The 72089-nt window shown below is 35.6% G+C and overlaps 3 protein-coding genes across 5 annotated transcripts; 2 read left to right on the top strand and 1 right to left on the bottom strand.

Annotated features, from left to right (window-relative positions):
- The first annotated feature begins 1385 nt into the window (after positions 1–1385).
- Positions 1386–5148, top strand: LOC132630988 (WEB family protein At2g38370). Its single transcript, XM_060346583.1, has 2 exons — positions 1386–1780; positions 3423–5148. The coding sequence occupies exons 1-2, from the start codon at positions 1607–1609 to the stop codon at positions 4884–4886; spliced, it is 1638 nt and encodes a 545-aa protein (XP_060202566.1). The 5' UTR covers positions 1386–1606; the 3' UTR covers positions 4887–5148.
- Positions 5149–18007: 12859 nt separating this feature from the next.
- On the top strand, positions 18008–24569 carry LOC132630987 (uncharacterized). Of its 3 annotated transcripts, none has more exons than XM_060346580.1 (6): positions 18008–18172; positions 20350–20462; positions 22180–22373; positions 22586–22783; positions 23414–23470; positions 24298–24569. In XM_060346580.1, exons 2-6 carry the CDS (start codon positions 20351–20353, stop codon positions 24403–24405), a joined length of 669 nt encoding a protein of 222 aa, XP_060202563.1. In that variant the 5' UTR covers positions 18008–18172; position 20350; the 3' UTR covers positions 24406–24569. The 3 variants fall into 3 exon arrangements, with proteins under 3 accessions (XP_060202563.1, XP_060202565.1, XP_060202564.1); XM_060346582.1 differs by lacking the exon at positions 18008–18172 and adding an exon at positions 18232–18511; XM_060346581.1 differs by lacking the exon at positions 18008–18172 and adding an exon at positions 18576–20261.
- Positions 24570–57256: 32687 nt separating this feature from the next.
- On the bottom strand, positions 57257–58439 carry LOC132630695 (uncharacterized). Its single transcript, XM_060346253.1, has 3 exons — positions 58351–58439; positions 58185–58261; positions 57257–57636 (listed from the first exon to the last, which is right to left on the bottom strand). Exons 1-3 carry the CDS (start codon positions 58437–58439, stop codon positions 57257–57259), a joined length of 546 nt encoding a protein of 181 aa, XP_060202236.1.
- Between the last annotated feature and the right edge of the window lie 13650 nt (positions 58440–72089).

Below are 72089 nucleotides of genomic sequence, written 5' to 3'. Positions count from 1 at the left end.
TTTATAAAATAATTTGCAACACTTAAAAAGTACTTTAAGCACTTATGCTTAAAAGCCACTTTTTTTCCAGTTAATCCAAACGGGCACTTAGTGTTACTATATAGTTAAAATTACTTGTTTGATGTAAACATTAACGGGTTCATTTGGTTGCTGGTTAGAGAGGAGCAATTCATGTACTAAAATTAGCTTAACTTTATACATTGTTTGATTATAAAAATTGGGAAACATTATCTCCACATAAAATCTAGCATAAACTATACAATGTTGGGTTGGTTTATTCTCTTTTTCACATATAAACATAGCATTGTTAATACACTGTTTGATTCATGTTTTTCTTTTGTGCATAACTATTACACGTTTAAGTTATGAAGAATTCATGTATTATTTTACGCAAGATAAAAGATGAAATAACTAATACTTCCTCTGGTTCATAATAATTGTCCACTTAGCCTTTTTATTTTGGTTCAAAATAAGTGTTCACTTACATAATCAAGAAGAAATTAACTTTATATTTTTAAATTTGTGCTTATTAAGTGTTAAGTGACCAGATCCATTGTGTCAAGTTAATAGTAATAGACTAATTTTAAATTAAGGTCAGTTTAGTCAAAATTCCTATTTTTTCTAGCTGTTAGTATTTTTTTAAGGGATGTGCTAAAGGCCAAGTGAACACTTATTTTTAAAGTGGAATGAGTACATGAATAACTAAATCTTGCATAAATAATCCCCAAATAAACAACCACTAAGTACCAATATTTTTTCCCCTATAAAAGAAAAAAGAAAAAAGAACTTCAGAGTTAAAATAAACGGAAAAGGGTCAAAATTACCCCTGAACTTTGAAAAATAGTTCATTCATACCATTCGTTATACTTTAGGGTCAATTATACCCTTACCATTATACTATGGGGTCAATTATACCCTTATGTCTAACAGCTGCCACGTGGCATCATCCCAGCCCTTCAAAATTATTTTCCCCTCAAATAATTTTTTACCCACTAAAATAACCCAACCCGATCCGATTTCTTTTTTCCAGGCAAATTGATACGGACCCAACCCAATACCCCTTGGCTGGAAAGAAAAAAAAATCGGGTCGGGTTGGGTTATTTTAGTGGGTAAAAAATTATTTGAGGGGAAAATAATTTTGAAGGGCTGGGATGATGCCACGTGGCAGCTGTTAGACATAAGGGTATAATTGACCCCATAGTATAACGGTAAGGGTATAATTGACCCTAAAGTATAACGAAGGGTATGAATAAACTATTTCCCAAAGTTCAGGGGTAATTTTGGCTCTTTTCCGTAAAATAAAATAAGTATATAAAAGTAGAAAGGGTGAAAAATTGAAATTGATTCCCTCTCAACTATTCCATTTCCAATTAAAAAAATTAGAATAAGGGGACTTGGCGTTTAGAGAATTTAGACGTTGGTGGTTGTCGTTAAGTGATCCAACATAGTTCTAACGTTACTCTGCTCCACTTCTCAGTTTTCAGTACACTCTCTCTCTTTTGTTTTTTTGATAACTTCACCCACTTCACTTCACTCATCTCCTCTTTTCTTGTACTTCTCTCTGTCCTCATTTTCTTGCTTGTTTTTTGTTGTTTTTCCTCTAATAATGGATGTTTGTGAAACCTCTAGTGCCAAGGCTGCGAGTTGTTGTCTTGAAATGGAGAATGGTTGTGTTAGGGGGGAGATAGATACTTCAGCTCCATTTGAGTCAGTTAAAGAAGCTGCAAGTAGATTTGGTGGAATTGGCTTTTGGAAACCCACTCTCAACAAGTCTTCTCAGGTTTCTTTCTTTTCTTAAATTTGTGCTTATTTTACCTTAGAAATTATATTTCTGCAAAGAAACAATATGTACTTAAATAGTAAATGTAGATTATTCAGGGTGTCTTTGGTATGACGGAAAATATATGTTTTTCTTGGAAAACAGGTGGGTTTTTTACTTATTTTTTAGTGTTTGGAAAATATTATCTCAAGAGCATTTTTACAAAAAGTTATGGGGGTGGGATGGGGTGTGGAGTAGGGATTTGGGGGTTGGGTGGGTGGGGAGGAAATAATGAATTTGGCATGTTATCTATGGAACTTGTTTTCCTAAAGAATGACCAAGAAAACATTAGAAAATTGGAAAATATTTTCAGAAAATATTTATCCTCCATACCAAACACACCCTTAGGCAATACTGTGATGTAGTCTTAGGGGGAAACATGGGATCTACGTAAAAGTATTTCTGAAGTTGTGTATTTTTATATTTGCATGTTTCATGAATCTTGTATGTGGGTTTACAGAGACAGGAACAGGATGTGCCTAGTATTACTTTTGCAGTAGTAGATGTAAACTTATTGTCTGTGTAAATATAGGCAATACTGTGATGAAGTCTTAGGGGGAAACATGGGATCTACGTAAAAGTATTTCTGAAGTTGTGTATTTTTATATTTGCATGTTTCATGAATCTTGTATGTGGGTTTACAGAGACAGGAACAGGATGTGCCTAGTATTACTTTTGCAGTAGTAGATGTAAACTTATTGTCTGTGTAAATATAGAGATTTAACTTGTATACAGTGACCTGTATAATAACCTATTGTAGCAAGTAACTTGCCTTATTTTCGAAGTTAGTAATCACACTTTTAATGGACGGTTGGTTACCTGAAGAAAGTGGGTAAAGTTGTATGCATGGAGAACTAAGCGCAGCTCTATTCATTATTACGTTGTTAATTGTATGAAAGCAAACACATTGAGGCTCATCATGTTACTCGAGTGTTTGCATCTTTCTTGTATTATGACAGATTTCCCTAGTTTAGGGGTTTGAAGAATTCCCAAAAGCAAATAGAGGTGTGGTTTTGCTGTCAAGGTCTACCTTTTGCATATTGTTTAGTAGTTTCAAATAAAAAATGCGCTGAATGTTGCATAAGACCGTGTTTCCAGTTCCATCGTTTTAGGTTTGGGATTATTCAGAAGAATGTCTTTAGCTGATGCCACTTTGATTGAAACCTGAGAATCTACCTGTGGAAGTATCAAAATAATATAATTGTGTCCTGCAATTTCTGCCTTTTTCTCATTGTCTTGTTATTGTGTCTGCTTATTGCTACTGCCTCTTTTGCACTGTTCTTTGAGCCGATTGTCTATCGGAAACAGCCTCTCTATTTTCGCAAGGTAGGGGTAAGGTCTGCGTACTCTACCCTCCCCAGACCCCACTTGTGGGATTACACTGGGTTTGTTGTTGTTGTTGTCCTGCAATTTCTCTACCGAATCCTAAAATGCAAATGCTTCAAATGACAACATGTTAGTCCTAACTGTATTAACCATGGTCCTTTACTATATTCATAAACCATTGAATGAACCTTTCTAGTTCCTAAAGTCCCAATCATCCTAATGTGGTGTCCCTAACTTGCTTCATGTTCAGTTATTGATTTTACTGGCTTGGATGTAGGATGCTGAAGAGAAGGTTGACATTGCAAAAGTGGAAGAACAGGCTGCGCAGTTGGAAAAAGATCTCATTGTAAAAGAGAGGGAAACACTTGAGGTGTTAAAAGAACTGGAAGGCACTAGAGTTATGATAGAAGAGCTGAAATCGAAGTTGCAGAAGGAGACATTTGAGGTCAATGCTACACTAAGTACCGATGCCGAAGCTAAGGATGCACATCTTACTGATGAAGTAGAAAAAACGGAAAACATTGTAAGCAATAATCAGGATGGTTTGGATCTGTGTCCCTCTTCAGCTCCAGGTTTTATCTTATTAGAATTAAAACAGGCTAAACTAAACTTGACCAGGACAACTAGTGATCTTGCTGATATTCGAACCACTGTTGAATCATATAACAAGAAAATCGAAAAAGAAAGAATCTTGCTTGAGAGGACTCGCCAAAGATTATCTTCAAATTCCTCAAAGGTTTCATCTCTTGAAGAAGAGTTAAACAAAACAAAAGAAAAACTAAAGCTGGTGAAACATGCCGAAGATAGTTCTTGTGATCCTATTGATTTGACGAGGGAGCTCCACAGACTGACTGATGAGACGGATCAGTTTAAGAAAGTTGGAGAAGCTGCTAAATCAGAAGTATTGCAGGCTATATCTGAGATTGAACATACAAAAACAAGAATCAAAACAGCGGAGATAAGGTTGGTTGCGGCGAAGAAGATGAAAGCAGCAGCTAGAGCTGCTGAAGCTGTTGCTCTTGCTGAAATCAAGGCCATATCAAGCACTGAGAAAGGGGTAACTCTTACCTATGAGCAGTATTCATCTCTATTGTCCAAAGCTAAAGATGCAGAAGAAGCTAGCAAGAAAAGAGTAGAAGATGCAATGATGCAAGTGGATGAAGCTGATGTGTCAAAAAACGAAATCTTGAAGAAAGTAGAAGAAGCTACAGAAGAAGTTAAAGTTAGTAAGAAAGCATTAGAAGAAGCACTGAGCAGAGTGGAGGCTGCAAATGAAGGAAAATTAGCAGTAGAGGTAGCTCTGCGCAAATGGAGGTCCGAAAATGGACAGAGAAGACGTTCTATACAGAACTCAACCAAGTTCAAAAATCCTTCTTCATCTCGGAAAGACTCTGTCCTGGTTGATGTCAATGGCCTCACTCTTGTAAATGATGAGTTAAAACCAGTTCTAAAGCCGACTCTATCAATAGGGCAAATATTGAACAAGAAGTTGCTTTTGACCGAAGAGTTTGAGAACGGAAAAAAGGCTGGAAAGCGTACAGTTTCGCTAGCACAGATGCTCGGGAAAAACACTGATGAGTTGCATTTAACTCGGAAGGATGAGAAGGAGAATGGAGTTAAGCATCATCTCCCAGCAAAAAGAAAAAAGTTTGGTTTTGCTAAGATCTCGCATCTTGTGACTCAACACTCCAAGAAAAAGAAGCAGCACACTACAAGTTTGAGGTGTAGATCAGCTGAGTGAATTATTATTACTAACTCGGTTTAAACAATGTGAATAACTTAGGTAAGGACTATGTTGGAGTTTATCTAATCTATATTGTGTTAGCTTGGTTTGTAACTTATGTTTGCTTTGATGTATGATTTAGTTGATTTTATCCGTTTGTGTAGATCAGCTTATTGAATTATTACCAACGTGATTTGTACCATGTGATGATTTGGTCAGGTACTTTCTTGTGGAATATTTAAGCTGTGTTAGCTTGATTTGCAACATATGTTTGCTGTGATATGTTAGCTTGTTTTTTGAGAAGAATGATATGTTAGCTTGGTTTGCAACCTATGCTTGCTACGATATCATTCTGTTGATTTTATCCCATTAGTGAGCATCATCGTCCGGATTTATATAGGTGATGATCAACATATGGTTCAGTTGATTTTATCCCATATTTCCTGTTTACTAAGAATTAATCTGCTGTGATTTTACAAAGAACAGTGAGTAGGGAACAACTAAACTTATTTCTGTGTTTTAGTCAGGTAAGATAATTTCTTATCAGAGACCCTGGCTGCTACTAGCATCAAAATAATTTCTTGACTTAATATACATAGCCGGTCTCTTAAACTTAGGCAGCATATTTTATTTGTACAACTTGTTTCAATTGAGCACTTGAACACATAATAAGGTGTTCCTCGTCTATTACATAGATAAGTTAAACACTTAAACTATGTTATCTCCTTTGTCTCAATAAGCAGTCAAAACCTCAGGCCTATTCTTGTATACTTAAAGGAGATGACATTTATGTAGTTCACTTAACTACCTAATAGACTGTTGAGGACCCGCGCAAAAGAAATTTGAATTGAAAGTGTCTAATAGGAATATTTTATTACGTGTTCAGATGCTCAATTGGAATTAGCCTTATAGCATGTTTGGTCAAGCTTTCGGAAAGCCAAAAGTGATTTTTTTTTTCCTTCTCAAAAAGTGATTATTTTAAAAAAGTAAGGTGTTTAGCCAAGTTTTTTAGAAAAAATAAGTGTTTCTGAGGAGTAGCAGAAACTGTTTTTCAGAAGCTAAAAAGGTAGCTTTTCCCCAAAAATATCTTTAAGAAAATACACTTAGGATCTGTTTGGAAAGCCACCTGGTAATTAGAATTGGTGTAATTACTAGGTATTAATTACACGGCCAAGTAATTACACTGTATTGTAATCACAATTCACAACGACCTATTCGTTTGTCATCACGTAATTACAGTGTAATTACAAGTTTACTGTTTGGTTGTACACGTGTAATTACACAGTTAGTTTAATTTAAAAATAAAATTTAATTATCAAAATAAAAAACTAATATTTGAAAAATATGTGCCTTTATAAATGATATTAAATTATGTATTTAACAACACATTATTTTTTGAAAATATATAATTAATAATCATATATTTGTAATTAATATTGTAAAAAATAATTGATATATATTTTTCAAATTAATAATATTTTAATTTTGATTAATTGTAAAAATTAAAAGCAGACTTTTTTGTGAGAACATCATGGATTGGATATTTGACAAAAAAACAATATTTATAAATATAATGTCATAACATGATTCAAATATTTGACAAAAAAATCTATTAACTGTAAGTGAAAAATAAACAGCATGCAATGTGAAGTGACAAGTCAACAGTACTAACGCAAATAAATTAACATCGAAAATATAACCCAAATTCAAAAACCAAAAACAAAATAACATAATACTCTTATGTCAAATTCCAACACACATAGTAAGTTTCAACGTAACTTAAGTAATTATAATTTAAAAGAAAGGGAAAGTATAAGTCTATATCCTCATTCGCAACGAAATTCTACTTTAATAACATCACTCATTATATGCAAAGTTTGTTAATGACTCATTCTGTCTAATACTAAGAGGTGTAGTTTAAAAAAAATAGAATAATAACACAATTATGCTAAATGAATAAAATAAAATAAAAATACGAGCAATTACATAGATCACAAGAAGTAAAAGTTGGAAATGAGAAAAAAGGAAATGAAAGATAAATAATATAAAAATAAAAATATATTTTAAAATTTTATAATTAAAAAGTAAAAATAAAAAAGAAGTTAAAATAATAGAAATAAAAAGAAATTAAAAAGGAAAAGAAATTAAAAAGTAACCACATGATGTAATTACACTCAATTTTCAACCCCCTCTTGAGAATTGGAGAGTGTAATTGCACCCTCTCAATTACACCCAATTCCCACCTAATCAAGTAATTATTTAATCAAACCAACAGGTCAAACTGTGTAATTACACTCAATTCCAATTACCTGGGTGGCTTTCCAAATAGGCCTTCAGAAGAACATTTTAAAAGTCTGATCAAATACTAATTGTTGTTCAAAATTGCTTTTTAAATTAATTGACCAAACATAAATTACTTCTCATTAAAAATACTTTTCTAAAAAGCACTTTTCAAAAGAAATTGATTTTAAAAGCTTGACAAACAAAATATGGGACGGAGGGAGTATATATTTTACCATAATATTCATATTTATTGGTGTAAGTCTCAATAGCCTTCGAAAATGATTTGAAAATGAGTAATTAATGTGAAGAGTAAAATTAATAATAAGAACAAAAATTTCTTTCTCTTGATTGGACAAGTAAAAGTAAACGGAGGAAGTGACTTTTATCCCCGTTTTTCTTTTTTGTCAATACTTTAAACGTGAAGAGAGGACGAACAATAGCAATGAAAATTTGTACCAAAAGTTATATAAATTGTACACTTTAACCAACTACTTTTTTATCCCACTTGGACATATGTCATAGTACTGAGTATTTATTCTCTTCTCATGTATACATGTATGCACTTCAATTTTAATTCTCCGATACATATTTATTCCCTCCATGTACTTTCACTTGTCTACTTTTGACTTTTCACGTTCTTTAAGAATTAATAAATGAAGTATATATTTTATCGTAATATCCATATGTATTGGGGTATAGTCTCAATAGTCTCAGAAAATAATTTGAAAATGAGTAATTAATGTGAAGGGTAAAATAAGAAGAACAAAAATTTCTTTTTTTTAACATGGACAAGTAAAAGTGAAGGGAGGGAGTGACTTTTGTCCCCGTTTTCCTTCTTTGTCAATACTTTACTTATTTTACTCTCTTTTGCGTTCTCTGATTATTGTTTCTTTACATTATAAAATGTATTACTTTATATTTTCATTTCGGAATTAAAATTTAGTGATTTGCGATATAACATATATGATTCAGATAGGAATCCAAAAAGGTGGTAGGTAGATTTTTGTCATTCACAAAAGCGAATAATTTAAACCTAAAATCCTAAAATGAAGAAGATTCTATTTCCAATTTTGATTTCTTTGTAACCATTCTTTTTATCTATAATCGTTAATATAAAAAATTATAATATATTTTTTAATTAATTTAATAAAAATATTTTATTAGTTTTGCTTTTAAAAAATTCAATATATACAACAATGGTTCTTATGTTTGGATCTGAATAGTTAATTAGTTGAAATGAATATCAACCTGTCGGTATACATGTAAGATATTAAAGAATTTAAAAGAAAAAATCTAGAATCAAAATATTAATTTTCCTTCATATTCTTACTAATTTTTTTTTCACATCGATGAATAACTTTCATTGTCATGACAATGAGAAAAAAATCTAACTCTTTCCATCTCAAAGACTTAATTCCATCATATGTTTTAAAATTTTAAATTCTATTTTTTAATTATAACTAAAGTGATGGTACATAAAATACATTTTGTGTATGTTGCTATATATAATAACAATTAGAATGTTTTTAAAAGTTATTTTCAAAATACAAACCTTAAAGACTGACTAATTAATGTGAATAGACGTATTGCACGGACATGTATGCTAGTTTTATAATAAAAACCTTCTCTTCTATTGTGCCCTTCCCTGCTATTAATGAGCTCACATTATTCTTATTATTATTAAAAAAAAAAAACAGAGCTCACATTGCCTTAACCCCGCCGCCTCCCGTCACGCACACACACACCCCAAAGAAAAAAGGAAATGAAAATCTGGTTGATTAGAGCCAAGAGAGTGTAAGGGCTTACTAGCTATATCATACTTATCTGATTCAATTTATATCAACCTTTTACTATTTGGGGAGTCTACGAGGTGCTTCTTTGATCACGTTTTTCTTACATTTTTTTTAAATTATTTGAATTATAAATTATCTTGACTTATAGTACTTTTTATGTAGTTTCTAAATATATAGATTTTATTTTTACAAACTTGAAATATCTATATCAAAATTCACGGTCAAAGTTATAAAGTTTGACCCTCCTACTCCGAAAAGATTCACATAAATTGAAATGGAGGGAGTAGTAAATAGTTGTCGCATAGTGGTTTCTCAATCTTAACGAGTCTCTCTTCTTTTCTTTTCCTCCTCTATTTACTGGATAGGTAATATATATATATATTTTTTTTTTTATTATTATTATTATTTTTTATTTTTTTTATTTTTTATTTTTTTTTCAACCGGAGAGGTAATATATGACTTACGGATTTAGGGGTTGTTTAGAAGTAAATTATTTGTGTTTTAAAATCAACATAACTAGTACCATGTGTGATAATTTTTAGTTGCAATGTATAAACCTCAGCACACCAAGTATGGTGTTCGATTATCAATTTACAATTCAGCATAACTAATACATGAATAAGTTATGAGGGAATTTACGTATTATTTTATGCAGAGCAGAAGATGAAAAAACTAATACATGAACAATTAAACTCTGCATAACTAGAGCCTGTTTGGATTGGCTTACTTTAGGTGTTTTTAAGCCAAAATAACTTTTAAACACTTTCGTAGTGTTTGAGTAAAATAAAGGGAAAATATCACACATGCCCATTGGAGGCAAAATATTTACCCGCCCTGTCCCCATTACTTTTGTACCCCCCGAAAAAATCAAAATTATTTACCCTAAATGTCCCCAAAATTATGATAACAACATGGTATATAAATATACCGAGATGGCATTATGGAAAACTGTTTCAGTCCTTCTCTTAGTCCTTTATGATACCATCATCTTATATAGGGGTGGGCGTTCGGTTTTTCAGTTCGGTTTTATCAAACTTCGGTTCGGCTATTTCGGTTTCAGTTTTTTGAAGGTGGACACCGAACACCGAACCAAACTAGTTCGGTTCGGTTCCAGTTTTTTGAATTTCGGTTCGGTTTCGATTTTTTCAATTCGTTTTTTTTTTATATGATATTAGAAGCGATTCCATTTACACTAATTCATATTCTCAAAAGCAATAAAACATAAAACTGATAAATTGAAATCAAAATCAAACAAACAGGATACACAAGAACAGAAAACCATAATCATGATATAGGATTACTAGGTGTTATATACATACCGTAAGAATAATTAAAAAAACACATAAAGGACATACATTAATCCTAAAGACACATCTTAGTCACCTTTCTTTGTTAAGGATATTTGATTTTCTCAACTGAAGTGAAAAATTAGGAATACAAAAGCAAAAGAGGGCTTGTTACAATTGGGCTTTTTTTGGCTTAAACTTAATGGCCTGGACTATTTTAATTTTTTTGGGTAATGTATTAAATTTCAGTGGGCGTTGGTTCTTCGGTTCGGTTTTATCTAACTTCGGTTCAGCTATTTCGGTTTCGATTTTTTGAAGGTGGACACAAAACACCGAACCCAACTAGTTCGGTTCGTTTCGGTCCGATTTTTCGGTTTTCGGTATTTATGCCCACCCCTAATCTTATATACATATAATGTCATGGTATCATGGAGAACTGTTTCAGTCCTTCAATGAGACACTCCTCAGTCCTCCATGGTACCATCGTGGTATATAAATATATTGAGATATTATCATGGGGGACTGCTTCAATCATTCTCTTAGTTCTCCATGATACCATCATGATATATAAATATACTGCGATGGAATCATAGAGAAAGGATTTTGGGCGAGGGGGTACGTCGAGTGAATACTTTGAGCTGGGCTGGGCAGAAACGAAAATAATTTGAGTGAGGGGCATGAGCGGGTAATTAGTTTCAGTCGAATGGGTAATTAGTTTCAGTCGAATGGGTAATTAGTGTTGTTTTCCCTAAAATAAAAAAGTGTTAAACCCTTGTTTTTAAGTCAAAACAACAAAAATAAGCCAAAAGTCATAAGCTAGAATTTTCAACTTATAATTTTTGACTTACAAGTCAAAAGTCATAAGCCCATCCAAACGGGCTCCTAAACCCTGAATTACTAACATTTTTTTTGCACGGATTGCCCTTCTTTTGGGGTGGTCTTTAAATTTTGTCCCTCATATTTGTGGTCTTTAAATTTTGCCCTTCGCTTGGATACCTGAGGTTCTAGGTTTGAACCCCCGCTTAGGCATAAAATTAAAAAATAATTTCGCAAGGCAGGGTTGGGGGGAGTGTATGCCGGATCCGGCATAAAGTCCTTAAGGAAAAACTAAAGTTATGCCGGAAGGGGCATAACTTTTCCTCGAGGCATAGTTTAGTTATGTCTTATGGGACAAAACTTTTCCTTAAGAAACTATGCCTTATGAGACAGACTTTTAATTAAGGCATAACCAAAAGTATGCCCCATAAGGCAGAACTTTTTCTTAATGTATAGACTTTGCATTATAAGGCAAACTTTTAATTATGCCTTAAGGAAACATTCCGCCTTATGTGGCATACTATAAAAGTTTGCCCATTAAAAGTATGCCCCCACCGGCACAAACTTGTGAAGGAATTACCAAAGTTATGACGGACCCGACATACTTATGCCAAGTCTGCCCATAAGGCATAAGTATGCCGGGTCCGGCATAAGTTTGGTAATTCCTTAACAAGTTTATGCCGGTGGGGGCATACTTTTAATGGGCAAACTTTTATGCCGGACCCGGCATAAACTTGTGAAGGAATTACCAAAGTTATGCTGGACCCGGCATACTTATGCCAAGTCTACCCATAAGGCATAAGTATGCCAGGTCCGACATAACTTTGGTAATTCCTTCACAAGTGTATGCCGACGGGGGCATAGCGAAATTTAAATTCTGCCTTGCGATTTTTTTTTAAAATTTTGATTGTGTGGGGGTTCGAACCTGGAACCCATGGGTTTTAGCCGAAGGGCAAAATTTAAAGATTTCAAATATGAGGGGCAAAATTTAGAGACCCCCAAAAGAAGGGCAATTCTGCGAATTGCCCAATTACTAATATATATGACATTGTAAAGAACTTTAACACTATCGGTGTAGTTTAACATATATATATAACATGCTACTTATTTACCTTTTAATTCAGTTTACGTTATATATTACCAATGACAAATATTTATATAATGCACTTTATTTTCCAGGTCACTGTATTGGGCTTGACATGAATCTACCTCTTTATTATTTGTTGTTTTGAGGTCGGTCTTGGGTAATCTTACATTATTGGTTTTAGGTTTCTTCGGAATTTATTTTTGATGGGGTATAATCATAATTGGGTTCCTTTTGGTGCTTGTGAGAAATACATTGGATCTGATAAGAAATTAATGTTTGAATTTAGTATTGTATTTGATTATGACTTTTGAGTTTTCTGGGTTTTCTTTTGGTTCGCTTTAGGTATCGATTCTCCAATAGGAAATCTGTGCTAATATCTAGTTTGTACCAGAAAACAGTGTGGAATAAGTGCGATGGAGTTTTGAATAGAGGGGCGAATTTCATGTTGGAGAAGAAGACGAACAGAGGTGTTGAGATCCGGTCGGCCTCGAAACCCAGAAACAAGCGTGAAGGAGAAGGGAAGGGAGTTGCGCTTTTTTTCAAGATCTGAGACCCAGAAAGAACGTGAAGGAGAAAGGGAAGGGCGCTGAGCTTTTTATCTAAATATGATACAAAATGTAATATACTTATTGTGTTTTGTAAATAAGAAAAAATATCTATATATTTAGTAATATATGGGCTCTTATTTAGGTAGACTGTGTTAGTTTTCCTTTAAAAAAAATACTTTTTTTTTGCGTGGATTGTCCTTCAAAGGCGCTGTTCTTTAATAATTTCCCCTCAAATTGCCGGTCTTTAATTTTTGCCCTTCGCCTAAAAAAGTGACCAAAAATATCTCGAGATTTTGGTTCGAAACCCAGCTCAGTAAAAAAAAAAAAAAATCGCAAGGCAAGTTTTCGCGAAACTTCTGCCTTATAAGGCAGAATTTAGTTATGTCTTAAGGCAAATGATGCCTTATAAAGCAGAACTTATTTATGCCTTCAGACATAACTTTTTGCGAAACCTTTGTGTTGCGATTTTTTTTTTTTGTACCGAGCTGAGATTCGAACCCAGAATTTCGAGATATTTTCGGTCACTGTTTTAGGTGAAGGAAAAAAATAAAAAAATTCCAATTTGATGGGCAAAATTAAAGACCACCCCAAAATAGGGGCAATCGTGCGAATTGCCCAAAAAAATATCGTTTTGGTTAAAAATCTTGGTTGCTCTTGACTTGTTGCCCAAATCCATTTAATTGTTCTTTGGGTTACCCACTTGCGTATAATATTCCTTCATTATTCTGTGTGATTCGGTAGGAGTAGGATACAAAATAAAAAAGAATCTCTTTTGACAAAGATATTAATAATGAGACAATAAAATAAAGAACTATTTAGGGGTAAGTATCGAAAGGAGACGCAAATTGTTGACATTATAGAATAGCGATTGTAACAATAGGATCTAATTGTATTTCAAGTAGTTACAATATTTAACAGGATAGTAACATTATTTTTAATAGTGTGTCCAAAATAGAACTCTTCAATATAATGGATTTCAAATTGAGATCTCCTATAAATTTGATACAGGGATAGTAACACTTTTGATCCCTCGATTATTGATAAATTACGATTATGGTCCTAATAATATTTGACTAAACATATTGAGCCTTTAATTGTCTTAAGTGATGCACCTTTAATCCTTCAGCTTGAGTCTATTCACAAATTTACTGAATTATCAACCGTTACTTAACTTGATTACTCACGTGTAATGCTAAGTTTGTTCTATTACTCTATGTATGAGCGTAATATGTCTTTAAGCAGTAGTCTAAATATAACATATCTCTTACACAAAAGACTAAGCTCGTCAACCGGTCCGGTTTAACCGGTTCAAACCGGTAACCGGAACCAGTTCTATCGGTTAACCGGTTCCGGTTACCGTCTATTTCTTACCGGTCCGGTTTCGATTTTTTTGAAACGGGAACCGGACCGGTTAAACCGGTGATTTTTTTTTTTTTTTTATAATATAGCCGTTGGGGCTGGGCTCAGCTGTCCGTTATTGGACCGTTGGCAACGGTCCATTTGCAAAAATGGTCGTTGCCAAACAGCCATAAACTCATTCCCCCCCCCCCCCCCCCCCAACCCCCAAACTTTTTTTTAACACTTTAACCTATCCTCCACCCCTATATAAACCCTTCTTCATTTTCATTTTAATCCACACCAATTCACTCTTCTCTTTCTCTCAAATCTCAATCTCTCAATTATAGTTACTTTGCAATAATTAGCCACTTTAAATTTCTCTCAAATAAATATTATAAAGTCTTATTATAGTTTCAATTATTAATTTTGCAATTATAATATTGTTGGTGGAGTTAGTGATTTTGCAACAATCCGAAGTAGCTTTGGTGGATTTGCAATTCTAGCCGCCTTCACTTTGTTGGAAATTAATCCGGCAATTTGGTACCTTCGTTCCAACTCTATCTTTATTTTTCGCAATTTAATTCTAGAAATTTAATTTGTTGCAATTTATTTTCTTGTGATTTAAATTAATTCTATTTAATAATGGCAAAGAGATTTAGACGTGGTGCCGGTAGTAGTAGTGGTATTGTTAGGGGTGGGCTTAATGAGGAAATATTTGTGGAAGAAACACCTAATTTAGGTATGGATGTTGGTGGAAATAATTCACTTTTAGGTCATGAGGCAATGCAACAACATTTTACCGACACTTTTAATGAAATTGATGATGATGAAACACAACCCCCGAAAATCCCATAAGAGATACATGTCCTGCACAATCACATACACAAGACAAACCGTCTAGAACTCGTAAGACAACCGCTAAAATTTGGAAATTTATGACTAAGGATAGGGAAAACCAATCAGTTACATGTACCCTATGTGGACAAGTATTTACTTTTAGGCAAGGAACTAGTAAGGATGGTGGAACGGGTACACTAAATGGTCATATGAGAAAAAAACATATGGATGTTTGGGGAGAGCAAACGGGTTCAAATGTGGGGGTATTCAAATGACGATAGACCCACGAACCGGTAGAAATTTTATGTATGACAAGAAAAAAGAGCGTGTAGAAATAGCTAAAATGGTAACTTATGATTGTTTACCATTTTCCTTTCCCTCGGGTTTGGGGTTTGTTACTTACATTCAACGTTGTTATAATCCGTTATTTGAGGGTATTCCTATAATCACTTGTAGAGGGGATGTTATAGATTTGTATAAGAAAATATAGATTTTATTTGCGCCATGTATTTAATTCTTTAAATTGTAATGTTTCTCTTACCGCTGATTTGGGTCTTAGTCTTAACAAGTTAGATTTTTTTGCTATTACATGTCATTGGGTTGATGACAATTGGATTATGCAAAAAAGAATTATAGCTTTTTTATATCATGAAGGAAAATAACCTTAGACCTAGGAAAATTCAAGTAGAAATTGAGATTAGGTGGAACTACACTTACATTATGCTACAACAAGCATATGAGTATAGGATTCCCATACAACAAGTTCACAACAAATATAATATTAATAGTGATGATTGGTTAAATTTTACGCATTGGGAAGATGTTAAAGAATGTGTTGAACTCTTAGAAATTTTTTATAATGCAACTCTTGCTTTTTCTAGACAATTCTATCTCACGGTAACCGGAATTTTAGCCTACTTAGCGGAAATAGCTAGAGTTTTACAAGAGTATAAATATAAACCCGGTTATCAAGCGGTTATTTTTGAAATGATAATCAAATTTAAGAAGTATTTTTTTTCCATCCCAACTTTATTTATTTTGGGTTCTCTTTTAAATCCTTGTTTAAAAGTGTCTTATACTAAAGCATTGGTTGGTCAAATTTATACATTTTTAGAAATTGAACAGGGAGTTCAACCATCTTTAGCTGAAGCCGAACTCGCTATTGATGACGAGTTTAGAAAGTTTTTACTCATTATTCTAATTTGGAAGAACGTGCTACACCCGTTGCTCCACGCCCTACTACTTTTCAAAGTAGCAAAAAGGACTTGTCGGGTTTGTCGCATTTAAAAGTTTTACATTCACAGCCAACTTCTTCTTGTAATGCAAACTTTGATGAATATAACTCGTATTTGATGCAGCCAAATGTGGATATCAAGGAACTGGATGAATTGGACGTCTTAGCATGGTGGAAGAAGTACAAAGGCAAGTCATCCGATACTCTCAAGAATGGCTCGAGATATCCTTACGGTTCAAGTATCAACTGTGGCTTCGGAGAGCGCATTTAGCCAAGGAAGACAGCAAATTGGAGACCATAGACATTCATTATCCGGCTTTAGCTTGCAAGTACTAGTGTGCATTCGCGATTGGATTAGATCGGAGCAACGCAACCAAAACTTAGAAGTGGAGGAAGACGAAGAGGGAGAAATTGAAGATTTGATAGCAAGTGGATCGGACCAAATGGAAGACTTTGAAGATATCTCCATGGCCGAATATGATATGGGGGAAATTAACGAAATGATTCAGAATTGGTGAATTTATTATTCTACTATTTCTTTACAACTCATGTATTATTTGCAAGTTAAAAAAAAACTACAACTTGTAAATAAATGTTATCCAAGAATGAATAAAATATATGGCTCATTGAGCTTTCTTCTATTTACTTGTGTTCATGTTTTTACTTATATTAAGTTAGGAATATACCTAAAATATACTAAGAATATACTTATGATATACATCTACTTAAATTAAAAACTAGAAAGTTATATACTTAAAAAATAACTAAAATATACTAAGAATATACTTATAATATATAGTATACATATAACTTAAACATATATATATATAAAGTTATATAAGTTATATATAACTTAAACATATTTATATATATTAAGTTATATAACCTAAGTATATTGCTATATATATCAATATACTTATATATATCAATATACTTATATACTTAAACATATATATATATATATATATATATATATATATATATATATATATATATATAAAAGTTATATAACCTAAGTATATTGATATATATAAGTATATTCTTACTATATTTTAGGTACATGTAGTATAACACTATAACTTAAGCATATAACTTAATATATATATATATATATATATATATACACGAATATTCTGTATTGCTGACTTGCTGTTAGCCTGTTAGTCAGTAAATATTTAAACTTTACTTATAAACTTATATAACATATGTAAATATACCTACAATATACTAATAAATACTATAATATATATATATATATATATATAATACAAAAAATAAATAAAAAAGGGGTTTTGGACTGTTTGAACCGGACCGGTTCCGGTTTGGGGTTTCAAACCGGTAAACCGGAACCGGTGGCCGATTCCAGTTTTTTAACTGGAAACCGGCCGATTTCGTAACCGGTTACCGGTCCGGTCCGGTTTGAACCGGTTGACGGGTTTACAAAAGACCAAAAAATACATTTTATTAATTAAAAGATAAATATGTCATGTTACGTACAAAAGGACCAAAATCAGAATATAATAATAATTGAGGGACTAAAAATGCTATTATCTTATATATATATATATCTATAGAGAGAGAGGGGGGGGGGGGGGGGGGGGGGGCTGCTTGGACATGAATTTGCTTTTTTTTTTTTTTTTGTAAATATTTTCAATATATTATTTAATTTAATTTTTAAAGATGAGTTTTTTAAATTTGAAAAATTGGTCTTGATCAGTTTTTCAAGTGAGTCTTTTTTTTTCACTCACAAATTTTAATTTTTGTCAAGCAAAATAAATTTTCAAATATAACTTTAACTTTCAAATATTATTTTTACACTTCAACTGACAAATTTAATATCCATAGAATATTCACATAACTGATAAATTTTCTTTCTTTCTTTCTTCATATTGTTTGTTAAAAGTAATAGAGAAAAGGCCCGGTTGTACTAGGATGACAGGGGTAGGAAATAATATCCAAGTAGGAAAGCTCTACACGACCGAGAATTAATTAGGACACCTTCCTATACAAAAGGAGCCATTAACATTGCTTCAAGTTATAGCTTATCGTTTCCATTCACATCAAAACTCTTCCTCTTTTAAGGTAAACATTCTTCTTCGTCTACTCATATTCACTTTCATCATCTATTATTCCTCTTCATGTGTACTGTTTTTTAAATCTTTCTTGCCAAATCTTAGCGCCTCCGGTCACTTTTACTTGTCACGTTTTGTTTTTTCATAGTCAACTTGACTAATCTTTATAGCTAAATTGAACTAGATCAATTCAATATTTTAAATTTTAAATTTAAATGTTCGAAAACTATAGAAAAAAAATATAAGTTAGCAATTCTTTCTCGTATTAATATGATAGAAAAAATACATCTGAAAATGTTGATTTTTGACAACGTGACATGTAAAGGTGAACGGAGGAGTACTTGATTAGGTATTTTTCTGACTTTTTATGGGTTTAGATTGATTTTTTAATTTTCTGATGATGTTCTTCACTAAGGCAAATTATATTTAGTTTTTCTTTGGTTCATATATGTATAATTGGCTTCTTATACCCTGGTGGTGTTCTTCCAAATTAGTCTTTATCTTATAGGGGGTGTAAAAGTTGACTTTTTTTTTTTTTTTTATAGAGTTCAAGGTATATTATGCATATTAGAATTTTAGAAATCAGTATGGTAGTATTATAAGCTGTTTATTTTGTGCTTAGACTATAGTTTAGTTTTTTCTTGGAATCATGTGATATACAAATGGGTTCTTCTTAGATCCCACTCTGCTTTGTGAGTTAAAGGGGGGAAAAAGGATGATCTGTTTTAGCTTTCAGGGTATCTTAAGCGAAAATAAAAATAAAAATGCATATTGGAGAGGGGAATGATAGTTACTCCCTAAATTTCAATTTGTTTGTCTTACTTTCTTTTTTAGTCTGTTTAAAAAAGAATGTCTCTTTCCTTTTTTGGCCACTCTTTAATTTCAACTTTCCACGTGGCATGTTTGACCACAAGATTAAAGAACGTTTTAGTACATTCTACATTCTTTAGGTTATGACTACAAGATTCAAGAGTCTTCTTTATTTTCTTAAACTCCGTGCCGAATTAAAACCAGACAAACAAATGGAAAGGGAGGTAGTACAATTTTATCTATTTTGTGCTGAGAGTACTTTTGTTTTTATTTGATTCACGAGTGCAAAATTGTGTTCTTTTTGGCTGGTCTAGTTCTAATCTAATCTGTAAGTTAAAGGAAAGAAGGAAAATATGACCTTTTTTCTGTTCCGGGCCATCTTAAACATATCGGAGAAAAGAATGGTAGTATTATACAAAAACTGTTCTATACTTAGAGTAGTTTGACACTGGAGTAGACTGAAATTAAATTAAGGCTAAAATTCTAGTCCTAAAGTAAGAATCGTAGAATCAGTCAAGGGTGTGGCCTAGCAAAGTGGGTTGAGCACCATAAGATCTCAAGTTCAAATCCAGCAGAGGCAAAAATAATAGATGATTTCTTTGTATCTGTCCAAGCCTTGGCAAATAGAGTTACTTGGTACTTATGCTGGTGGAGTTAGCAAGTAACTTGTGGAATTAGCCTAGGCGCATGTAAGCTGACCCAGACACCACGGTTATAAGAAAAAAGTAAGAATGTTTGGACTTTGGGAATCATGTCGATATTATCACAGGTCAAGATAAAAAAGTAGGGGGGATTTGACACAGATAATATGTCTAGTCTTAGTTTCCTTACCAACCATGTTTACTGCAGTCTAGAGTGACTTAAGTGGAAATTTAGGGTTTATTGATGAGCCTGAGTTAGGCCAAGCAAAACTGAATTAAATCTTATCTAGTTTTCTTTTGTTCATTTCGTTTGGCTGAAGTTCCAAAAGCATAATGTTGATAGTGAATCATGAGAAAACACTGTAATTATTACAAAGACATTACTGATCTTATTGTCTTGTGCAGGATAAAGTTCTTGGGATCCTCAAGTTCTCTGGTTTTAAATGTATTATTCATGATGAATAATTCTGAGATCATATTCCTGTTTCATTAAAGAAAAGTCAATAGAGAGGCATATGCTTCTTTTGTGTTTTTGCTCTTTATTGTTCTTGACAGATATCATTTGTTGGGACAAAAGCACTTTGTTAATACAGTATAAAAAACAAACAGCCTTCTGTTCTGCGAATTGTCATTCTTCAAATGCTATTAGTATGTCTATTGATAGATTTTTTTTTCTTTTGTGCTTTAATTTACTATTTTCTCGATCTTGAACTGACTGGTTGTTTTCTCCTGGCAGCATGGATTTGAAGTTCTGCCTGTGTCTTTTCTTACTTGGTTCTAGCTGGTGCTGTACTGCTAGAAAATTAGCTGCCTGTAACCCTCTTATTACTGAAACTGAAGATGTTTCTGGTACTTCCTCTTTTTCATTTTAATAGTGGTTAGATTGGTTTTGTATAGTTGTTTGGTCTCCGAGGGTCTATTAGAAACAGCCTCTCTACACCCCCCAAGGGTAGGGGTAAGGTCTGCGTATATCTCACCCCCACTTGTGGGAATATACTGGTTATGTTGTTGTTGTTGTTATTAGGTTGTAATTGTAGTGTGGTAATTCAGAAACAAAATGAATAAATCTTGTAAACCTTATTTATGACCTTGCAAAATTTTGAGTGTCCTATGGTTGGCGTCTGGTTTCCCTTTCATTAACAAGAACCTCCTTGATTTATTGGAAGTTCGTGATTTTCTGCTAGACCGCTGCTTGAAGTTTATATATTTACTTCCTCTATCCTATTTCATGTGATGGAATTTGACTAGCCGTAGAGTTTTGGATGTTGATTTCACTTATTGTTAGTTGTGGAAGAAAATACTTGCACAATAATACGATTGATGAAACAAAGCATCAAAAACTACAAATTCACATAGTTAAACCGAATATGAATTCACCCGCAAGGGTGGGTCAGTTGGTTGAGCATGGGGCTTTCATAATGGAGGTCTCAGGTTGGAAACTCCCTGCCTACGACAGCAGGGGATTTGCCTTCTGGGTCGAGCTCGTCGCACAGGGCTTGCCTAGTGCGGGTTATCTCTTCTGTGTGGTCTGCGAGCTATTGCAAAGGAGCTGGGTTTACCCTGTGCGCACCCGAAGGGTAGCGGCTGCGGGTTCCCATGTAATCAACCAAAAAAAAAAAAAAAAAGGAATATGAATTCATACACTTTTTGAAGTACATCAAACATTTTGTAATGTCCCAAAATAAAAAAGTATGCCCTATAGATTTGGGGAGGACTAGGCCCTATAGATTTGGGGAGGACTAACCTGACAGCTCCTCAAAAGCTTTTGCAATAACACTTTTTATCCTGCCTTTGTACTGCAACTTCAACCTTTCTCTAATAAAAAATTCTTTTCCTCATTTTACTCTTTCCTTCTTCACCAAATGAACCAAACTTCCGTTGACCCTTCCCATTAGTACACTTGCTCAAGTCTTTCTGTCTTTTCAAATAAACAAATTTGGTATCATTTTTCCTTTCAACTCGGGAGGGGCTAAGGATCAAACCAATCTAAAGATGTTCATGTCAGTAGGAGATTGTAACATTACACCTTACCTTTACAAGTGTGTTAATGTGAATTAAATTATGTTATGCTCAATCAATTGATTGACATCGATAGGGCCTCATAGGATTCTTATATTCTCCATTTCGTGTGTTAGATATAGGCAGCTGGGATATGATAAAATATAAATATGGAAGGTAAAGTGTTTTTTTATAGCTGCTTGCTTATAACGGGCCTCAGTTCATACATATGGTTCTAAACAATTTCTGTAACTTTTGTGAATACTTATCTACTTGGCTAGGGATTCCAAGTTTTTCAAGTTAGCAATCTCTGCATCTTTTTTATTGTCTATTATAATATCTATTTATTGGACTTCATTAATTAATATACAAATGGTTTTCTCCATGAGATGCATCTATCTTGTAGATATGTCAATCCTACTTGCTAGCCTAATGTACTCTTTTACGTAAATGCTCGTAGCAGATGATTTGAACTGGTTAGTATATTTGTAATTTTGTATAGCTTCATTATTGTGCAAGTCAGACGCTAATGTTAAAAAGTATGTTTATCTTGGCTTTATTGCACCAGTACTGCAGATAAATAACCTAGAAGAACCGAGACAAGCTCAACCTTTGGAAGAAGTCAATGGAAATGAACAGTTGTGCACATTCTGTGAAGAATATGCTGCTAAGGCAGTTAATTACATGGCTAATAACAGGACCGAAAGAGAGATCATTGACCACCTTCACAAATCCTGTTTGAAGTTGCGATTTTACAAGGAGGTAATTGTAATCTACCTTGAAATTGTCTGTTTATTGACAATGTTTCACCTCAATGATTGATTCAGACATTTTATTGTTTACTGAGCTATGAATGTACAGTCAGAAAAAATAAGCTTCATGTCTCTCTATTTATATATTATTTGAGTAATATGAGACTTTGAATGATTTCCATAGCTAGACTTTGAGTTATCTCTTTGATTTTTTGGTTGCAGTGCTCCATACTCGTGGATTATTATGCTCCTCTCTTCTTCTTAGAGATCAACAAAATAAGACCTGAAGACTTTTGCCAAAAGTTTGGCCTTTGTGAACGAGATGTTGCCAATTCTCAGGTTTTTTCTGAAAAGAACTGCAATTTATGCCACCAAGTAGTTACGGAGGCTGAAAAGAAATTGAAAGATCCTGACACCCAGGTATATTATGTTTTATTTATATATGATATATATAAATATATTAATAAAGTTATATATAATTTTCCTGAACTAAGTATACAAGAGAGGAACATCTTGTTGGATTTATGGTGCACTTACTTTTAGTTTAGAAGCCTGCTGTATTTTAAAGTTGGTTATCTGCTACTAAAGAGTTCTTTAGGACTTCTAATAATGGTTCTGCATGTCAGTAGTTATATTATGAGCAGTAAATCAGTAATGCAGAATATCACGGAATGACTATGTTTCCACTTTTGTGCATTAATGTTAGCATGAACATGCCAAGAAATTTACTAAAAGTTGAATGTCTGCATAAGACTGTATCTGTGTTCAATAGCTTTAGTTTGTCTTTGCTCAACTTGTGCATATATGAAATGAGAACTCTATGTAGGATTTCATTGCAGCTGCTAGTCCTCGTACAAGATATCATGAAAGACATGTTAAGTAAAGGAACCGTTAATTTATTGTTGTGTCTTTCCGCCTTTTAATAATATCAATATATTACCTGAGAATTGAATTGTATGTACATGTTAATGTAATTGGAGGCGTGAGGTAATATACTCACTTGGAATATATATTTTACTTCAACTCATTTTCTTTTTGACATCCTTTCAGTTGGAGATACTTGAGCTCTTGAAGGCATGTGGAGCTCTCAAACCTTATGCTAAAAAGGTTCGAAACATCTGAATTCAATTGTTTGATCATGGTTAAATCTGCAAGCTTGCTTATAGTTTCCAGATGTCCATTGCAACAAATTTTTGAAATTCCAGTAGATGTGAATAATGTTGTTTTGAACATATTGAAGTCTTTGAAATGATTTTGCAATCCCTGCAGCTGCGAATGCACCTTGGCCTAAGCGGTGTCGTAAGACAACGTTTCATCGGGGATTTTAATAAATACACTTATAAATAATGTGTGCAACAACAAAAAAACCTATACCAAAAAATAAAATGACATTCCATGGAAGTTGCAGGTTAAGAGTTCACTGTTCTTGCACTATGGGGAGAGGGGTGGGGTGGGGGTTGATGTCCAACCTAGATATTTTCAAAGTTTTGAGCTTTTGTTATTACAAAAATTGGATTTCTTGAGTATTGAACCCTGACCTTTATGCCAAGAACCGATGAACCCACTAAACCAAAGATCTTGTCGGTGTCTTACGCCGAAAAATGTACTATTTATTATTGTAATGAGAGTATTATGGATACATTTTTTAAAGACTGAAAACTCATTGTCGTGAGCTTTAATAATGTACTTGAATTGTGTTCTATTAACTAATTGAGTTGTATTTTTTCAGTATGATCATGATGTGGTTCAGTGGTTTATTGATTTGTTCGTATCTTTAAATAATCGACACCCCTTGCGAAAACTTTTGCATACTCCATTGAATCCCTGTATCCATGCACTGCTGTCCTATGAAATTCAGTTGAAAATTGTAAAACGCATGTTTGAAAGCAACATAGTATATAACTAAGCCAGTGATTCTTGTAAATGCTGAACAGTTTCTGGAAAAGAATGACATATGTGCTATTCTTCACGCTTGCGAGCCTGCAGTAGATAAAGAGCAACCATCACTGAGGAAGCAAACTTCATCGCATTCTTTGTCTTAAGGAAATGGTTGGGAACGTATTGTTCTATGTAAACAAATGTACACCATCAAAAAGTTTCTGCAATGTTGTGTATATAGTTTAATAGGTTGAATTCCAAACTTCATTTATTGTTATGAACACAGTTCTTTATGCAACAGTAAATATATCAAAAGTTAGTACTCAAAGCGGTATTTCTCAGCCTTAAATTTGCTTGAACCCATAGATGGCCTTTATTTGCTTTTATATTTTACTAATTTAGAACACTTAACAGAGAATTGCTACGCAAGGTAGAGGTAAGGTCTGCATACACTCTACCCTCCCCAGACCCTACTTCTGGGATTACATTGGGGGTATGTTTTTGTTAACAAAGAATTGCTAATCCCTTTTTAAAGTTTTCAATAACTTCTCTGATATTTGTTTCATACGGTCAGAGATTTATATGCCAGTAGAAAATATGGAGATCTTATACCCGTTTTTACACTTTATTTTGTATAATAGTGGTTTGAGATGAGTTTAATCAGAGAAACATGGTTAGTGAGGATTCACATAGCTTATCCTAACTTGTTTGGTAATGAAGCATGATAGTAACTACTAACTAGTAATATAGTTTTTCTTGTTATATTTCTATCATACAAGCTGTTTCTGCAAGTTGTAACATTATATGTCTATATTATGTTGCAAAAATGTTGATCCTCGTTGGTATTGTACTATCATCATTTATGAAATGGATTCTATATTACATTTTTTAAAGACTGAAAACTCATTGTTGTGAGCTTTAATAATGTACTTGAATTGTGTTCTATTAACTAATTGAGTTGTATTTTTTCAGTATGATCATGATGTGGTTCAGTGGTTTATTGATTTGTTCGTATCTTTAAATAATCGACACCCCTTGCGAAAACTTTTGCATACTCCATTGAATCCCTGTATCCATGCACTGCTGTCCTATGAAATTCAGTTGAAAATTGTAAAACGCATGTTTGAAAGCAACATAGTAGTCCTACACATGAAAATGTTGTATACACCAGTTGTGGCTATCAACTTTGTAACTCATCCAAACTGTCCATCAAGTGATATTCTAATTACAGTTCTAATACCAGTAAAAAAGGGTTTTAGATGGGTTAGTTGGGCATTGAATGGTTTGAGCTATGATTCATTGTGTTATAGGTTCTTTTCTCAAGGTAGTTTTGCTTGTGCTGTTCACTCTAATTTAAGTTTTAGGAGGAAGTTGTTACATATTGGGTTGATTATTTATTTTTATTTTTTTAATTTTGTGATTATCTCACCTAAAGTTTAAGATATTAGATAGAACACATTTTTAATTTATTACTTAATTATGCTTTCAACAAACCATCTCACATACGGCTTTGACTCTTTTCTTGGGCCAAACACATGTAAATTCTTTTTTAACAAGGGATGGTGGTGCCTTGATATATGTTGAATTATATGATTATTTCATCAGAAAGTTTAAACTATTAAAAACAGCACGCTTTTAATTATTCTATTTAATTATGTTTTCAACAATGCTTCTATTAGTAAAAATACTTTATTCACATTTAGTAGCTACTTCATAGTACCATATCTCAGTTTTCATGGCGAAAGGCAGGTAAAACTAGTTAATGGACAAACGAATCATTTATATACACAAAAGGATCCAGTTTTTTCATTTATTATTTTGTTATAGCTGTTTCTGAAAGTTATGCAAAACTCTACTGTTTAATCAAAGGAATAAGTAGTACAAGGAACCATATATCTTCTCCCTGCCGCCTACCTTACCACCCCCACTCTGCTTTGTTATGATTTTTGGAGAGAGATTCAAGCAGCAAGTAAAGAATATTAATGAAAAATTGTCTCATATAAATTTTATTTATCATAAGCGTTTATATAGGCACATAAATAAAGTAGTAGACTCCTCCTACAAGTAGGGTGTTTCGGGTTCGATCTGGGTAGGTTATCTTCTAAAAGATGACCAAATTAACTTAGTCGGTTTTTCAAATGTTAGAATCAAATCAAATCAAATCAACTAAGTAGGTTTTTGGATGAAAGACTAGTAGACTCCTCCTATAGCTAAAGTATTAGACTTTCACTGAAACTAAAAAACTGAATATTCTACTAAATCAATTATTAGACTCCTCCTATAACTAAACAACTAATTATTCTAAAATACAGTAGCAGTAACAGATGCAATTGATGGAATACAAGCATAAACAACGGAAGCAAATAGCCAGTGTCGAACTTGCATGTAATAAATACACAACACATAATCGAGATTTTAATCAAACATAAAATCAGTATTTATCTCTTGAAGCGTGACCACAACCACACACTACTAAAAAACTGGCAAAATTCGACGGACAAAAAATCGATGGACTGCGTCGCTTTGAAAAACCAACGGAAAACTGACGCAGTGCGTCGGTTTTGTGTTTTTCTATTTTTTTTTTAATTACAAAACCGACGGACAACGTCGGTTTTTTCCGCAAAATTTTGAAATTATATTTCCGCCAAATCTTTTTAACAAAAACCGACGTCCCACGTCGGTTTTATTAAAAAAAAATTATTTAATTTTTTAAAAATATATTAAATAATTTATAATTCATTTTTTTTTTTGTAAAATATTAATAAACGAATTTTTTTTAAAGAAACCGACGGACTACGTCGGTTTTAATTTTTTTTTTTTGGTCAAAGGCTGGTCAACATTTTAAAAAAACCGACGGACCGCTTTGGTTTTTCCGTCGGTTTTTTTTTTAACAATATGATAGAAACAGGTTTGGCATATCATTTGCTATCTCCCCCCCCCCCCCCCCCCCCCCCCCAAAAAAAAATCCACTTCTCTCTAAAATAAAAAATCCTAACCCGTCGCCCACCCCTCTCTACCCACGCCCGCCACCTGCTGCTACTCGCTGCCCACCCGCCGCTACCTACGCAGCCCAACCCCACCTACCCCAGCCCCGTTTTTAACTTGTAATTTGAGGTAGTTTCTTTTAAATTAGGGCTTTTAAAATTCTTTCAATTTTAGTTTTATTTGTAGATTTTAGGCCTAATGTTAGTCTATTTAGCTTTGTTAAACATCATTTGTAATGTTATTAATGTTGAATTTGTGAAAAAATGTAAACTTTATTTGACTAGTTTACTTTTCATTTTTTTTTTTTGCTTGAGATTGTGCTATATTTTATGTTCATTTTCAATGTATTTGTGTTAGCTTAGTTATCATTGTTTGTAATATTATTGATGTTGAATTCGTGCAAAAATGTATACTTTATTTGACTAGTTTTTTTTTTTTTGTTGGAATTGTGCTTTTTGTTAGAATCCATAAGTTAGTAGAATTTTTATTGAGCATTCAAAATTAGAATTGATTGAGATTGTGCTTTTCAAAGTAGAATTGTTAACTTATAGTATTTCTATAACCTCAAAACTAAAGTGTAGACTTTATTTGACTAGATTTACTTTTCAATTTTTGGAATTGGTTGGGATTGTACTTTTCAAAGTTATATTAAAGTTAGAATCCATAAGTTATTAAAGTTAGAATTGATATTGAGAAATCAAAGTTAAAATTGGTTAGGATTGTGCTTTTCAAGGTTAGAATGTTAAGTTATAATATTTCTATAACAATATTATAACATCAAAACTAAAATGTAGACTTTATTTGGCTAGATTTACTTTTCAATTTTTAGAATTGGTTGGGATTGTGCTTTTCAAAGTTATATTGAAGTTATAATCCATAAGTTGTTAAAGTTAGAATCCATAAGTTATTAAAGTTAGAATTGCTATTGAGAATTGAAAGTTAGAATTGGTTGGTGTTGTGCTTTCTTAAATTATTGTTAAATTTGTGAAAAAATGTAAACTTTATTTGACTAGTTTACTTTTCATATATATATATATATATTTGCTTGAGATTGTGATAATTTTTATGTTCATTGTCAATGTATTTGTGTTAGCTTAGTTAGAATTGGTTGGGATTGTGCTTTTCCAAGTTATATTAAAGTTAGAATCCATAAGTTATTAAAGTTCGAATTGTTATTGAGAATTCAAAGTTAGAATTGGCTGTGATTGTGCTTTTCAAGGTTAGAATTGTTAAGTCATAATATTTCTATAACCTCAAAACTAAAATGTAGACTTTATTTGGCTAGATTTACTTTTCAATTTTTAGAATTGGTTGAGATTGTGCTTTTCAAAGTTATGTTGAAGTTATAATCCATAAGTTGTTAAAGTTAGAATCCATAAGTTATTAAAGTTAGAATTGTTATTGAGAATTCAAAGTTAGAATTGGTTGGGATTGTGCTTTTAAAAGTTATATTAAAGTTAGAACCCATAAGTTATTAAAGTTAGATTTGTTATTGAGAATTCAAAGTTATAATTGGTTGGGATTGTGCTTTTAAAAGTTATATTAAAGTTAGAATCCATAAGTTATTAAAGTTAGAATTGTTATTGAGAATTCAAAGTTAGAATTGGTTGGGATTGTGTTGTCTTAAGTTATATTTTAAGTTAGAATTCTTAAGTTAAAATATATTTCTATAACCTCAATAGTTTGTGGGTATATTTTTGTAGATGGATCGTATGTGGATGTATAATATAAATAATAGTGATCGTGTGGGTGTACACGATGAATTTGTTGACAAGTTTACACACATGCAATGTCACTTCACCCTTTTCAAAATGAAGGGGTAATTAGGTGTGCTTGTTCTCGTTGCCGGTGTAAGAAGTATTTGAAACCGGAAGCTGTTAGGGTTCATTTATATAGTCGTGGGCTTATGTTTTAGTTTGAATTTCATAATGGACTTATGTTTTATGCTTTATGGAACTAGTTAATGGTACTTTTTGTTGGACATTTAAATATTTTTGAACTTTGAAGGTTTATTTAGATCGTATTTAATGTGTTTGATGTGTTTGATGGTTACTTAGGGTGATTTTATGTGTTGTAGCTCTTTTAGAATTGATTTGGAGCATTTTAATGCTAGTTTTGAGCAGCTTTTGGTACTGATTTCTGTGCAGGTGTGGCTGCAGAAAATGCATGAATTGCATGCAGGAAATTTTCCAGAAAACCGATGGAAAACTGATGCAGTCCGTCGATTTTCTGGAAATTAATTTTGGAAATTTTCCAGAAAATCGACTCAGTCCGTCGATTTTCTGAAAATTAATTTTAAAATTTTATGAAAAATGCGTCGGTTTTTTCATAAAATATATATTGTTTTAATATAAGATCAAAAATCAGAAATTAAAAAACCGACTCAGTCCGTCGGTTTTTTTTTTATTATAAAATTATTGGATAAAGCCCGACGGACCACGTAATCGACGCAGTCCGTCGGAAAAAACCGACGTGGTCCGTCGGTTTCCAAAAAGCGAGGCTATGTAAACCGAAGGACCGTAAAGGGTCGGTTTCCCGTCGGTTTCCCGTCGGTTTCATTAAAAAAACCGACGCGGTCTGTCGGTTTTTTTCGTCGATTTTTCCCGTTTTTTAGTAGTGACAAATTGAACCTTTAAGCATCCACGTGATCTTCCTTCAGTTCCACGGTCTGCAATCTTCTGCTATGTAACCTAGCTAGCCTTTACGGAAAACCGACTCAGTCCGTCGATTTTCTGGAAATTAATTCTTACAGTTTATGAAAAAACCGACGCAGTGCGTCAGTTTTTTCATAAAATATATATTGTTTTAATATAAGATCAAAAATCAGAAATTAAAAAACCGACTCAGTCCGTCGGTTTTTTTTTTTTTTTTTTTTTTTTAAATTATTGGATAAAGCCCGACGGACCACGTAATCGACGCAGTCCGTCGGAAAAAACCGACGTGGTCCGTCGGTTTCCAAAAAGCGAGGCTATGTAAACCGACGGACCGTAAAGGGTCGGTTTCCCGTCGGTTTCATTAAAAAAACCGACGTGGTCCGTCGGTTTCCAAAAAGCGAGGCTATGTATACCGACAGACCGTAAAGGGTTGGTTTCCCGTCGGTTTCATTAAAAAAACCGACGCGGTCCGTCGGTTTTTGTCGTCGATTTTTCCCGTTTTTTTAGTAGTGACAAATCGAACCTTTAAGCATCCACGCGATCTTCCTTCAGTTCCACGGTCTGCAGTCTTCTGCTATGTAACCGAACTAGCCTTTGGACAGCGAATACTTGTGTGGGCAAGCATTATGGCTCAGAAAAAATTGTACCTCTTAGGGCTGAAGAGTATTCTATTTATAATCATGTTTTAGGGTGTAAACCATAGTCTAAAACATGTAGACTACTTTTCTTCCAATAAACTTATTTGCCAAGTCCATTAATTAATCAGGCCTAGCAGGGACCACAGAATAAATGACGAGGCTTCCAATTGCAGCATTAATTCGAAATATGAATGAATTAATCCTACCACAATAAATTACAGATTATTCCACTAAAAAATTGTAATTGCACTCCTCAGTTTAATTTCGATCTTTCATTAAATCTTATTTAACTCCCCATGTTAAGATTACAGATACCAATCAATTAAACTAAATTACTGACAATATAATTCATTGACTAATTAAATTCTTTATACTTCCGCTTAACTTATTTCATGTGACGGATACAAAATTCATCTGCAGGGTTTTCATATGAAAACTTATAAGCACCCATAAAGGGGTATCATAATCTCAAAGTTGAGACATGGATTCTATCAACTAATTATTATTTCACAAATTTTTCCATTATCCAATTTATCAGCAGAATATTGACTCGTAATTGAGTCGCGCCTTTTATGGGTATAAGTACATTGAATGAGCTAGAGAGGTTGTTTTGTATATTCAGTACAAAAACACTTATCTCTACTTGGTCCGTTCAATACACACAAAATGTACTAGCATAAGAAGTCGGAACTAAACTGTTCCCATAATGAAGATAGTTATATTTAATCTTGTGCTATAATCATACCGATATCTTTGTCCAATTTCCATCTTAGATTGTGAACATAAACTTTATATTTATAAGAACCGATGATTTAATCTTTCATGCATAAGCTAAACTCTATACACTAAATCATCTACTATATAAGTAAAGGATACACATACTAATACATGATCTATTTAACTCTTTATTAAAATTGAATAAATAATTGTTCTATAATAAATACCATATCTAAACACATGGTTAATACAGTAGCGAAGCCACTCATGGACAAGGGTGGTCACTTGCACACCTTTGGCTGGAAAATGGTACTAGTATATGGATTAGATACTATAGTTACCTGAATATAAATTAAATTTTGAACACCTTTAAAATAATTGAGATAGATAGCTTAGATGTAAAGGGTGTTCAATTTTACCTAAAAGTCACGGTTTAAAGCTTGCGTCAAACGCTAGTCATCTTCTTTCTGTAAAAGAAAACATACAAACAATGTCTGAAGCTACTTGGTTGATTTGTATTTGCACTTATTTTCTTTCATGTTACGACTAAACTTATTTGTATTTGAGTTATGATTTGCACTTGGTTTATTCTTATGTTGGTTTGGAGTTACGTTGGACTCATTTGTTGAAACTTTAGTCTTTCTTCTTTCCTTCCTATTTTCTAGAAAAGAAGAAGACGTATTGTTATAAAGAAGACAATGAGATCTAATAGCAAGGTAGTAACCACTTATTTTGTTCTCTTTTCCTTTTTAATTGATTCTGTGAACATTTTAATTATCCAACTTTGTTCTCTTTCTTTCTTCTTTTTTTTTTCAAAAAAAATTAATTAGTCGTTATCTCTCACTTTGTAACATTCTCGGAATGCCCCTTGTTGTTCTCCACTTGTGGGATTACGTACATTGGGTATGTTGTTGTTTGTTGTTGCTGTCGTTTGATACTGTAATCACCATAAGAGTTTTCTGGCAATGAAATTTATCAAGAATAACTTGCGAAATCAAATGGACCATAAATTTTTAGGCGGGTGTGCAGTGATTATGTTAAAAAAATTTCGTCGCACTCATTCATCGGGAAAAAATTATATAATCGTCAACATTTGAACAACCTTACCAAAATTTCTGGCTCCGCCACTAGGTTAATAGTATATATATCCCAATAATCTCCCACTTACTTTTAACCATGACAATTGTTAGAATATACCATATCTAAATGCATTGTTAATGGTATATACCCAATAATCTCCCACTTAGACTCTTTCCCATGCATCTACAACTTTCACATGTATTTCTTTTGCACGGCTATCAAAAGTTTTAGCCAATAAGCTCTTTGCAAAAAAAAAAAAAAACTTGCCAAGTTGTTTTGTGGTGCAAATTCGTCTAGTAGTGCTTCATCGTAACTAATCAGTTCTGTACTAAGATCTTCAGGGATCCTCTCATGAAACTCTCCCAAAAGTGTATTTCTTTTCAGGATCCTATCATGAAACTATCCCAAGAGTACACATCGAACCGATCTTGATTATTGTTCTCCCACTACAATAAAGTACTACTACTATTATAGTCACACTATCACTTTCCGGAGTCTTACTATTATCTTCATTGTCTTTCGGTATTGAAATATTAACGACCTCATATAGTGTTCTTTGTTCAACATCACTCCCACTACTTAGAGGTAGTGAATTTCCTTACGTCTATTAACATTTCTCCCACTACTTAAATGCAATGGAACGTCGATCCTGACTTGTCGGTTAGATGTTCTTGAACTTTTGAATTTGTAGATGACTCATTTGCTATTTCTTTGCTCAGTCCCTATAAAATTAGTTTATTTCTAGGAACTTGGTTTATTAAATTGTCCTTTTCTAAAAATCTGGCATTTGTATTAAAAATTACCTTATTTTCTTTTAGGATAGTAAGTAAACCTCCGTTTGTTCCCTTGCATAGATATAATAAATATGTGTACATCCATTTTTGATTCCCACTTATCTGTTTTCCCTTTGAACACATGTGCTAGACAACCTCATATCCGAACATGTTGCATATTTGACTTACATACAATCCACTGTTTTATGGGCATCAAAGGTACTAACTTAGAAGGAATTAAATCAAGAATGTAACTCGCAGTTTCTAAGACATATCCCAAAATGAAAAATCAAATACAAATAAGTTAATCATTAATCTTACCATCTTTATAAGAGTCATATTTCTTTGCTCTTCCACACCAATCTATTGTAGAATACTTGGTGTGGACAATTGAAATGCAATCCCTCTATCTGATAAGTAACTAATGAACTCTGCAAAGAGGTACTCGCCACTACGATCAAATCGCAATGATTTAATATATTTTCCCTGACGCTTTTCATTTTCGCCTTAAATACCTTGAAATTTTCAAAGCATTCGGACCTACAGAGCATCAAATAAATATATTCATATTATGAGTAATCTTCTATGAATGTCACAGAATACTCAAAATCACCTCTTGCCTTGAAGTCCATTAGACCACACAAATCAGAATGAATTAGCTTTTATCATTAGCTTTATTTCCTTTTAAGGGAAAGTGTCTCTTAGTCATTTTCCTTCTAATAGGACTCACAAGTTGGTAGTGCCTTCACTTTCAATGAACCTTAAAAGTTCACCCTTTGATCAACTTCGAAATTCAATCCAAATTAAAATGACCTAAACACAAGTGCCACAGATAAGCTTATTCAATTCTCGGAAAAAATACTCTTATAGGACAAATTAACATTATTCAGTTCAGAAGAAATATTAATTATAAAGTATCTACGCATCAACGTACCACACGAGATAAAATGTTTTTCAAACTCAATAACACAAGAGTTCCAAGAAATTTAAACTAATTATCCATCTCTTGTTTGTTTAGAAACTGAAAATAATTTTTTTCTAACAGAAGGTACATATAATGCATTCTTTAAATTAATGTCTTATCTCTATCAGAAGAAATTCCTGACTAGTAGTAACTGGAGTGGATAAAATCTATTGAGAATTTGAGATATAATCATTAAATAGATCATTAGTTATGTAGTAAGAATAATAAGGGTAAACTTACATAAATAACTACCTTATTGTCTCTTTTTTACCATTTGTGTATTCGCATGTATTTGACAGTGTTTTGACTGTATTTGAGTGTACATTTTCACTGTATTTGACTGTATTTGAGTGCACATGTTCAGTTGTATCAGATGTCACATGTATTTGAACTTTATTTGAATTTATCACATATGTATTTGGCTCATATGTCTTGTATCTCATATGTATTTGGCTTCATATACATTTAGATACAAGACACTCAAGCCAAATACATATCAGATACAATATGAGCCAAATACATATGACGAAATGGCTCGGTTCGAACCTAGGCGGGCAGGGACAGAGCCACACCCAATAACCACTCCAGCCATAGAAGCTTGATGTATTTTGGTATAGCTACGAATGGTAATTTACAAAATCATTATAACTACTAAATATAAATAAATTAAACGGTAGTTATTATCAATAATTACCACTTAGAAGTAGCTATGCCAAGTAATTATTCCAATAATAAAATTCAAAACACACATCACACATACAACCATGCATACTGAATAGCTAGATTTGATAGGGAAAATTAACTATTCAGAAGAAATTCCTGACTAGTAGTAACTGGAGTGGATAAAATCTATTGAGAATTTGAGATATAATCATTAAATAGATCATTAGTTATGTAGTAAGAATAATAAGGGTAAACTTACATAAATAACTACCTTATTGTCTCTTTTTTACCATTTGTGTATTCGCATGTATTTGACAGTGTTTTGACTGTATTTGAGTGTACATTTTCACTGTATTTGACTGTATTTGAGTGCACATGTTCAGTTGTATCAGATGTCACATGTATTTGAACTTTATTTGAATTTATCACATATGTATTTGGCTCATATGTCTTGTATCTCATATGTATTTGGCTTCATATACATTTAGATACAAGACACTCAAGCCAAATACATATCAGATACAATATGAGCCAAATACATATGACGAAATGGCTCGGTTCGAACCTAGGCGGGCAGGGACAGAGCCACACCCAATAACCACTCCAGCCATAGAAGCTTGATGTATTTTGGTATAGCTACGAATGGTAATTTACAAAATCATTATAACTACTAAATATAAATAAATTAAACGGTAGTTATTATCAATAATTACCACTTAGAAGTAGCTATGCCAAGTAATTATTCCAATAATAAAATTCAAAACACACATCACACATACAACCATGCATACTGAATAGCTAGATTTGATAGGGAAAATTAACTATTCATGTAAACTATATGAGTCATGTCAGATAATTTACCATATAAATTAAAACAGGACCAACTCAGATAGAGAGTAAACTGCTAATTTAAGTTAGGTAAATATCACTTTTAATGAACCCTAATTCTATTACACCAGCGTGTAACTCAGTTGGAGAGTCAAGACAAGCTATTAGGGTTGGGCGTTCGGTCGGTTCGGTTCGGTTTCATAAATTCGGTTCGGTTTTTCGGTTTGTAAAAAATGAGAACCGAAACCAAACTGAAATGACTTTGGTTCAATTTGATTTTTGCAATTTCAATTCAGTTTATTCGATCGGTTTATTCGGTTTAGACATGGATGACATAGTTAAGCAACAAGCCGATACTTTATCATTCGAGAAAATCCTAATAGAGCTCGGTGAGAGACAGTAGAAAAGTGTATTGTTGACTGCATAATAATCAGTTCATCAGCCAAAATACAAATTAATGCAGTGGCAGAACTTTTCTCCACATTTCACTTAAGTCCTCTATTACTAGTATTTCTTGTTTATTAGCTAACATCTTCTCTACAAACCAAGAGATATGACACAGGGAATGGAGATTATAAGTAGTTCCTACTTGTCAAACTTTGTTGTATCACATCTTTCTACCACTAAACAAGAAGAGTTTTTTATTCACAATTTGCAATGTTAATATTACTAAGATAACACCCATTAGCATCTTTTCTTGTGACAATGGGTGTTCTTAACTATACATTGTTGGGGAAATTCATTAAAAATCTACAAGGAATTGTAGAAATTAGGTTATATATATATATATATATATATATATATATATATATAATATAATATGTTTCAAGAAAAAAGTGGCATGTTAAAATTCGGTTTTTCGGTTTAACCGAATTCAAGTTTGCATAAACCGAAAATCGAACCCAATTGTTGAAATCTTATAAATTTAAACCAAACCGGACTGAATAAACCGAAAAACCGAAACCGAAATTAACTTCGGTTCGGTTCGGCAGTTTTTTCGGTTTGAACCATATTATGCCCAGCCCTACAAGCTATCAATTAGCTAGGGATTAAAGCACAGTAATTAACTATAATGAATCTATCCGAAGGGGAAGAAGACCAATGTCAACACATAAACTCATTATATCACCGTAATATACAATAGGAACCATAGAGAATGAATCCTACCACCATTGTTTGAAGAAATAAAAATTTTATTTAACAAAATTTTTTTAGAAAACAGAAAAACACCCAAAACCCCATCTAAACGACCCCGAATGGCCACAAAAGGGCCTAGGTCACGAGCATTGCTCAATGGATCGTTCCTAATGAACATACCAAATTTCAAGTTTGTCCAAAAATAGAATTTCGAAACCATGACCAATTCGGATAAAATGTTTCCATTTGTTCAATAATTCTTATCACATATGATCATTAGCGTACTAATATACATGAATCAATAACGACAAACAAAATTTTAAAATATGTTTACATAATCTCAGTGTTGGTTTTTGGAAATTAGCATGTTTATGTAATCATTGAATATAAAATTCAAAACACCACATAGATATCCATGCATCTTGAACAACAAATTTCAATATAAAAAAACAATTCATGCAACATATATATGTGATGCTGGCATTCACTCCAATAAATTTAAAACCAGAGCTAGCTCAGATGGAGAGTACACTCTTAATTTAAGCCAAGTGAATATCATTATCCCTAGTTCCATTAATCCAACATATTACTCAGATGGAGAGTTAATATCAGTTATCAATAACTAGTTATTATACCTAGTGAAAACTCATAATAAACCTATCCGATATGGATAAAGACCTAAAGTTCACACATAATTTTTTTATTTTCACTAGCATTTAGTCATGAAAATCATAGAAAACAATCTCTATCACCACTAGATCATAGCCAGAAAATAAAAATTGCCCAAAACACTATCTAAACAACCTCAAATCACCAAAAAATGACATGATTCACCACAAAGCAGTGACTATTGCTTAGTGGGTTGTTTCCTATAAACATACCGAATTTCAGATCAATTAGAGTTCATAAAATTTCATATCTCTAAATTTATGACCAAATTTGAAAAATAACTTATTCAGGCAATTCGAGGAAAAATAATATGATCTATATCCTCAATTATCACATACCAAATTCATGTTAAACATCATGTGTAATCATGTTCCATATTTAACATAAATAAAATCGATATAAAGATTATCGTTTTCATATTCAAAACAAATTTTAATCCAGCAAACCACCCAAAACTCATCTAGATGATCTCGAAATGCCGAAAAACGACATCAATCATTGCAAATGCATCTTTTACCAAGCAAAAACAGATACATGTATCTTTAGAACTAAATTAACATATACTTCATCTCCAAAACTATGACCAAATTCAGAAGATAGCCGTTTTAGGTGTATTTAGAATTAAATATGATCCATACTTAATTCTCCTTTTGGGTGAACACCTCAATATCTCTTCTCGTGAATTAATTAAGCGTTACTAGTATCTAAAGGTACATCTTTTTTCAAGTAAATAAACCTTCACCACTAGTGTATACTTATCCAGGACAATTTATACTTGATAGCTTCATGATCATATTCTAATGACTCAAATAAATAAACTACTTTCGCAGATCCTATTTATTAATAAGAAATCTCCATTCAAGTACTAATACCATCTCACATATAATGTATCAAAAAAATTCAATGATTTCAAATAAGTTACTTGGATGACAATAACTTATTAATCATAAAAATTCTTAATCCATAGACAATTATAAACATATGAGATAGATAACACATATAATGAAAACGATGCCATTATTAATAAGCCTTGAACATTATCAGTGTTATTATAAAACATTTTGCCCATATAAGTCAACACAAACAGAGAGCAACAGAAAAATTCCACTCTGATCTTCTTCAATCAAACAATAGCACATCTTTTATTTCTTTTTCCCAATTAAACAAAATTAATGTCATTGTTATTACTACTGAAAACTAAGGTTCTTCTGCCTTATGCACAGCCGAGATTTTAAATGTGAAATCACCAGGTAGTACCTAAATTACTTTTATAGAATCCGAAATATAAGATTAATTTATACTACCTTTGTTGCATGAGTTACACCAAATACTCATGCTAGACAGATCTATAGGCAAAACCCAATACACAAGATGGGAAAACAACTACGGCCACAAGAGACCAGTAAATTTCGTTCCTTTTCGTAAGACCTATTATGTTATTTATTTGCATTGTTTTTAACCCAATACAAAACCGCAAAATAAATTGGCGAACAAAATATTTTGGAATTCTTCTCGTCGACGGCAACAATGAAAACCACAACAACTGCTCTTTGCCGTTTTAGGGAGAAAAATTAATTTACTTTCTTATCATATATACGACTAAATCATGAATCACATATTTAATCACAAATATATATATATATGCGTCATCGCAAGTAGGCTCTTGATGTCAATTGACGGAATACAAGCTTAAACAATGGAAGCAAATAGCCAGGATCGAACTTACATGTAATATATACACAACACATAATCGAGATTTTAATCAAACATAAAATCAGTACTTATCTCCTGAAGTGTGACCACGACCACAAATCGAACCTTCAAGCATCCATGTGATCTTCCTTCAGTTCCTAGGTTTGCAGTCTTCTGCTATGTAACCTAACTAGCCTTTGGACATTGAATACTTGTGTGGGCAAGCGTTACGGCTCAGAAAAAGTTGTACCTCTTACGGCTGAAAATTATTCTATTTATAATCACGTTTTAGGATGTAAACCCTAGTCCAAAATGTGTAAACTATTTTTCCTCCAAGAAACTTATTTTCCAAGTCCATTAATTAATTAGGCATAGCAGGGACCACAGAATAAATAACGAGGCTTTCAATTGCAGCATTAATTCAAAATATGAATGAATTAATCCTACCACAATAAATTACGGATTATTCCACTAAAAACTGTAATTGCGTTCCTCAGTGTAATTTCGAAATCTTTCATTGAATCTTATTTAAATCCTCATGTTAAGATTACAGATACCAATCAATTAAACTAAATTACTAACAATTTAATTCGTTGACTAATTAAATTCTTTATACTTCCGCTTAACTTATTTCATGTGACAGATACAAAATCCACCTACAGGATTTTCACATGAAAACTTATAAGCATCCACAAAGAGGTATCATCAATTTCAAAGTCGAGACATGGATTCTATCAACTAACCATTATTTCACAAATGTATTTTGCCATTATCCAATCTATCGGAGAATATTGACTCGCAATTGAGTCGTACCTTTTAATAAATCAAAATAATGAACAAATCACATCGATCACAGTTGTCATATCAAGATTAAGAGTGTAAGTACATTTAATGAGGTAGAGAGGTTGTTTTATATATTCAGTACAAAAACACTTATCTATACTTGGTCCGTTCAATACACACAAAATGTACTGGCACAAGAAGTCGAAACTATACTGTTCCCATAATGAAGATAATTATATTTAATCTTGTGCTACAATCATACCGATAGTTTTGTCCAATTTTCATCTTAGATTGTGAATATAAACTTTATACTTATAAGAGCCGACGATTTAATCTTCCGTGTATAAGCTAAACTCTATGCACTAAATCGTCTACTATATACGTAAAGGACACACATACTAGTAGATGATCTATTTAACTCTTTGAATAAATAATTGTTTAATAATAAATACCATATACAAACACTTGGTTAATAGTATATATCTCAATAGAAATATCCAACATGCTTTACCACGAGGGATAATGCTTAAAATAAAGAAGACAATAATAAATAAAAATACGCAGTCAAGGATAAAACATAGCAGTCAATAAAATAGGCGAAAATCATAGGAGATTGGGATTTAAATTGAAACAGAGATTTAAAGATCCTAGTTAATTCTTATTTGTCTGCTTAAGCTTAGTAAAATTATTCGGTACGTATACTAATGAAATGGCAAGTAATCATTATTTGCAAAATGACCTAGGCCCAGACCCATCGTTATCAAAACGAAAAAAAAAGGACGACAACAACAAACCTTAGTGTAATATATCCCACCAGTGGGGTTTGGGGACGGTAGGATGAACACAAACCTTACTCTTACCTAATTTGTAGGGAAGAGAGGCTGTTTCTGGGTAGACCCTCGGCTCAAAATAAATGAATCAAAGCAGAATCAAAAGCAAAATAACAATAACAAAATAGCAAATGAACAGAGCAAATGAAACAATAGGTAGTAGTGAAAAGTGCAGAACTACGCACATGTTAACTAAGACTGCTAAATAAGGCGAAGATGAAAAGAGGAGACTACCTACTACCCTTCTATCTAATTCTCGACTTCCATGTTTTCCTACCTAGGGTGATGTCCTCAATAAGCTGGAGATGTGTCATATCCTGTCTAATAATCAGTGACGGATCCAGGATTTTCATTCAAGGAGTTTGAAAAAATAACAAAAGCCAAATATCAAAAATAATGTTGTCCTTGAGAATCGAACCTAGGACGCTAGAGACAATTTTGAACATCCTGGACCGCTTGAGCTAACCTTTTGCATTTCTTTAGTTATTCAAAATTTAAGATATGTACATAAACACAAAAAATCTACCCTATACATCCACTATAATTTTTTACCGAGGGTGTTGAACACCCTCTAAATCCGCCCCTGCTAATAATCACCTCCCCTGCCTCTACTCTCCTAGAATTCAAAACAGGAAAAAAAAATACAATAATAACAATATCTAAATTCTTTAATTGTGAGTGATGAATTATTGGGTTTTGTGTATAATCCTTGTTCAATGAGCAGTTACTATGAGTCAGTGGTTCTGTTTGAGTCAAAATTCGTATTTTACCCAAATAGTTGAATTTGTTCTAAGGTTAACCACAGTTGGTAGTAATTTGATACAAATGTTAGAATTAACACATACAAGTTATTTAAAGGTTAATAAAGAATAAGTAAATAAAAGTAAAAAATAAACTTATGCCAATTGCAGATGAACAACAATGATGGATTTCTCCATTCCCCAGAATGAATAAGAACTTGATGATAAAAGAACAATGATAATAATGATAAAAGAACAATGATAATGATAATAAGCAGAGAATAATCAATAATCATCTATTTTTCAGTCAGTCTTGGCTACCTAGATATACAAGTGAAAGTCCTATTTATAGGTATTTGGTCCTATCTGGTGCCCTTCCCGTTGTATGTACGTAACGACAATCATTAATTGCTGAATTAATGATTGTCATTGAATTCCTTGATTCTCGCCATTAGAAACCGTTTTGCCGTTACTGTATTAATTCTATTTAATGCTCAATCAAGAGGGTCTTGTGTGTTGTTTCCGTTGATGCTCTCTTCGTTGAGCATATCGTCGGTATCAACTACCTTTCTGCAAATGCTTTGCTTGGCATTACCATCTGATTTCTCTACGTCATTGTCTAAACTGACATGTGTCGACTACATATTGGTCCACGTGTTAGGTGCAATTCTTTACCCATACAGATAGTCCCTCAATTTTTCGGGTTCATCACAAAGATATTCCCGAGAAATTGTCTTGCCGATTTTCATCAATCTTCTCTTGATTAGTCATTTGAATCTTCTTATCGTGGAATAGGAAATGTTGTAACTGACGTTAGATCATGGCTCACTAACGTGATGGGTACGTGGCATGACCGCAGGAGTTGAAAAGACTCGCATTAATGACGAAGTCAGACATGGGGCACGAGGCCATTATCGTGCCATTCATTTTCTCGCCGTTTTCCAAGGTAATGATGGCGGTTTACCTTTTCTATGAAAGTTTAAATTTTACCTTGCCATTAGTTCATCTCAAATTTTATGCTTCAAACTTTCGATTTCAAACTCCTTCGCCTTTTCTTCGACTTCTTTGGCTTCTTTTAACCATGTCTTCTCCTTCATATCCTCAAAATATTTCACCAGAAAAGACCGTCATTGTTGATACTCTTCCTCCCAATGTGGGTGTTGAAAAACCTAGGAGCATATTGCCTCCTAAAAAAATTATGGGTGATGCTATTGCTGCTGCTGTTGTTCCCAGGCCTTCATCTTCATCATCTTCTGATATTGGTGATGAGTAAACTGATATGGTTAATGTGAATCTGCCTTCTGTGGATAGTGTGATTCTGAAGAATCCTTCACATACTACAGATCTAAAGATTGCTCTTCCAAAAGGCGATAACTGTGATATTTCGGAGTTAGACGGGAAAAGAATGGTTTTAGTTTCTTCAATTACTTCTCAGGTTACTGAGGAGTCTCTTGATTCTGTTCGGGAAAGGTGTTACTGAACAAATCCCAATCTCGATATCGTAGTTCCAGGAAAGGATATGCCCGCAATTGCTCATCTTTCCGGATATTCAACGGTGTACATCTACCTTTTTACTATTGGCTTTACTTTGCCTCTTCCGCCGTTGATAGATGAATTTTGCTGCCCCTTGAATATTTGTGTGGCACAAATTACTCTCGGGGTCTGGCAACTGTTTTAATTACTCGATCATGTTGCTCATCTGGCCGGAGTGAATTTTACTCTTGATCATATTTTATATTTGAATTTGATCCATTTTATCCGGGGCTCTATGATTATGTTTAGAGCTTGGGGATCTAGTAAATTGTTCGAAGATCCCGAAGATGATCATGATCGGCATTGGTTTGATGAGTTCGTATTTATCTCCACTGCTCAGCTGGTGAATGGGGATGTTGGCACCTTCCCGGAGAAATAGAACGTGAGAGGTAATATTATTTTTCTTAATTTTCTTTATTACCTCAATTCTTCCCTTTAAACTTCTCCTTTGTTCAACAGCTTTTAACCCTAGATTGATTAAACCTTCAAACATAAGGGAGTTTACTGAAGCTGTGATTCGAGCTTCGGCAAGTGTTCGTACATGGGGGGGCGTATGCCGTTTTGAAGGGTATTCGTACTCTCAAAGAGATGAAGTCGGCCGGAGTCTCTACGAAAGGTAGAGGTCAAGATATTGAAGAAATATCTTGCTTTGTAATGGCGAAAGAGTTTATCTTATATTCATTTTGTTATTCTCAGGTCCTTCAAGAAAAATGAAACACGTAGCAAAGAAACGATTGACTATTCTGAGAGACGAAGGGCCGGCATTGGAAAAGATAAGATCTCTTACTGGTAAGAGATCTAATGCCGAGGTTAAGGATTCTAAGGCCGTTGACGAAACTGCTTTAAAGAAGAAAAGTTTGAGAAAACAATTTCTTATGGAATCGTTAGATGCTGTTCCCGAGAAGATGGGAGGTATGCCTAGTGAGTTCAGGCTGATTGATGAGAGTACTGATTTTGAGGAAGATCCTCCTTTAGTTTTACATCATAACAGGTGGGTTGAGTTTCCAACCTCTTCTGATATTGTTGTCATTTCAGATGAATCTCCAGTGAAGGAGATGAAGAAATTAACAACTGTTACCGAGTGCCACAGTGAAGGTGACACCGCGGTTCCTGAGGTAGATACCACTGATAATAGTGCTGATAAGACTGAGACCTGTCTTTCTGGTACTGTTGATGAAGCTAAAGTTGAAGTTCCTTTTCGCGAAACTGCTGTAGCCGATGTTGAGGATTTGGTCGATACTGAAAATATTGATGTCAGTGCTGCTGATATCCCTGCTTTTCAACGGCGAGGTACAAGTACCCCTACTATTCCTTATAATATCGCTCAACCCGTTTCCCGCTTTAACGTAGCCGATAAAGGGAAAAGCGTTTGAAAAGAAGGAAACACTTTACATGGGGTTGATCCTCGAGCACTACTTCTTCTGGCAGATAATCCTGCCACTATGTGGATGAAGACTTTCGTTCCTTTCTGTTACACCTCGGAAATTTTCCCGTTAGCGTACAGTGAATAGGCTAACCAAGGACATAGTGTATACGATGTTTTGGAGACGAGTGATAACGTCCATTAGATTGGTATCGAGGTGTTGAAAAATTGTTAAGAAGGTTCCATAAGGATCGGAGATTTAACGAAGTAACAAAAATAAGATTCAGTTAACTGGTGGATTATACGGACCGTATAATGGGTTTACGGCCGTATAATGAACCGTAGAAGTGTCATAGAGTGAAGTTGAGAAAAGGTGGGTTTTACGGTAGATTATACGGATCGTATAAAATTATACGGCCCGTAAAATGAACCGTCAAGATGACACAGAAAAGGGTAGCCACTGGAGCAATTTTACGGTCGATTATACGGACCGTATAAATTTATACGGGCCGTATAATGGACCGTATAATGGCATCGGGACAGATTTCATTTTATAAAAAAATGATCCAAGTTCATTTTATTCATTCCTCCTTCTCACTCCACGACCCAATCTCTCTCTAGAATATTCCACACTCTTCCAATATAAGAATCCAAGTGAAGAATTAAGATCAACTTCATCAATCCACCAAAACCAAGTGTAAGGAACACCTCAAGGATCATTTAAGTCAAGAAATTCCATAAAAGGTAGAACTAGGGTTTTGTGCAAGTGAAGCATTTCAACTCAAGACTTGTTCAACTATCATCCAAGGTAAGTTTCATGACTTTATCATGTTGTTTAAGGTATTAGAATACTAAGAAGCTTGAATTGTAGAAAGACATGGTAAATGGGTCTTGAATGGGTGAATAGTGTCACCATTGAATGATAGTGGAATTGAATCATGAATGATGATGTGTTGTAATTATGAATACGTTATAAATGATGTTTATATCGTGAAACAAGTATTAAATGTGCGAAAACCCAAAAATGAGTTATAAGAACAAATGTGGGAAAATTGGAGGAAAATGGTGGAATGTGATAAACGTATATAAATGATGGTTGTTGATTGTAATATGGTGAATATTGTTGTGAACGTTGGGAGTTGATATGGACTATGGGAAAAGTAGTATAAATAAAGGAAGTGTTGCCCAATTTTCTCTAGAAATAGTGACGTATTCCCTTAAGTCGATTAGCTAACGTTAATACTGATTCTTTCGTGAAGGTAGCGACGTGACATTAAGGAGAGCAAGCGATCGATAGCGAAACTAAGCAACAAAGGTATGCGAGGCTAGTCCTTTCTTTCTAATGGCATGAATCCTGTAGCATGAATCCTGTAGCATGAATTCCTTTCCTCTTCATGAATTCCTATACTCCGGAAAGCTAAAAGCCTATATCCATAAGTGCCCATATAAGATAAGGAGATATGATATGATGATGCCATGTTGATAATGATGTTATTTATTGCTCACACTCACCTTATGTATTATTTCCTTCAAGGTGAGGCAAAATGCTCATATATGTTCATGATGGAATCGAGGGTTCACGACCTTACGTCACCTCGATAGAATGCAGTTGTGCCAGAGTCTTTATGCATGTATGATGACAAGTATATTTTGATAAGTATATCATTATAAGCATTCTATGATAAGCATGTCATGATTGCATCACACCGGGCCTAGTTGGCCGGGCAGTCACCGCCAAGGCGGACAGCTATACGGATACACCATGACCTTTTGGCATGGGCAGACACCACTAGTGGGCGGCATGAGATGGTACCCCGGACGCGGGAGGCCTGGACGCGGGCTAATGTTATTGATTATCACACCGTTTCGCTATGGACGGGCAGCTTACACATTATGCATATATGATATGATGATGAGAATGAGTAAGACAGCATGCATTACTTCTCTTATGATTCATTCAGATCCAGATGTTTCATATTGATGCTCTCATTATATTATTGTTGTTTTTCTTCATTGATTATGCCTCTCATACTCAGTACAATATTCGTACTGACGTCCGTTTCCTTTGGACGCTGTGTTCATGCCCACAGGTAGACAGGGAGGTGAGCTCGATCCAGATTCTTAGTTGCTGTCAGCTGATTGAGAGCAGTCCATTGTCCGGAGTTGCCTATGCTCATTCTTTTGGTATATATGCATATTTTGGGCACGAGGAAGTCTTGTTCCGTCTATATGTATTCAGTCTGTCAGTAGAGGCTCGTAGATACGCAGTGTGGGTTAGATGGTCTCACAAGATGTTATCATATGTATATATTATTTTGATGGCCGAGAGGCAAATGTATATAAAGAATTTATATTTCTACATAAAAGTGTGTTTCCTATAATTTCAGGTACAAGCTGATAAAAAGGGCATTAAATGAGTAAGATAAGTAGTAGACCAAGCGGTGCTCGGTGGCTAGCTCCGGGTACCCGTCGCGGCCCCTAGCTGGGTCGTGACAGAAGTGGTATCAGAGCAGTTCGTCCTAGGAAGTGTCTACGAGCCGTGTCTAGTAGAGTCTTGTTTATGGTGTGTTACGTGCCACATCAATAAACAAGAGGCTACAGGGCATTTAGGAAAATGACCATCCTTCCTCTTAGGAAATCGTGCGGTAGAGCCATGTATAAGGTCTTATCCTTCCTAATAGTGTGTTGTGATTTCAGAAAATGCCGCCGAAGGGAAAAGCTACAGCCGCCCAGAAGGGCAAAACTACGACGAAAAGGCGGGCAGAACGATAGCTTCCAATGAATGTAGGGGAAGGTGAATCACAAAATGAGGCCTCACCAGATGTAGAAGAGCAAGGAGGAGCCTCAGCTCCGATCCCTCCACCGGGCGCTTCGGGTCAGCAAGTGACCGATGCCATACACTTATTGACACAATTGGTTGCCGCCCAAGCACAACGACAAAATGCGGGCCCGAGCGATCGTTCAGCTAGTATGAGAGCCCGTGATTTCATGACCTTAAATCCTCCGGAATTCTTTGGGTCAAAGCCGGATGAAGATCCGCAAAACTTTATTGATGAAATGTTGAGGACCTTAAAGATTATTCATGCCTCCGAGACCAAATCCGTGGAGTTGGCTTCTTATAGACTCCGCGATGTGGCGGTATTATGGTACAACAACTGGGTAGAATCAAGGGGAGAGAACGCGCCTCCTCCGGTTTGGCAAGAATTTGCGGATGCCTTTATTCGTCATTATTTGCCACCCGAGGTCCGCCGAGCTAGAGCGAACAGGTTCTTTAATCTAAAGCAAGGAAGCATGAGTGCCCGAGAGTATAGTATGAAGTTCAATTCTTTGGCTAGATATGCTCCAACCATGGTAGCCGATATGGGAGACCGGGTTCATAGATTTGTGAGTGGTTTGGGGCCACATCTATTTAGAGATTGTTTGACAGCCTCTTTACAAGACGGGATGGATATTTCCCGAATACAAGCCCATGCTCAGAATCTTGAGGAACGACAACAGCTGCAAAGAAGTGATCGTGATAGTGACAGAAGACAAGGTAAGAGGGCTAGATCTATGGGAGCGAGCAGTGAATATAGAGGGGGACCGAGACAGATGCACTCTAGACACTCAGGTCAGTCAGCGACTAGTGCGCCTCCCAGATTCTCAAATAGGAGGTTTGATCGTTCTTTTCAGTCAGGACAGGGCCAGAGTTCGAGGGCCTCAGATTCTCAGTTCAGGGGAGATTTTAGTCAGCGGAGACCTCCAGTACCGCGGTGCAGCCAGTGCGGTAGATTGCATTCCGGGCAGTGCCGTCAGGGTTCGGATGCATGTTATGCCTGCGGGCAAGTTGGCCATATGATGAGAGATTGTCCTTCGGCGAGAGGTAGAGTTGGGACTCAGCCTACAGGATCAACAACTGGATCTTCTTCAGTACGCCCGACAGCACAAACTTCTCAGACTACAGCAGGTAGAAGCAGATGTAGAGGGGGAGCATCTACTTCAAGTGCTGTTCAGCCCCGCGTATATGCTTTAGCTGGGCGACAGGATCTTGAGTCCTCCCAAGATGTGGTTACAGGTACATTGACTGTATTTTCCCGTGATGTATATGCTCTGATCGATCCGGGTTCTACTTTCTCATATATTACTCCATATATTGCTGATTGTATTGGGGTGAGACCTGAGCCAATTAAACCTTTCGAGGTATTTACTCCGGTTGGTGATCCCGTAATAGCAAGACAAGTATATAAGAATTGTGTAGTTATTATATGTGATCGTCAGACAACAGCTGATTTGATTGAACTGGAAATGATAGATTTTGATGTAATCATGGGGATGGATTGGTTGGCATCATGTTACGCTAATGTTTGTTGCCGGACAAAAGTGGTTCGATTCCATTTTCCGGGAGAGCCGGTGCTTGAGTGGAAGGGTAATACAGCTTCTCCGAAAGGTAGGTTTATTTCTTACCTCAAGGCAAGGAAGATGATAGCAAAGGGCTACATTTACCATCTAGTTCGAGTTCATGACACCAAGGCAAGGCCACCAACTTTTCAATCAGTTCCGGTAGTGAATGAATTCCCAGATGTATTTCCAGACGAACTTCCAGGTCTTTCTCCAGAAAGAGAGATTGATTTTGCCATCGATGTGTTGCCGGACACCAAGCCAATTTCTATTCCTCCTTATCGAATGGCTCCGACAGAATTGAAAGAGCTGAAGGCACAGTTGAAAGACTTGCTCGAGAAGGGTTTCATTAGTCCCAGCTCATCACCGTGGGGAGCGCCGGTCTTGTTCGTGAGGAAGAAAGATGGTTCCCTACGAATGTGTATCGACTATAGACAATTGAACAAAGTAACGGTGAAGAACAGATATCCTCTTCCAAGGATTGATGACTTATTCGATTAATTGCAAGGTGCCAAATGGTTTTCTAAAATCGATTTGAGATCGGGTTACCATCAAGTGAGAGTGAGAGAAGTGGATATTCCCAAGACAGCATTCCGAACGAGGTATGGCCAATATGAGTTCCGGGTGATGTCGTTTGGGTTAACAAATGGCTCGGCGGTGTTCATGAATTTAATGAATAATGTGTTCAGGCCATTCTTGGATCTCTTCGTGATAGTGTTTATTGATGATATCCTGGTGTACTCTCGCACAGAATCAGAACATGCAGATCATTTGAGGATTGTTCTAGGCGTTCTTCGAACTCGGGAATTATATGCAAAATTTTCAAAGTGCGAGTTTTGGCTAAATTCTGTGGCATTTATAGGTCATGTTATTTCAGATGATGGCATCCGAGTCGACACTCAGAAAATAGAAGCTGTGAAGACTTGGCCAAGGCCTACAACGCCTACGGAAGTTCGTAGTTTCCTGGGTTTGGCGGGATATTATAGAAGATTTGTAGAGGGCTTTTCGTCTATTTCAGCTCCATTAACGAAGCTAACCCAGAAGTCGGCGAAATTTCAGTGGAACGATGCTTGTGAGAGTAGTTTTCAAGAGTTGAAAGACAGATTGACTTCAGCTCCAGTGTTAACACTTCCCGAAGGGCCGGATGGCTATGTCGTGTATTGTGACGCTTCCAGTGTCAGATTAGGATGCGTATTGATGCAGCATGGCAAAGTTATTGCATATGCTTCGAGACAATTGCGGAAACATGAAAAGAATTATCCAACTCGTGATCTCGAATTGGCTGCGGTTATTCATGCCTTGAAGATATGGAGACATTATCTGTATGGTGTGCACGTCGATATTTATACAGATCACAAGAGTCTCCAGCATATTTTCAGACAGAAGGAGTTAAATCTGCGGCAGAGGCGATGGTTGGAATTACTGAAGGATTATGATGTAAATATTTTATACCACCCCGGAAAGGCAAATGTAGTAGCCGATGCGCTTAGCCGCCGATCAATGGGTAGCTTAAGTGAAATTCCCCCGGAAAAGAAAGAGATGGCTCGTGAGCTCCACCAACTGGATAATCTTGGAGTATGTGTGATGGATTCGGGTGGTGCAGGGATTAGCATTACTGATCCCACAGTTTCCTCTCTGAACACAAAAGTGAAAGAACGACAATATGAAGACCTCAACTGCGTCATTACAAAGACACATCTCATGGAAAAGGGAAGTCTTCATTTGAAGTTGCTATGGATGGGGTTCTTAGGTATCGAAGCAGATTATGTGTGCCGAATGTGGCGAAATTGCGCCGTCAAATACTAGAGGAAGCCCATTATTCCCGGTATTCTATTCATTCCGGTGCAACCAAAATGTATCATGACCTTAAATTGCTATATTGGTGGGACGGAATGAAGAGGAACATAGCAGAATTTGTAGCACAATGTTCAAATTGCCAACGAGTGAAGGACGAGCATCAAAAGCCAGGGGGCTTATTGCAAGCAATGGAAATTCCTACGTGGAAATGGGAAGTCATTAACATGGATTTTATTGTGGGATTAACCCGTTCACGAGGGAAGTATGATTCTATATGGGTGATCGTGGACAGACTCACGAAAGCCGCCCATTTCCTCCCAGTTAGGACCTCATATTCAGCGGAAGATTATGCCAAGTTGTATTTAAAGGAATTTGTGCAACTTCATGGAATTCCCTTGGCCATTATTACAGACAGGGGAGCACATTTTACAGCCAAGTTTTGGAAGTCCTTTCAGGAAGGTCTCGGCACTCAAGTGAAACTTAGCACGACATTTCATCCACAAACTGATGGACAAGCCGAGCGTACTATACAGACCCTAGAAGATATGCTAACGAGCATGTGTGCTGGATTTTGGTGGTAGTTGGGATGAGCATTTGCCCCTTATAGAATTTGCTTACAACAATAGCTACCATTCTGGTATTCAAATGGCTCCATATGAAGCTTTATATGGAAGGAAGTGTAGATCTCCAATTGGATGGTTTGAAACAGGAGAAGCACAATTGATAGTCCCCGAATTGATTCAACAGGCGGTGGAAAAAGTTAAGGTGATCCGAGATCGATTGCAAACAGCCCAAAGCCGCCAAAAGTCTTATGCAGACAATCGTCGACGAGACCTGGAATTTCAAGTGGGCGATTGGGTGTTTCTAAATGTATCACCGATGAAAGGGGTGATGAGATTTGGAAAGAAAGGGAAGCTAAGCCCTAGATACATCGGACCTTATGAAATCGTTACTAAGGCGGGTCAGGTAGCCTATGAATTGAATTTGCCTTCGAAGCTTGAATCAGTCCATCCAGTATTCCATGTTTCGATGCTCCGCAAGTGTATCGGAGATCCCACAAAGATTGTCCCGATGGAGGATGTGCAAGTGACAAAGAAACTAATATACGAAGAAGTGCCTATTGCTATTTTAGATAGACAAGTGCGAAGGCTTCGGAATAGAGAGGTAGCATCAGTCAAAGTCCTATGGTGGAACAACAATCGGGAAGAAATGACTTGGGAAGCGGAAGAGAAAATAAGATCCAAGTACCCCCATTTGTTCCAACCCCCGGAATAAATTCAAGATGAAACGTCGACGATATAAGGTATGTATGCTTTATTTTTATGCTTTTGGTCGTGTGTAGCCATAGATGCGTTGATATTGTGATGTAGCCCTGTGAGGCGATGATATTATGGGTTGTTGTGACAGGTTAGTATGCCATATTACAGGGGAAACTCTGGAATTTCTTTTGTAGGATCCCGAGTGTTTAACATTCGAGGACGAATGTTTCAAAAAGGGGGAAGAATGTTACACCTCGGAAATTTTCCCGTTAGTGTACAGTGAATAGGCTAACCAAGGACATAGTGTATACAATGTTTTGGAGACGAGTGATAACGTCCATTAAATTGGTATCGAGGTGTTGAACAATTGTTAAGAAGGTTCCATAAGGATCGGAGATTTAACGAAGTAACAAAAATAAGATTCAGTTAACTGGTGGATTATACGAACCGTATAATGGGTTTACGGCCGTATAATGAACCGTAGAAGTGTCACAGAGTGAAGTTGAGAAAAGGTGGGTTTTACGGTAGATTATACGGACCGTATAAAATTATACGGCCCATAAAATGAACCGTCAGGATGACATAGAAAAGGGCAGCCGCTGGAGCAGTTTTACGGTCGATTATACGGACCGTATAAATTTATACGGGCCGTATAATGGACCGTATAATGGCATCGGGACAAATTTCATTTTATAAAAAAATGATCCAAGTTCATTTTATTCATTCCTCCTTCTCACTCCACGACCCAATCTCTCTCTAGAACATTCCACACTCTTCCAATACAAGAATCCAAGTGAAGAATTAAGATCAACTTCATCAATCCAACAAAACCAAGTGTAAGGAACACCTCAAGGATCATTTAAGTCAAGATATTCCATAAAAGGTGGAACTAGGGTTTTGTGCAAGTGAAGCATTTCAACTAAAGACTTGTTCAACTATCATCCAAGGTAAGTTTCATGACTTTATCATGTTGTTTAAGGTATTAGAAGACTAAGAAGCTTGAATTGTAGAAAGACATGGTAAATGGGTCTTGAATGGGTGAATAGTGTCACCATTGAATGATAGTGGAATTGAATCATGAATGATGATGTGTTGTAATTATGAATACGTTATAAATGATGTTTATATCGTGAAACAAGTATTAAATGTGCGAAAACACAAAAATGAGTTATAAGAACAAATGTGGGAAAATTGGAGGAAAATGGTGGAATGTGATAAACGTATATAAATGATGGTTGTTGATTGTAATATGGTGAATGTTGTTGTGAACGTTGGGAGTTGATATGGACTATGGGAAAAGTAGTATAAATAAAGGAAGTGCTGCCCAATTTTCTCTAGAAATAGTGACGTATCCCTTAAGTCGATTAGCTAACGTTAATACAGATTCTTTCGTGAAGGTAGCGACATGACATTAAGGAGAGCAAGCGATCGATAGCGAAACTAAGCAACAAAGGTATGTGAGGCTAGTCCTTTCTTTCTAATGGCATGAATCCTATAGCATGAATTCCTTTCCTCTTCATGAATTCCTATACTCCGGAAAGCTAAAAGCCTATATCCATAAGTGCCCATATAAGATAAGGAGATATGATATGATGATGCCATGTTGATAATGATGTTATTTATTGCTCACACTCACCTTATGTATTATTTCCTTCAAGGTGAGGCAGAATGCTCATATATGTTCATAATGGAATTGAGGGTTCGCGACCTTACGTCACCTCGATAGAATGCAGTTGTGCCAGAGTCTTTATGCATGTATGATGACAAGTATATTTTAATTTATGCATGTATGATGACAAGTATATTTTGATTTATGCATGTATGATGACAAGTATATTTTGATAAGTATATTATTATAAGCATTCTATGATAAGCATGTAATGATTGCATCACACCGGGCCTAGTTGGCCGGGCAGTCACCGCCAAGGCGGGCAGCTATACGGATACACCATGACCTTTTGGCATGGGCAGACACCACTAGTGGGCGGCATGAGATGGTACCCCGGACGCGGGAGGCCTGGACGCTGGCTAATGTTATTGATTATCACACCGTTCCGCTATGGACGGGCAGCTTACACATTATGCATATATGATATGATGATGAGAATGAGTAAGACAACATGCATTACTTCTCTTATGATTGTCATTCAGATCCAGATGTTTCATATTGATGCTCTCATTATATTATTGTTGTTTTTCTTCATTGATTATGCCTTTCATACTCAGTACAATATTCGTACTGACGTCCGTTTCCTTTGGACGCTGTGTTCATGCCCACAGGTAGACAGGGAGGTGAGCTCGATCCAGATTCTTAGTTGTTGTCAGCTGATTGAGAACACTCCATTGTCCGGAGGTGCGTATGCTCATTCTTTTGGTATATATGCATATTTTGGGCACGAAGAAGTCTTGTTCCGTCTATATGTATTCAGTCTGTCAGTAGAGGCTCGTAGATACGCAGTGTGGGTTAGATGGTCTCACAAGATGTTATCATATGTATATATTATTTTGATTGCCGAGAGGCAAATGTATATAAAGCATTTATATTTCTACATAAAAATATGTTTCCTATAATTTCAGGTACAAGCTGATAAAAAGGGCATTAAATGAGTAAGATGAGTAGTAGACCAAGCGGTGCTCGGTGGCTAGCTCCGGGTACCCGTCGCGGCCCCTAGCTTGGTCGTGACATTCTCACCGTCAATCGTAGTCATTCATTTGAACTGTCAGATGAGGACAATCTTTTGGCCAATCCTCATGTGATGAGTCGTTTTTCTCATAACTATATTGGTCCCAAAGAGAATATGATTTTGAAAGATATGCCCACTCATCAAATGGACATGGTTTCTCTCGGGCTTATGATTCAGGCTCAAACATATTTATGTAGGAGTCTTGAACGTTCTGTAAGTGAGGGTAAACTTATTCAAAAGCTTCGTGGGGAGAATATCGTACTTGCTCAGGAAGTGGAAATTTTTAAGGTGGAATGTAACTCTTCCATTGCGGAGTTGGACAGGTCCAAAGACGAGATTGTAGTGCATCGGGCTGAAGAAAGGAATTTTCGGAAACAAATTGATGATCTCAAAAAATAAAAAGCTGAGGCTTTTCGTATAGCGAAGGAGGAAGAGTTGGTTATTGATGATCTGAAGCAAAAATTAGTGGAATCAAATCGGCTTCAAATTGATCTCTAGAACAAATTGTGGGATCAAAGTGCCAAATTTAGCAAACTTGAATCTAACTTCCAGGCTTTGGAATTGAAGAATGTCAAAGACTCCGGAGAGCTTGCACAGGCTTTGATTGATCTAGATCAAAGTAAACACGATATTCAAGCTCTCCAGAAAGAGTTGACGGTTAAAGATCGGGATCTCAGTAAGAAAAATGTTATGTTGGCGGAAAACCATAAAAATTTCTTGGAGTTTATGGATCATTATAAAAAATTGCGTGATTACACAAAGCAACTCCCGGATCGGAAAGACATGTACAAGCAAAAAATTGATGATATGGAGAAGGATTTTGAGGATGAAAAACAAAAGATTCTCAGTTGGGCTGTTATCAAAGCTCGTCATGAGTTTTCGAAGAATTTCAACCCTTATTCTTCTAATCATGCTCAGGCTCTCGCCTTTGCTGAACGGAACATGAAAGAAGCCAGTGAATTCCTCGAATATGATGCGAAGGATGAATCTATGGCTGAAAAAGAAATTACTGAAGAGGAAGATGATGTTGGTACCTTAGATAAACTGGATATGTTATCCAGAGATGCAACTATTCTTGCTTATGAGGATACTGTAATCGGGGAGGATCCAAACATTGATTCAAATATTGGGGATGTTCCCGAGGGTACTCCTGTGCAAATTGCCAAAGATGCCCTTCTTCCCTCTTCTTCAATAGTTTCTTCTTCTCATGTTTGATTATAAGTTTATTAGTCGAGCCCGGAGGCCTTTTCCGTACATTTTTGGGGCGATAGCCTCTATTTTCAGTCTCTGGTGATAGTCCCCTATTGTTTTATTGTGAAGTATGAGGAACAAAGAAATGATTCCCGTACATTCTACTTACTGCCTCGTTAAAAACCTCCCCGGTAAAACCCAAACGGGATAAAACTCGGGTAAGGGAAAAACAGTACAATTTGTCGAATGCAACTAGATGTTAGGAATGGAAGAGCTTTAAATTTCTTATGTTGTAGTTGTTGGAGACAATATTCCCGTCCAAAGTTTCTAATTGAAATGTTCCTTTCCCTGCATTAGCTATAACCCTATAGGGTCCTTCCCAATTTGCTCCTAGTTTGCCCTCATTCGGTACCTTAGTGTCTGGAGTTACCATTCACATGACCAAATCTCCAAGTTTAATTTGACGCAATTTGGTCTTATTATTGTAGTATCTTTTCACCTCATGTTTCTGCGCCATTAACTTGATTAGAGCCAATTCTCGGTGTTCTTCTAATAGATCAAGTCCATCCTTTATTGCTTCCATGTTCTCTATATATGTATCTATAGCATATGCATATCTTATGCTTGGGTCCATCACTTCAATTAGTACCAGTGCCTCCGCTCCATAGACTAGTGAAAAAGGTGTTTCTCCTGTACTAATTTTGTGCGTAACCCGATACGACCAAAGAACCTCGAGAGGACATTAGGCCAACTTCTTTTGGCTTTGCCAATTCATCTTGTCAATACTTTGAGTATCATTTTGTTTGTTGATTCTGCCTGCCCATTGCCGGATGGATGATATGGTGAAGATGTTATCCGTTTGATCCCGAAATTTTGGAGAAAATTTGTTATCTCCGCTCCAATAAATTGCTTTCTGTTATCACAACTTATTTTCTTTGGAATACCGAATCAACATATGATGTCTTTCCGGAGGAAATTAATAACCTGCTCTTGTCCAATTTTTGTGTATGCCCCTGCTTCAACTTAGAAAAATAGTCAGTTGCAACAAGTAAGAATTTAACTTTACCTTTGGATTCTGGGAATGGTCCCATGATGTCGAGTCCCCATCTCATGAACGACCATGGGGTAATGACTGAATGAAGAGGCTCTGCAGGTTGATGTGTTGCAAATGCATATGCTTGACATTGTTTGCATCGTCATACAAAGTTTTGTGAATCTTTACCCACTGTGTTCCAATAATAACCTGCACGCAGCAAACATCGGGCTAATGATCTCCCACCGGAGTAATTTCCACAATATCCACTATGCACTTGTTGCATAGCGGGTTCTGTGTCCGTTGGGCCTAAACACTTGGTGAGTGGCCCTCAAAAGGTTCTCCGATAAAGCTCTCTATAAACCAAGCAATATCTAGCTGCTTTTACTCATAATTTTCGTGTTTCTTTCTTATCTGCCGGTAGAGTCCCTTTTAGCAAATAATAAAGCATCTCATTTCTCCAATCACGTGTTGATCCTGTTGTACGTACTTCAATTTCGCAACCAATTAGATGCAATAAATGGATCACACTTCTGCTTCCTAGTTCTGCAGGATCAGCAGCTGATGCCTATTTTGCTAAGCCATCGGCCTCCGCGTTGCTTTCCTATGGAACTTGCTCTAATCCCTAGTCTTTGAATTTTGCAAAGAGGTTTGATATCTGCGTTTGATACTTCTGCATTCGTGGTTCTTTTATACTGAAAGTTCCATTCACCTGGTTGACCACTAATTGCGAATCATAGTGTAACTTGATGCTTTTTACTCCATATTCCAAAGCAAGTTTTAAACCTGCAAGAACAGCCTCATACTCTGCTTCATTATTAGTAATTTTTGGGCATTTAATGGCTTGGCGGACAATTTCTCTGTTGTGTACTTTAAGCGCTAAGCCTAATCCCGACCCACTTTCATTAGATGCCCTATCCGTGTATAGGGTCCATATCCCAGAGGATGACCCTAAAGTTGCGATGGTTTCTTTTTCCACCTCCAAAGTTAATTTTGAACTAAAGTCTGCTACAAAATCGGCAAGAATTTACAATTTTATAGCATTTCTAGGTTGATAAGTAATATCAAATTCACTAAGTTCAATCGCCCATTTAGCCAATCTGCCTGATAATTCCGGCCTATGGAGAATACTTCGTAGGGGGAATGTCGTTACCACGACAATTGGATGGCTTTGAAAATAATGTCTTAATTTTCTAGCAGCATGTATTAAAGCTAAAGCCAATTTTTCTAAGTGTGGATACCTTGTTTCGGCATCTAAAAGTGCTTTACTACATAATAAATCGGAGACCGTTTACTTCTTCTTCCCGTACCAGAACTACGCTTACCGATACCTCTGAAACGGCAAGGTATAGAAATAGCTTCTCATCGGGGTTAGGTTTTGACAACAATGGCGGACGGACTTGAAAGATACCTTTTGAACTCTTGCAATGCTTGCTTACATTCTAGCGTCCACTCAAAATCTTGCTATTTTTTTTGTACAATGAAGAATTTGTGGCACCTCTCCGATGATCTTGAAATAAATCGAGATAGCGCTGCTACTCGACCAGTCAAACTTTGAACCTTCTTTTTGCTGTTGAGATCATCGGGAATGTTTCTATCGCCTTTATCTGGTCTGGATTTATCTATATTCCTGACTTTGAAACCATGAATCCCAAGAACTTTCCGGAAAAAAAAAAGCCAAATGCGCATTTTTCGGGGTTCAGCTTCATGTTGAATTGCCTTAATATTGCAAAGGCTTCATTTAAATGAATCAAGTGATCTTCAGCTCTTTTTGACTTCACAACCATATGGTCAATGTACACCTCCATCGTTTTCCCAGTTGATCTGTGAACATTGTTGTCACTAACCGTTGATAAGTTGCACCGGTGTTCTTGAGTCAAAACGGCATCACATTATAACAATGTAAACCCCTCGGTGTTATAAATGTTATTTATTTTGTTCCACAGGATTCATCTTGATTTGATTGTATCCTGAATATGCATCAAGAAAACTCAACAACTCATGGTCGGCTGTTGCGTCTATCATTTGATCTATATGAGGGAGTGGAAACGGATCCTTTGGGCATGCTTTGTTTAGATCTGTGAAATCTACACACATTCACAGCTTTCCGTTCTCCTTTGGCACCACTACTACATTCAACACCCACTTCGTATGCTCTACCGGTCTTATGGATCCGGCGTCTAACAATCTTTGTACTTCTTCCTCTATGAATTTACTTCTATCATCAGGGAATCTTCTTCGAGATTGTTTTACGGGTCTGTGATAAGGATCAATGTGCAATTTGTGCGTTGCTACCTCCGGTGTTATTCCTGTCATGTCAACATGGCAAAAGGCAAAAATATCTATATTGTCACGTAAAAATGAAATATACTTACTAGGTTGGTGTAGTTTGCATCCAATGAATGTATGCTTTTTCGGAGATGCATCATCAAACAGCATTGGGTCGAGATCCTCAACTACCGCCGTTAATTGCTCATTTGTTAAAGGATCTTGTATAGTTTCTCTTTCAGCATCGTTGATGCTTGATTCCGTTTGTTGCAGTATTTGGTAGACTTGTTTATCCTTTTTACCTTCGCTTTCCGGTTCGAAATGTTCTACCTTTGGCACTCCTTTCTTTATCGCCACGGCGTAATAGTCTCTGGAAATTCTTTGCTCTCCACGAACATCGCCTACGCCCCACGGCGTTGAAAATTTGGCCACTTGGTGATATGTTGATGGTACTGCTTTCATGGCATGAATCCAGAGACGTCCAACTATCATGTTGTAAGCCACCGCAGAGGACATGATTGAAAAGGCAGTTTGTAACTCCAGTCCACCTGCTACTATTGGTAAAATGATTTCACCCAAAGTTCTTTCTATTGAATTATTGAACCCAGTGAGCATGATGGATTTGCGGATTATTTTGTTCGTCAATTTCATCTCCTCTATGACCCTTAATATTAGTATCTACGATAATATGCTTGCTTGCCTTTCTACGAAAGCAACTCCGTCAAATGCCCTTGCTCTAAGAGATCGGCAACTGCCAATCGCAATGCATGGTATTCCTCAGTCTTGTGACCATGTCCTTTGTGAAATTCACAGAAATGTTCTGGATTTCTTTTACTCGGATCTAATTTCATTTTCCCAGGCCATTTAACCCTATTACCTAATTTGTCTAATGCTGCAACTACTTCTGATGTCGAAACACAAAAATTATAGTCCGCGAGTTTTGGAGCTCCGGTGTTATAATTTCCTTGGGAAGTCCCTGCTGCTAGTGATGATCTATGCCGATATTGATTATTTCTTCGTGTACCTTCGCGGCTTCCTCAGAATAATATGGATCATAACGTTCTCTTCTATGCGTTCAATCTCCATTGCTTTTTCTGGAATTGCTTATACTTGATGTATCCCTAGTTGATGGTGATGATTTCATCATGATCGGATTGATGATATCTTGCTCTATCCGAATTTTTGAACAGTATTGATAATATATGTCATCCCATGTATTCGCTGGATACTAAATTAAGTGTTTGGCGAGATCCTTTGTTGTCGGCGTTCCATCGAGATGTAATGCATGTCGGAATGCAATCCTAGCCCATTTGTCTTCAATTTACGGCAAGGTGTTGCAGTGTTTCTGGAAGCGATGAACAAATTCTTGTTGAGTTTCATCCCTCATTTGTTTGATGTTGAATATAACTTCCATTCTTTTCTCTGTTTTCCTTGCTGCTGTGTGTGCCTTCTTGAATTTATCTACCAAATCCGCAAAGGATTCAAGCGAATTTGGGGGCAAGCTTGCATACCAATCTAGCGCTCCTCCTGTCAATACTTGACCAAACCGTTTAATCATAACGGACCGAGTCATCTTTGGCCCAAGATCACAGGCCCGAATAGCAGATGTATAGGCAGTGATGTGATCTTGAGGGTAGGTAGTTCCATTATATTTTTTGATTTTTGGTAATTTTAAACTTTCTGGAACGTGTTCCAAATTTGTAGAATCTTTCCATGGATGATATATGTAGTCACTATCATCCTCTTTTTTGATAGCGGGTGGGGCCCCAGGTATTCTACTGATTCTTTCCTCGTGCTCTTTGAATTTTTTCATATGCTCCTCGAATCGCTGCAATATTGGAACATGTATGATTGGGTTGATATCAGCATCGCCATGACCCATTGCCTCTGCTGTTATGCCGAGATCATCGACATTGGTTGGTTCTTCGTTTAAGTTTCTTTGTTCAAGGGGTACTGACCGACCTGAGCCAGCAATCTCGTTCAGTGGAGGTGGTCGCGAGGGATTTTATCGTATTTCAACCATCATTTGTTTCATCACCTCCGCCATCTCCCCTTTTAGGAACTCCCGCAAATATCCTATTGGGATTGAAGCTTGATTTGGGTCCTCCATTGATATGTTTCCTGTTGTCCCGTTAGTTGGGTCAACCAGTCCCTCTTCATTGACATTTCTGTTTCCGTCGATGGTGGTGTAGGTGTAGCTCTTGTCATATCTGAATGCAAAAATAGAAGAAAATACCAAAGTAATAAAGCTTGCGTAAACAGAGATCAAACTACAAGGCCAATTGTAGAATTCCCACAGACGGCGCCAAACTGTTTGAGTCAAAATTCGTATTTTACCCAAATAGTTGAATTTGTTCGAAGGTAAACCACAGTTGGTAGTAATTTGATACAGATGTTAGAATTAACACATGCAAGTTATTTAAAGGTTAATAAAGAATAAGTAAATAAAAGGAAAAAATAAACTTATGCCAATTGCAGATGAACAACAATGATGGATTTCTCCGTTCCCCAGAATGAATAAGAACTTGATGATAAAAGAATAATGATAATGATAATAAGCAGAGAATAATCAATAATCATCTATTTTTCAATCAGTCTTGGCTGCCTAGATATACAAGTGAAAGTCCTATTTACAGGTAATTGGTCCTATCTAGTGCCCTTCCTGTTGTATGTACGTAACAGCAATCATTAATTGCTGAATTAATGATTGTCATTTAATTCCTTGATTCTGGCCGTTAGAAACCGTTTTGCCGTTACTGTATTAATTCTATTTAATGCGCAATTAAGTGGGTCTTGTGTGTTGTTTCCGTTGATGCTCTCTTCGTTGATCGCATCATCGGTATTAGCTACCTTTCCGCAAATGCTTTGCTTGGCATTACCATATGATTTCTCTATGACATTTTCTAAACTGATACATGTCGACTACATGTTGATCCACGCGTTAGGTGCGATTTTTTACCCATACAGGTTCTTAGGTTGCTTTGTCAAATTTGTTCTGTGAACTTATTTTATAATGTGGATGGCGATTGGCAAAATCAATTTTAAAAAATAAATCATTATATAAGTTCGACTGATCATGTCCAAGTGTCTATGCTTACAAAGATTTGTGCCCAATTCTATACATAAATTTAGACATAAATTCGGTTTAAGACCTTTTCTACCAAGTGTACACTCTCAGCTATTACATGCGCCACATGTTGCCAATGTCGGTTTAGATTTATTGGTTAAATGTCTTATTATATAATTTAATTTAATCTGTTAAGTTTCATCCTATAGAAAAGCTTGAATGATAAATATTTATGATGGACGTTTAGTAACTTTTTTTTGGGGCAAAACCAATCAACCTGATGCTGTTGGATTTTTATTAAAAAGAAATCAAAAATATTTACAGAACAAAGTGAACGAAACTGAAAATAAACTATACTACTCTATCCTAGGAAATAAAAAAAAATCTAAGCCTTGTTTGAACAGCCAAGTGTAACAATGAAGGAACTGCAAACAAGAATACTCCTTCTTTGGATTGATGCCATTATCAGTCACCTCAAGCTCTCATCAGGTTCTATGGTATCTAATCTCACTGAAAATATTTCAAAAAGAAGTGTGGTATGAAGTTGCTCGTAGTTGCTGTCTTATGCTGTCCAATATCCTTAATCAATCTTACTCATGAGGTCATGTTGAATGTTTGTAGCTGAATTAGGTAACTAAAGAGATCCTGTTAGTAGGATGAACATTTCTGTTAATACCACACACTAACAAGGATAACCTTCGTCATCCAACCAGGTCTACAACAATCAGACCAAGCTGTTATCATGAAACTTTTACTCCCTTGTGAAACTAAATCATGTGTCATCACCTGTTGGCTTGTATACAGAAATCAGATATGAATGAGAGTTTCAGTCTGGTTCTCTATTTCTGTAAATCTTGCTTCTGAAGTTAGGCATCATTATCTTATCACTATTGAGAATCTTCTTTGCACCTGTTGGCAATTCAGCAAATGAATGAAATTGAACTGTACCTGCAAAATCAAAAACCAAGTTAGTTAAAAAAATCTGCAAGTGCATTGCCTTCCCTAAGGATATGAGCAAACCGCACTTGCCCCTTGTTCCTTCAAAACTGGATCGTACTAACTTCCATACTGATCTTCCATGGAATCTCCCATACTCCTTGAATGATGTTTATCATGGACAGAGAATCTGATTCAATCATTACAGGCACCAGATCATTTTTAATGCAGAATTTAATTCCATCCAATATAGCCACATATTCTGCTGTAATATATGTTGTATCAGCTATTCTTCTTGCCCCAGCATATATCAGGTTTCCAACATCATCTCTAATGCAGAAAGCAGCTGAACTCAAACCTGGATTACCCCTAGAGGCCCCATCTGTATTGCACTTGAACCAGCCAGCATCAGGGCACTTCTATTGCACCATCTTATATCCTACTCTAGGCCTGTAATCCTCCAAATATTTCACCATGTGAGGCCAATCATATGGAATATTTCTCAGCCAAGGATATAATGTCTTCACCAGTTGTTGTAGATTGTAGTTGATCCCATTTATCACCTTTATTTTATTCATCTTACCCCCATGCATGATAGTATTTCTTCTCTTCCATAATTGCCAGCATATGAATGCTGGTGTAGCCTGCATAACTGACTTGAGTTTTGTAGGACCTTACATATACCACCATTGCAATATTGTCTGATGAATCTGAATCCTTGGAACAATTATCCCCACAGCAGCATTATAATATTGCCATATTTCTGCTGCAAATTCACCTGTTAAGAATAGATGTTGAACTGTCGCCTCCTGATGAGTGTTCAGACATCATTTGCATCTAGATACAATACTAATCGTCAATCTCTTTAGTACATCATCCACTGGTATTTTGAACTTCCACAATCTCCAAAGGAAGAATGATATTTTGAATGGAACACCTTTGAACCACAATTTTGAAAAGTGAGCTGATGTTTGAGCCTTTTTTCTGAGAAAATTCCAAGCACTCCCTACAGTGAAATTTCCTGTAGTACTGGCCATCCACCAGGCTTTATCTTTCTCCTCTGAATTCTCCACTATACTCAACTCTTGTAGGATATGATCACACACATTAATTGGCAGCTTGTTATGCAATTTCTGTACATCCCAGCCATTTGCATTCATGAAGTATGATACCTCCTCAATGCTGGTGTCAATCTAAAACTCTGGAGGCATTGCCAGTTTGATTGAACCAAGTTTAGTCCAATTATCTTCCCATACATCACATGCTCCATTTCTAGGTTCCCACCATATCTGTTGATCCACCTGACCCCTTGCTTCTAACATTCTTTTCCACACTTGTGATCCACCTTTCCACTGCACTTCTGTATGCTTCATCTTCTTGCAATATTTATTCCACATGAAGGTTCACCATAATGTATTTGATGTTCTAAATCTCCACCATAATTTGGCAAAAAGGGCCTTAGACACATCATCTAGAGATCTGAATCCTAGTTCTCCTTCTTCTTTTGGTAAACAAACTTTGTCCCAAGAGGACCAATGCCTGCTTTTACCCTCTTCTTTAGTACTCCAATAAAACCTTGCAAAGATTTTATGAAGCTCATTAATAGTATATTTTGTGGGAACAACTGAAAGCATGTATATGGGAATACTCTAAAGCACACTATTGATAAGAACTGCTTTTCCACCAAAAGAGAGCAATTTTCCTTTCCAGTTTTGCAGTTTGTTTTTCACATTCTTGATAAGGTCATTGTAATATACCTTATTCCTCCTTGCATGAAATATAGGGCATCCCAAATACTTCAATGGAAACTGATCCCTTTTAAATCCTGTAATCGGCTACATCTGTTGAGACAGTATACCAGGAATCTTGTGATACATATAAAAGGCACTCTTGTCTTTATTGATCAGCTGACCTGAAATTGCCTCATAATCCTGCAGAATCTTCATAATTATCTTCAATGACTCTCCTTTTGTAGATGCAAATATTATAGTATCATCTGCATAAGCCAGATAATTGATATTTTGACTCCATTTAGGCATGCCATAGCCCATATACTCAGCACTGTCAAATTCTGCATTTAGAGCTCTTGATAACACCTCTGCTGATAGGATGAACAGTGCAGGTGAAAGTGGATCACCTTGTTTGACACCCCTGGTTGAGTGGAAAAATCCTTTGGCCCGACCATTGAAAAGGATGGAATACCAGTTATTTGCAATCAACCTCCAAATCATGTCAATGAATTGACTAGCAAATCCCATTCTGCTGAGTACCTTTGTAACACCTCGTAGCTTCGGGCGAAGGTTTGACTCATAAGATGATAATATAATGGAACCAATATGAGGGTTATAGGAAGTGTTTTGAAAACTAATCAAGTCATAAGAAATGTCTTTGGGCAAAGAAAAGTTGGAAGCCACTCTACGGGGCATGTTTGCAAGTGAGTTTGTAGAAGGTCTTACTTCCTACGACCATAACCACTTTATTAATTTGGAATTTGGGAAAGCTTCCTGAATGAATGTTGTATCCCTTTGAAATACCTTTCCAACGGTATATTATGGAGGTCAAACAGACATCTATACAAAAAGTTATGCCCATTTTACTAAACCAGTGTTCTGCCAATTTACAGCGGAATCTACGGGCCGTGAAAGTTATACGGGCCGTAGATTTAGGTCGTAAAATTGGCCCAGAAATCCCAAATCACTGTGATGGATTTACAGTGAGATATACGGTCCGTAAAACTTTTATGGGCCGTAAAATAGGGCGTAAAATGGGCCCGACAACAATTTTAAACTTCGTTTTAAGGCTTTTTAACTTCATTCTTCACACCCCCAAGCCCTAGAACGACCTTCTATTCTCTCCCATCATTAAGAACACCAAGGTAAGCCTATTCTAATCATTCCAAGTCACTTCTAATATATATCCTTGTAATCTAAACAAGAAATCATCATTCCTAACCTAGGGTTTCCAAGAAAACCTATCTCAAGGTTCAAGATTCAAGATTTTGAAAATCTTCTTCAAAGTTGAAATCTTTAATTAAAGTTTGGAGCATTAACATCATTGTTCTTCCCCACGCCTCCTAATCCATAAAATGTGAAACGTTACAAAACTAGGGTTTCTATTCTATACTATGCTCATGATAACCCTAGGTCCATGTCTATGATTATATTATGTTTGAATTGCTATTATTCTATCATTGTGTTCTTGATACTCATTATGATTATTGAGAATCTGTTCGTCATCCATGAAAACCCATATTTTGTATTCCATGGGTTCTTGCATGCATGTTTTTTTACTAAGAATGATTATTTCATGAATATCCTATATGTCTACAAGTTTTCATGCAATTAAATCATATAATTACTCTCATGCCATGATACAAGAAATATACATGCTAAATACAAGTTATTTCATGAAACCATGCTACAAGTTAACTCATGAAACCATGATACAAGCTATGTTACAAGTTACTTCGTGAAATCATGATTACAAGTTATGTACAAGTTATTTCATGAAAATCATGGGCTTCTTAGCCAACTATATTATGTTCATATTTTGGGAGTTGCACGAATTACCGAGAAGGCTCAGATAGCCTGAAACTACGTAGCCACCGTAGGACAAGGATCGCTCCGCCCAGTTAGGACGATACCTTAATTTTACACCGAATGGATCCATCAGGCACGTTACCACCTTATACCCTGGCAAGGCATGGGGGCTCTGCTGGTCCGGCGAGGTACCAGACTCCACGTATCCACGTGGTGATATCATGTGTCGGTTTATGAAATGCTTTCCCTACTTATCATGTTTTACTTATGTTATATACATATATATGTACCCATGCTCATGCTCATGTTCATGTCCAGGTTTTCAGTTTCAGTTCTTATCATGTTATTCCATGTCCCATGTTATTTCTTTCAGTTACTTTACATACCAGTACATTCAATGTGCTGACGTCCCCTTTTATTGCCCGGGGGCCTGCATTTCACGATGCAGGTACGAATTTACTGGACGATGCCTCTGCTCATTAGGATCTGCACGTACCAGCTTATTGGTGAGCCCCTTCTCATTCGGGGTTTAGGCATTGCCTTTCTTTATTTAGTTTTGCATCTAAAGGTATGCTGGGGGCCTTGTCCTAGCAAGTATGTTACGTGTTTTCAGACTCATGTTAGAGGTTTCATAGACAAGACAAGTGTCATGTTAAACTTCCAGAGTTGGTTAGCCGGTTTGGCTCATTTACGATATTGCCCGCATTCATGACTTAATCAAGTACTTATGTTTAATATTATGACTTGCTATGTTTTATAAAAGCTCATCATGCACTTCACGTTATATTTCCACTCATGTATGCCTCATGATGATTCAGCAAGCCATGTGGTTAGCTCGGTCACATGCAGTCTGGCACCGAGTGCCGTGTTACGCCCAAGCCATGGTTCGGGGAGTGACAACCTTTATCAGATATGACCAAGATACTCTATCATAGGCCTTTTCCATGTCCAATTTGATCACTACATTTGCTGGTTTGCCCCTTTTTCTGATGTCTGTCACAATTTCTTGTGCCAAGAGCACATTCTCAATAATGCTTCTCTCCTGTACAAAGCCTGCTTGATTAATAGATATCAAATCTGGTAGCACAGCTTCCAATCTATCATGAACCACTCTTGACATCACCTTGTTGATAAAATTACTTAAACTTATAGGTCTTAAGTCTGAGTAAATTTGAACCAACTCCTTCTTTGGTAGTAGAACAAGGTTAGTATGAGTAACTGCCTTAGGTAGAGTATGACCCTGAAAGAAAGCCACCACCATCTTGTATAATCCAAGCTAATAATATCCCAACAAGTCTGATAGAAAATTCCAGGAAAACCATCAGGTCCATTAGCACTTGATCCACTAAGGTTGAAAACAGCTTTTTGATTTCATCAACACTAGGCATTTGACACAGTAGATCATTTCTGTTTTGATTAATCAATATAGGAATATGTGACAATAAATTTTCTCCTCTAATTGAATCTTCTTGTGAAAATTGTTGTGTATAAAAGTGCACAACCTTAGCTGCCATTTGGTCCTCATCCTCAATCCATGAACTATCTGAATTTTGAATTCTTTTGATCTGCAATTTCTTCCTTCTTCCCTTCACTAGATTATGGAAGAATCTAGTATTTTGGTCACCATCTACAAACCAATCAAGGCCTGATTTTTGTCTCCAGTACTCTTCTTCATAATGCAAGTATCTTTTAGTCTCAGCCTGAGCTTTCTGCAGAACCATTCTATTTACTTGGCTTGGATATTCTTCAAACAACTCTTCCTTTAATCTCACTATTTCCTCCGTTATGATCAACTGCTTGAAGATGTCACCAAACACTTCCCTGCTCCATTTGGATAACACCCTTTTCAACTTTTTCATCTTGCATTTGAAGTTTATAAAAGGGTCCTCATGCTCCCAAGTGGACCAATTCTGCCTAACTGTATCCAGGAAAGATGCATGTTCTATCTAAAATGATAGAAATTTAAATGGTCTGAGATGATTCTAATGGTTGTCACCATATGTACACAAAAGTGGAGCATGATCTGATCCAGTTCTTGCAAGATGTTCCACTTTAATATTTCCAAAATTGTCAAGAAGAGGAGAATTCACCAACATCCTATCCAGTCTCTGAAAAATACATTCTTCATCTGCTCTTCCATTCCACCAAGTGAAGGGACATCCCTTAAACTTTACCTCTTCAAGTTCACAGGAATTTATGCAAAAAGCAAACTCTTCTACATCCTGAGGTTGAATAGGATTACCCCCTATCTTTTCTTCATCATTCAAAACCACATTGAAGTCTCCTCCTATCAACCAAGAACAAGTCAAGGTATTGGAAAGATGATAAATATCCTCCCACAACTCTAGCCTTTCAGATGCATTACATTTAGCATATACTAAAGTAGCAATAAGATGCTGATTCAAAAATAGCTTCAAAGTAATATGCTGAGGGGAATCCATCAGAACTTCCACTTCTATATTATCAGCCACAAAGTACCAGATTTTACCATTACAGTTGGCATTAGCTAAGCACATTCCCAACCTTTTCCTATAATGGTTTATTGTCCTGACATGTTGAAATGGTTCCATGAGAGCAATAAAAAATAATTTGTGATGTCTATTTAACATTTGTAACCTATGAAAGGCTTTTTGTGTCTTCACTGATCTAATGTTCCAAATGAATGATTTTAATATCATTTAACATTAGATTTAGCAGCATTCCTCTTTGGTACCACTCTGAGTGGAATTTGCTTGTCAATAGCATTCTTCTTTCCTTTCTTCTGACCCTTAGTGTTAGACTTGCTATTAGGAGATATATCAACCTGTTTAAGAATATATTCCTTGTTCTGCTTAATATTCTCCTCCTTGTCTTCTTTATGAAGATCTCTAACATCATCCTCTACTTCCATTACATCAATATTATGAGAGATCAGGTCATGTAACTCTTTGATTGGGGAAGGCTTTTTACAAAGTGTCACCTGTTGGCTCTCAGTATGTGAAATCACCAGTGCTTTTTCTGAGGAAGGAGGATCTGGTGGATCAGCATCTTGCTCCAAATCCATCTGCTTCTCCATCTTGTCACTTGTGGAAACTACAACAATTACCTTTATTAATTGCACATTTTCCTGCACTTTTCCTTCTCTTTGCAAAGGATCATGAATTATCACTGAGGGAGAACCCTCTGTAGCCTCTTTTACCCCATCTAATCCTTTATCATCAACAGCCACATGTTCATCATGATCAGGATGAACATCTTGTTTTTGAACCTCCTCTTTGTCTGGAACCTCTACTTGCCTCAACCTTGTTCCCTTTTCTATTGTATTGGTGCCACCAGGATTTCCTTCAGATGTTTCTTCCATACTGTCCTCTTTCCTAGGATCTTCATCAGTATTAACTTGCTCTCCATCTTCCTGTTGCCTTTCTCCTGTATTCATTTCCTTTTCATCCACCTTATCAGCCCATGAACTATGAAGTTCTTCCTCTTGATCTGTTACCTTTTGAGTAGTTGTTTGTTGCATTATTCCTTGCTCATTATTAATGTCTGGCATAACTTCCTGTATTCTTTGCTGACCTTGTGTGGAACATTGAATAATGTCATCCACATTTGTTTGTTCCATGTCTGCATTATTCAGCCTAGTCTCCAACTGATTACTTTGACCATCCTTGTTGCCATTTGCATTTGAATTCTCCCCCTCAGCTTTGGATGTACTTGTACTTAGTGTCTTACCTTCTTTCACAGTATTTAAAACATCAAATTTGTTTTGCACCACCACTTGTACTTCTGAATCAGCATTTTCTTTGCATCAGCATTCTCAACCTTGCTTTCATCCACCTTAGCAGAAGTGTTAGTTTTTGGAACAAATTTCATCGTATGGTAGTTTCTACCATGATACCATCTGCGTGCCTCATGCTTGCCTTTATCCTGGACAATTTGTTCCTCTTGATTTCTTGTATGCTTCACCCCTTTATCTAAGCTTATAACATCAACTTCTGTTGTTTTCTTCAATTCAGGATGAAGGATTCTACACTCGTCTCTAGAGTGGCCTTGAATCTTACATTCAGTACAATATTTTGGTAAGAAATCATATTGAATTTTGACTTTCATCTTCCTGATATCCTTTGTATCCTCATCCTCTATTTCCAACATCAGAAAGTTAGGTAACTCAGCAAGAAGATCTACTTGGACCTTGACTCTAGCACAACTTGGTCGAGTCTTGTTTATGGTTGCCATGTCCAACTGCAAAGGCCTTCCAATAGCAGAAGCCATAGTAAACAAAGATTCTTTGACAAAGAAAGTAGGTAACAAGTTTGGAAAAGAAATCCACGCCATTGCCTGGGATGTTTCTTCATCCACTTTGAACTTAGAATCATAGACAAGGGGCCTCATCTGATAATTAAAACCATCTTTAGCCTTCAAATAATATGCACTTTTGGACGTAAGATTGATAAAATCTTCCATCAGTGAGCATCTAATCAAAACATGTCTTGGCCTAAATAAACCAACCTTACAATCTCCTTTTACGCCACATTTTGATGGTATAATGTTGTGTAGTTCTTCCAAATCAGGCCATCCATGAGAAAACTTTCCTATCATTGCATGTTGAAGGTCTTCCAATATCTCCATTCGTTTGATTTCAGCCTCGGTCCACTTCACCATTGGAATACCATCAATGTACGTTAGATTCTTCCTAGGTATAAGCTCACATTGTTGCTTTATTGTTGTACAAACTTCCTCTCTACCCGTTAAGGTGTTAGCAAAGCTTTTTGAAGAAGTAGGGTTTGTAGTTGGGTTTATAGTAGGGTTTGAAGAATTAGGGTTTGGTTGAGATGAAGATGAAGGGGGTAGGTTGGATTGAGGTAAAGGTGGAAATATGATTGAGGAGGTTAGAGGGAAAGGCTGGTCAGCGGCCGGAGTGGCCATGATACGGCTAGGTTAGGGTTTGTAGTATTAGGGTTTGCATGAAATGTTAGGAGAGAGAAGAGAGTGTTTCTTAGCTACTTGTCTTATTTTGATGGACGTTTAGTAACATAGAAGGGGTTCTTACGACAAATAGTATGCACATCAAGAAAAAGAATGTAATAGTTGTTATGATAGTAAATGAGCTATCAGTTGGTAAATAGTACTTCCTCATATATGGAGTTTATGTTATATCAAGCAATTTAAGCTTACAGTTAAAAATTAAAACAAAATATTAGTATATATTATCATCTAAATCTTTATCAGATGATAAATATGTGCATAAATAATGTTATCTTGTATTCATTGGTCTGTCATAATTAAACACCAAATGCGGATAAATTTCAGGGTTTATTTGAACATTATTATGTGGCTTATGAATGTATAGAAGATACGGGATTCGACAAAAGAAAGATGTATGTACTTAATCGGTAATTTCACACTCTTTTTACTATTACTATTTGTTTTTAGTTTGAACTAGTATCTGAAGATATTGTAATTATAAGAACTAATTCTCTATTTCTTTTCTTATATTTTATTTTCCATGAAACTTTAGTTTTCTCCAGCTCTTCGATGATGCCAATAGGCATTGTTTGTTCAGTATTATAATTATAAGTCTGAATTCAATTACTTTTGGCCATTGTTTATCAGATCTTCTCTCTTCCCCTATTAACTTTATTATAATAATAAATGAAAAAAAAAAAAAAAAA

Source organism: Lycium barbarum, chromosome 3 (assembly GCF_019175385.1).
Source record: "Lycium barbarum isolate Lr01 chromosome 3, ASM1917538v2, whole genome shotgun sequence".
Lineage (NCBI taxonomy): Eukaryota > Viridiplantae > Streptophyta > Magnoliopsida > Solanales > Solanaceae > Lycium > Lycium barbarum.
The sequence above is the reverse complement of the archived record's forward strand: the minus strand, read 5'-3'. Positions and strand labels throughout refer to the sequence as shown.

Coding starts and splice junctions, on each gene's coding strand:
- LOC132630695 (XM_060346253.1), bottom strand. CDS start 58,439: ATGGAGGTGTACATTGACCATATGGTTGTGAAGTCAAAAAGAGCTGAA. Junction 58,262..58,350: donor GAAGCCTTTGCAATATTAAG/GCAATTCAACAT, acceptor TTTCAAAGTCAG/GAATATAGATAAATCCAGAC. Junction 57,637..58,184: donor CAGCAAAAAGAAGGTTCAAA/GTTTGACTGGTC, acceptor ATTTTGTAGCAG/ACTTTAGTTCAAAATTAACT.
- LOC132630987 (XM_060346580.1), top strand. CDS start 20,351: ATGGATTTGAAGTTCTGCCTGTGTCTTTTCTTACTTGGTTCTAGCTGG. Junction 20,463..22,179: donor TGAAACTGAAGATGTTTCTG/GTACTTCCTCTT, acceptor TTATTGCACCAG/TACTGCAGATAAATAACCTA. Junction 22,784..23,413: donor TGAAAGATCCTGACACCCAG/GTATATTATGTT, acceptor ACATCCTTTCAG/TTGGAGATACTTGAGCTCTT.
- LOC132630988 (XM_060346583.1), top strand. CDS start 1,607: ATGGATGTTTGTGAAACCTCTAGTGCCAAGGCTGCGAGTTGTTGTCTT. Junction 1,781..3,422: donor CTCTCAACAAGTCTTCTCAG/GTTTCTTTCTTT, acceptor GCTTGGATGTAG/GATGCTGAAGAGAAGGTTGA.